This window comes from Gymnodraco acuticeps, unplaced genomic scaffold (assembly GCF_902827175.1).
Source record: "Gymnodraco acuticeps unplaced genomic scaffold, fGymAcu1.1, whole genome shotgun sequence".
In the NCBI taxonomy this organism is placed as follows: Eukaryota; Metazoa; Chordata; class Actinopteri; order Perciformes; family Bathydraconidae; genus Gymnodraco; species Gymnodraco acuticeps.
Window position 1 is genome coordinate 1,757,479 of NW_022991584.1, and position 71,559 is coordinate 1,829,037.

General features: G+C 40.8%; 4 protein-coding genes and 1 long non-coding RNA gene across 7 annotated transcripts in view; 2 read left to right on the forward strand and 3 right to left on the reverse strand.

Moving 5' to 3' along the window:
- Positions 1 to 2,983: 2,983 nt before the first annotated feature.
- On the reverse strand, positions 2,984 to 37,163 carry snx17 (sorting nexin 17). Of its 2 annotated transcripts, XM_034197664.1 has the most exons (16): positions 36,576 to 37,163; positions 36,117 to 36,225; positions 30,973 to 31,047; positions 29,138 to 29,255; positions 27,703 to 27,767; positions 18,392 to 18,502; positions 16,403 to 16,493; positions 13,474 to 13,561; positions 10,476 to 10,545; positions 9,791 to 9,883; positions 9,329 to 9,532; positions 6,424 to 6,552; positions 5,812 to 5,889; positions 5,398 to 5,472; positions 5,264 to 5,305; positions 2,984 to 5,128 (listed from the first exon to the last, which is right to left on the reverse strand). In XM_034197664.1, exons 2-16 carry the CDS (start codon positions 36,174 to 36,176, stop codon positions 5,009 to 5,011), a joined length of 1,419 nt encoding a protein of 472 aa, XP_034053555.1. In that variant the 5' UTR covers positions 36,177 to 36,225; positions 36,576 to 37,163; the 3' UTR covers positions 2,984 to 5,008. The 2 variants fall into 2 exon arrangements, with proteins under 2 accessions (XP_034053555.1, XP_034053553.1); XM_034197662.1 differs by having other exon boundaries at positions 36,117 to 37,157.
- Positions 37,164 to 37,472: 309 nt separating this feature from the next.
- On the forward strand, positions 37,473 to 40,123 carry atraid (all-trans retinoic acid-induced differentiation factor). 2 transcript variants are annotated; one of them, XM_034197666.1, is made up of 7 exons: positions 37,473 to 37,675; positions 37,840 to 37,973; positions 38,277 to 38,345; positions 38,774 to 38,845; positions 38,937 to 39,058; positions 39,149 to 39,249; positions 39,335 to 40,123. In XM_034197666.1, exons 1-7 carry the CDS (start codon positions 37,583 to 37,585, stop codon positions 39,437 to 39,439), a joined length of 696 nt encoding a protein of 231 aa, XP_034053557.1. In that variant the 5' UTR covers positions 37,473 to 37,582; the 3' UTR covers positions 39,440 to 40,123. The 2 variants fall into 2 exon arrangements, with proteins under 2 accessions (XP_034053557.1, XP_034053556.1); XM_034197665.1 differs by having other exon boundaries at positions 38,277 to 38,337; positions 38,751 to 38,845.
- A 644-nt stretch (positions 40,124 to 40,767) lies between these two features.
- eif2b4 (eukaryotic translation initiation factor 2B, subunit 4 delta) lies at positions 40,768 to 48,918 on the reverse strand. Its single transcript, XM_034197661.1, is given in 14 exon segments — positions 40,768 to 41,101; positions 41,504 to 41,684; positions 41,790 to 41,964; positions 42,186 to 42,313; positions 42,456 to 42,558; positions 42,687 to 42,763; positions 45,613 to 45,727; positions 45,824 to 45,915; positions 47,176 to 47,258; positions 47,351 to 47,419; positions 47,422 to 47,544; positions 48,070 to 48,232; positions 48,324 to 48,361; positions 48,839 to 48,918. Coding segments are annotated over 14 exon segments (1,569 nt in total). The 5' UTR covers positions 48,861 to 48,918; the 3' UTR covers positions 40,768 to 40,901.
- A 5,945-nt stretch (positions 48,919 to 54,863) lies between these two features.
- LOC117533756 lies at positions 54,864 to 57,419 on the reverse strand. Its single transcript, XR_004567108.1, has 2 exons — positions 56,725 to 57,419; positions 54,864 to 55,519 (listed from the first exon to the last, which is right to left on the reverse strand). It is a non-coding gene; the product is annotated as an uncharacterized LOC117533756 (long non-coding RNA).
- Positions 57,420 to 65,296: 7,877 nt separating this feature from the next.
- Positions 65,297 to 71,559, forward strand: part of nme6 (NME/NM23 nucleoside diphosphate kinase 6) — an 8,821-nt gene continuing 2,558 nt past the window's right edge. Inside the window, exons 1-3 of the mRNA XM_034197654.1 lie at positions 65,297 to 65,525; positions 65,785 to 65,880; positions 66,603 to 66,705. Coding sequence (XP_034053545.1) covers positions 65,788 to 65,880; positions 66,603 to 66,705 — 196 coding nt within the window. The 5' untranslated portion in view covers positions 65,297 to 65,525; positions 65,785 to 65,787. The remainder of the gene's footprint in view (positions 65,526 to 65,784; positions 65,881 to 66,602; positions 66,706 to 71,559) is intronic.

The window sequence follows — 71,559 nt, forward strand, 5'->3', positions numbered from 1 at the left end:
TAAAACACGATTAAACGTGTTAGTAGCCTATATAAAACCATGCTCGTATCTACAACCTATAGAAATGCAAAACGGCGTCAGTTTAGACCATGGTTTAGACGTAATTCTGTCCTCCTGCTTACCGCATCATTTATGAGAAAACATGTCATAACATTAACACAACATATTCGAGGTGGTTTTAAATAACATAGGCCTATCCGTATTTATTGATTTCTCCAAGTTATGTTTTTGTGTGCACTGAGGAGTCTCAAACAGGCGTTTGTTAAATCATTTTAAGATTGGCTTTAATCAAGTTGTGAAAATGAATTCTTATATGATAAATGAGAGGTAACGTTTTATTTATGGTATTATTTCTCTCCATTCTTCCTTCTGCCAACGGTGTCGCGGTTTCTCGTCTCTCTCGTGTTTGTGCTTAGTGAGTACGCATGGGTTAGAGTTTGCGTGGAGGACCGCACATTTTCCCGTCAAGTTAGTATTTTATAAATCACAAACATTGCGTAGAAACTGGCGTACGCCATTTTTTGAGCGTATATCCTTTTATAAATGAGGCCCCAGGAGTCCGCCCAGCGAGGCTGCCGGAGCGGACAGTGTGAGGTGGATTTCCCGCTGTGTTTCCCTGGATGCTGGATATAGACCGCACGCAGACCCCACGCAGCAACCAGGAAACAAGACCAGTAATCTACCTCGCACTATCCAGCGAGCCCCACAACGTTCCGCCAACACAGCACCCAGACCCCACGCAGTATTCTCATTTGTTTGACATTACTGGTGTCATTTCCTGGTTGCTAACAAACGCCATTGTAAAACATAAACACTGATGTTCAGCTGTAATGGTAGTTGACTAATCAGAACAAAGTGGGCGAGCTGACCAATCAGAGCACAGTGGGCTATGGGAGCTCCAACAAGGCGTGTAGGACAGAGTGAATACACATACTATACAGAGATGCTGTATGAGAAAACCAATGTGATTTTGGAACATTGAATAATGTAAATATATTCTAGTAGACCTCAACAATGGAATTATAATCAGTAGAAATGGCCAAAACATGGGACCTTTAAAGCATGAAAACATGTTCTAGTAGAAAAAACTCAAAAGAACAACACAAACCATTGAAGTGCTCAAATTGAGGCTATTCAGGTTTCCTCGCCTTAAAGGTGGGGTAGGTAATTTACTTCAGAAACACTTTTTGTTATATTCCATGGAATGCTCTCAACATCCCGGTAGCAATGAATAAATTAAATGCTTTAACAATAAATATATACAAATATGTCATCTGTGGAAGCCGTGGCACTGTAAAATAGAGTGGGTGGTTGGGAAATATGAACTATCTGGCTGTTTACTTTATGCCAAAACAAGAAAAAAAAACGTTAAATGAAAATAAGTAAGGCTGATAATATGTTTCGATATATTTCTCCTTCATTAAAAGCTGGCCTTGTGTTGTATTTTTTATTTATTTAAATCGCTCCCCCCTGTTGGTACCCATAGCCTGGACATACGTTTAATTTTTGTAATGGTGCTTTTTAAATGTGAACCACAGTGCCACATTTCACTATAATAAACCACCAATATTCAAGCAATGATAAAGTATGTCCTGATGTACACTTACAGTTTTACTATGAGACTCATTAGTTTATATTCAGTGTTGTTGATGTAGTTTCAGGTTTCCTCCAGGTGGAGGCAGTGCACACGCAGATTAGCTGCTTCGTGAGTGTTTTTCATGAGAACAAGAAGATAAAAAGGCAGTGATGAAGCTGCTGTGTGGTGGAAACATATAATGTTTGCATGTCTGAGTTGTTGTAGTATTTTATTTTTGAGTTAAAAAGACTGGGTCCCGCTGTATTGCACAGGCTGCTCTGCAGCGTCTATTCACAGGCGCGATCCCACTACTGAGCGGCACGGGGGCTTTGGCCTGCTCCGTCTCCGGCCTTGGCCGATGCACCCCTCCTTAGACGACCTGGTGGTCCCGAGCTCCCCCAGGAGCACCATATCGATACCGAACTTAGTGCGGACACCCGATCGGCATAGTCCGCTGCAGCTCAGATCTCCTGAGCTCAAACGCTTCGCCAGCCTCAGCCTCCCAGTAACTTGGATTACAGGCGCGCGCCACCGCACCCGGCGAGAAATAGTCTCGCTCATAGGGCTTTTGACTTGGACAAACGTGACGTCATCAAGCAGCAAACGAGTGGCATCTAGTGGCGGGAAATAACACTGCAGCTGCTAAAGAGATGAAGGCTGAGTTTGTTAAAGTTCCTGATATCGAACTTCGTCTGTTCATTCATATATTCATTTGTATATATTTGTATTTGTCTTAATGTCATTCTAATTATTCTTGCAGCTCAACATTATCAAATAGGTTACCACACATTCAGGTAGCGCTCTCTAAAGGTTCTCTGAAAAATGTATATGGTAAAAATGTTCCACATTCTGTGAAGTTTATAATGGAGAAATCACATTCAGAGATCCCTTAGGGAAAAAACCTCTTTGAGAGTTTATAAGAAGTGTATTCTCTATCAGTTTAGCTCCTGTTTCTAAATGACAAAAGGGTCTGCCTGTATCTAAAAAATATCAGGCGTTTATTGATTCATACTGAAATGACAGTAAATGTCATATTGCAGAACAGATGAAGCATGTAGAGCCCTACTGATGTATTGGTTTGTCCGATAAGACAGTAAAGAAATTGGAAGTTTCACATCCACCCCATCTATTTACAATGTTGAAATGAAGGCTACTGTATGTGTACTGTCCCAAACAGTTCATATCTTGCTTGTGTTGTTTTAAATGCAATAGATGATGTTTTGTTATAAGACTAATCAATTGTTATGTTCATCAATAAATAATGACTAGTGTTGGGTTAACATTACTAAGGTGCTATACTGAGTAAGATTCTTGGCATAGTACCACAGAGCAACGTTCATGCTGCTGATGAAGAATGATACATAATGACTAAAGTGGACCATTGACAGACAAATGAAAACCACAAGATCACCTAAAGAGTTTATTTTTAGCATCATGACAGTTGTTACTGACCACTAAAATCAAAAGGAAAAGCAGTGGAATGAATCAGGTCGATACAATCATCATGAAATGTTCTGTAAAAGTGATGCTGATGATAAACGCACTTTCATTTGGCACCTACAGTTATTAACACCCAGGAGCTTGCAGCTTCTTGTGTACGTGATGGACAGAAATAAAGAATCTAAACATGAATAATGGTGACCTGAGCCCCTTTCTGTAAATGCAACCGACGAGAGAGAAGAAGCACAGCAGTGACGAACGAGACATTTATGGAACATTGTTTTTTACAGTTCTTGCTACCAGTGATAGTAAAGCTGTCGATAGGTTGGAAGGGATTTACACGTAGAGGCTTCGAAACACATTTTAATGCAGCTTAACAGACGCTAAAAGCAATACAAAACTGGAATGACGTTTTTTAAAACAGTGGGATATGTTCATTAGTTTCCTGCTCTGCATGAACTTTGTTCACCCGAGCAATTGTGATCACATTAGCCACTTCACCAAAGCACCTTTTCTAATAGAGCCACTGAGTTGGCACATTGTACACACAGATTACAGAGAACTGAAGCCCCAATAAAGAACAAGATGAAGACAATCAGATGAGAAATGTGTAAACACTTTACATATTAACTAACAAAGTCCCCTAAACATTATGTAAACAATGATAAATGTTAGTCCATTTCAACTTTTGTTCTATACAGCGTAGATTACATTTGATCCATTTGATTACAATAGGCTATTGAAGATAAAGAATATTAGTAAATGTTCAGAATACTTAATTTCATGTACATAATGTAAAAAGTGACATTGTCATAATTTGTTATGTTTATTTTGTGCAAAATGCTTTCGTAAACTATAATTTGGCATTTATGAGAAATCTTAAAACAATTGTTTAAAAAAAGAAAATCATATATGGATTTACAGAGCCCCTTGGAAATAAAATAAAATCTCCACACAATGTTTGAAGTCGTGCTCAAGCTTCCACTCAAACATTCCTCTCCACCTGTAATACTGTGCAAAAGTGATGGGTTCAGCAAGTGCAAGCAGCTCGGCCAAATCAACCATCTATCAAGTTCTGCATGATTCTAGGTAACACCGGCTGACAATATCTGAAGCTTCAACCAATGTCGAGTTAACCCACGAGGCTAAAAAAAAAAAGTAAAAATGAAGGCATCAGACTATTTCTGAAGGCAGTATGAGCGACTGTGCCTCAAACGGAAGCTGAAAACACCGCTGGTATCCTGCTAAGAGATTTACTGACTTGGCACATGAGTAGCATGAAACACAGAGGATCACTATAACGGTATAAAAACATGACATTTTGGTATATAGCCAAGTCTAACATTGATAATCATCTACATATAAGTAAGCAGTTGAATAGTCTACAGGTCAAATTCAACACATTCACTGGTATCCCGGTCATTTTGAGAACTATCCATGTCTGCTGTATTATTATCACTAGTGCCAGGTCTAACTAAACATTTGGCTCTCGGGTTGGAAAGGAACATGCAGCCACCCGGGGAATGATCCAAAATCTAGCAGGTATTTCTTCATGTAGTTTATAATATATTAATTTACTTTGTACCTCATGAATTAAACTGCATTAAAAGAACTTTACACACACTGTCAATGAAACAGTAATCCATGTGAATGAAAAATAATTGGTCAGTAACATATGAAAAAAACATACCTATTGCGTACCTGTAGCTTCACATGCTATTTACTGTATGTTGCCACAAGTCTTATAGATAGGGACAGAGTGTCAATTGAATATGCTGATGTAACTAAAAATACAAGATTTAAGAGTCTAAAAGAAAAGGACACAAAGATTAAATGAGAGCTTAAGGCGGCAATTTTTCTCCAGGAAGAAGCTACAATCTTGCAGAATCGGAGGCGTGTGTGGCCCGCTTGGCTCGGCTCAGCTCAGCTTGTAATCTTTGTCCTCCGGGTCGCTGACGGTGGAGCGACGAGGGGAGGAGGGAGAGTCTGGGGTTACAGGTCGTCATCCCCGATTCCCTCGAAAGCATAGTTGCCATGGAAATCATTGCCGCTGATATCATTTGCCGAGTTTGAGGCGCTGATCCCCCGGAGAGACACAGAGTTTAGCTTGGTCTAAATGGAATAATAAAAGTTTCATTAACACTGGTCTGACATTGATTTATTAGAAACGGTTTAAGGTTCTGGGAATACATTCTCTGCATGTTCTATGCTATACTTCACAACTAAAAAAAGGTAGAAAATACTCACTGAGAGTTTGACGATTTGTTCCCGGTTCGGGTCAGGGGAGTCCTGCAGACAAAACAACAACATCATAAACAAATTATCTTGAAATCTACACAAGGTGCAAATTCAAACACATGGCACGCTATCCCAGTCCTCACCAGTAGAGGGGGAGATTTCACATTTTGCTGGCTCTCTGAACGGTGGATGGAGCCATTGTGTCGTTTCCTCAGCATCTGGATGGACAGCAGAAGTGAAGAATACAGATATTAGTGAATGTTTGAATCACAAAGTTTGCTTTCTGTTTACATGTTGTGATTACAGCACTGCAATCCAATGACCTACAATCTCCACAATTGCCAAATTAAAGTAAACCTAATTTAACTACCATACAGATGCTAAATAATTTACTTATAATGTTAAATATCATGTCAAATTTAGGAAAGGTGAGTTTACATCCTCTGCAAATCTATGTGTACATTGATGTAATCAAATTGAAAATGATGTGGTCATGTTGATTTATAAGGAAACGAGTGCAGTTGGGAAGTACAGTATATTATAATCTTAACACAAACCTTTTTAATACTGCCGCCTGACTTCTTCACCATTAACTCGTCCACCATAGACTGAAGGCAGATACTCATCATGATAGCCTGAAAACACAAACAAATGTTAATACAATCTGGAAAAATTAAACCAAATTAAAAAGGGACAGTTCATCAAAAATTCAACATATATATTTTTCATATTACCTGGAGAGCTATTTATCAATCTAGATTGTGGCACTCAGATTGTGTGCTTAAATTGCACCAAAAAAAATATAAAAAGCAATTTCTCTTTCCTAAAATGATGAGCATTCTTATGTAGAAACCATTTTAAATGAGCTAGATAAGATTATATCTCATTGTTTACATCAGTCACAAGCCTCTTGACCATGAGTAGACGCAAACTTTATCAGATGTTCTAGTTCCATTATATTGGAGAGAAGTCAAACCGATATTTTCAGCACTCCTACCAAAACAGTTTTAATGAGAAATAGCAGTGTAAAAATACCACATTTTTAACTGTCATGTACACAAAATATTTTCTTAAACAGCAACACAAATTCTCTCTGGTCATACTAATCACACCAATGTAATGCTGTACTCTCTGGTTGTTGCCTTCACGTTGACCCCGTCAGTTCGTACCTGCTGACTGCTGATAGTGACCCACTGCAGGCGGTCCTTGCTCATCAGATACTCGAAGGCGAGCTCCAGTTTGACGTCACATTTGGACGAGCTGCAGGGAGTGGTGGTGCCGTTGGCTATCGGGACTTGCTGCAGATTGAAAAGAAAGATAGAGAGTTATGACTTGGTGTTTGTGTGGTATCATCATCATCCTCCTGCAAACATATCTATTGAAACACAACTTTTCCTCCTTCAGTATTCAAGTTAGTCTTCTTGAGTTTAAAGTGCATGAAATGGAAATAAAGAAAATATATTTCTTCCCAGATATTCCACTTGCAATCTTAAGTGGAGGATAGGAATGTGATTCTACTACTAAGAGTCTACTCTAGAAGTACAAACACAGCTGAATCACATTTTCTATCCTCCATCTCTCTTGTTAAATGCCAATTTTTTAAGATGGTGTCATTACCAATGGCAGTCAGACACATCTTAAGAAGATGCAAGCTAAAGGCTTAACAGGAGCGCAAAGAAAGAAAGAAATCTGAACAATCATAGCATTTTTAAATCCTGAAGGAGCCCGTAAAGTTCATAGAGGCATACAGTTTCCCTGGAGACGAGCCCTCATTCCTCATTCATGGAGCCTGTTCTCTTTACGGAGAATATTCCCTCCGGGCCAGAAACTAGCTGTACCTCCCATACTGTCCACACACACACAGGAGATAACATATAGAAAAACACACACACTCGCTAACTGTTTATACATGCTCTTCCGGATGAAGAATCAACTGCGAGGGGGGTTGTTTTGAAGAGTTTGTTGGAAAGGGCTCATTAAAATGACTTTGAGAATAAACTCAGGAATCAACCCCCCCACTGGACAGCGATCACACGAGCTACGATGGATTTTAAAATTTGAAATGTGTTGCCATGATCTCTGAGCAAATGAACTTTGGGAGACTCATAAACGCTTCTGTAATAAATGTAATGACTGTGCTGCTCCAACAGTAATGCAATACAAAAGTGAACTATGTTCCCCATCTCTATGTAAATGAGCTCTCTAGCGTCTGTAAATGCTCATCCTTCAAACGCTGGCTGAATTAATGTGTAGAGCTGCATGTAATGCTTTCCTCAGCGATTTACAGAAGTGAAAATACATTGTTCAGACTTTAAAGGAACTGTCTGTTCTCAAGACGACTTGTCTTTCCCATCAGCAAAAACACGTGGGTTTGCTATCCTGGCTCCAAAAGGGTGGAATGAGCTCCCCATTGACATCAGGACAGCAGATAGCTTACACACCTTCCGGCGCAGACTGAAAACTCATCTCTTTCGACTCCACTTCGAGCGATAGAACTATTAACAAAGCACTTATATACTAATAAAGGGCTGGCTTATCTAAAGCCAGTTGAGTAGCACTTGAAATGTCTTGGCTCTATGAAACCTGATGTACTTTATGATTCTGTTTTCTTCAAGTTTGTATTTTGTTGGTCGAACGCACTTATTGTAAGTCGCTTTGGATAAAAGCGTCAGCTAAATGCAATGTAATGTAATGTCTGGGTGAAAGCGGAAAATAAATTCAAGACGGATCAACTCTGTGGGGCATTATGGTGTGAATTTGAGCCGTTTGTAGTTGGCCATTAGGGATATTTCGATTTATTAGACAAGGAATTTGCTCTAGATTTCACATCAGCTACACTTATAATAAACAGATACAGTCTAAAACTGCAATCGTAGAGTTAAATTACTCTGTCAAACATTATCAATTTAAAAGCGTAATCCAGTGATTCAATAACGCACTTCTGTAAGGGGTAGGGACTCCCATTTTAAAGCGTGTGTAAGATATGTTCACTTCAAAACCCACAGCACCAGTTTTCAACACTGACTTTGTAGACAACTAATGTAGTTTCAAGTTTCAAGCCCAAGCTGAGATAACCCTGAACACATCACAGTTCTTTTCTCAGAATTGAAAAGCCCAGAGGACATTATGAATGTGTTTCTGCGTACTCCCCATGATGAGGGCAATGATCTGAAACATCTGAAATTGGGGAAATGCGTTCATTTTAAACCTCATCAGTTTTTCCCAAACAAAAGCCTGGCTGTCTAACTAATTAAGTCTCCCGTTTATGAAATGTTTCTGAATTTAAAAAATACTATTGATTAAACACGCTGTCGAACCTATGATGTGTAGACCCCTTCAATCAATCACTGTTATCTGCTGAGTCGAGCATGACTCATCTCTTGTTTACTAATCATTACAGTTACTAGGTGACGCTCTAAAGTAGCCTAATGCGTCAAACATAAGACTTCTCATGTGAAACAACTATCTTTTCTTTCCCCCAAAATCTCTAAAGGTTTTATTTGCAAGAGTCTGTTCATTTCTTGCTGTTAGTGGAGATGTACAGATGTATAAATGGGTAGGTTTTTCCCCACCTGCAGGCCATCACACTCCCTTCCCTCAATGGACTGTTATCAGTTAGACTGAAGGATGCTGCGCTGTGTGTGTGTGTGTGTGTGTGTGTGTGTGTGTGTGTGTGTGTGTGTGTGTGTGTGTGTGTGTGTGTGTGAGGCTGCCGATCGATGCAGCGCTCTCCTTGTGTGGGCTGCGTGTTCGGGTAATTGGACCGATGAAGATGAATGGTGTGGAGGTCAGCACTTTTCGAGAGCCGTAGGAGTAAAAAACGAATGCTTGGCAGGACTAAAGACATTTGTTTCTGCTGCAGTGGTGAGAGGAAGTTTGTAAACAGGGACAGGAGACGCTTGTTGGTTTGAAATGGACTCCAGCCAAAGCTGCTGCTTCTCTAATCTGCCAGCTCGTAGTCTCCTAATAACATGGAGGGATTCCAATTCCCTTATTTCACCGGTTGGGGGATACAGGCACGCTTCAAGGTGAATTCCCTCCTCCTCACTGTCACACACAGACAATGCCACTTACAGAAGACGTGACTCGCCAACACCTCATGCGCGTGACTTTGAAGCTTCCCTCCTTCATCTGTTCGTTGGGCAGCTTGACGTGGAAGTTGAGCTCGTTGTTGCCCGCACTGACGATGACCTGGCAGCCCTTCTCCGGGAAGTCTGTGATGCACGGGTCAAACTTGATATAGCCGTAATATTTGAGAGTCTGGCCTAGATGGATGAACTGAGGGAACAAATCATACAAAACCATTTTTAGAAGACTAACTTTTCTAAAGAAACCAATTCCCTTGAGAAAATGAGTTCTCTGGATTGGGGTGATTAAACATTCATATCAGGGGAAGAACTATGCCAACTGCATGACAGAATGACTAGACGCATTATTATCTACGGTCTAAAGATGTATCCTTGGGCGAAGATATTGATGAGTATTAGCTGGACTGAAGTGAGGCAGAACCACGGAGAGGAGCTGCCCTTTGCTTACTTCTTTCTTGGATCCTTTCTCCTGCAGTGATTTCAGCTGCCTGTGCTGATCCTTGTTGACGAGTATCCAGCCTCGCTCAATGTCAGACACTGTCTGGTGAAGCAAAAACAAACAAACTAAAGTTCATATTTCTGTTCGGATGCACTAAACATAGCTAGTTTTGAGTTTCCTTTTGTACACATGGGAGGAACCAAACCCTAACCCTTTCATGTAAACAGTGCAGGTAACACAGAAACATACTGCAAACACTATTTATGTCTCATTGATTTAGTCTACTACACTCAGCCCCCAAAAATGCTTAATACAACAGAACAGGTTGCCGCCGACGAAGGGAATGCGCTCTTAAAAGGATCAGAGAAAAGCATAAAGACGTACAGGGTTCGAGGTTTTTTGCAAAGTCAAAACAAGCTGACATCACAATCAGATAATGGAGGGACCCCGGGGAGGGACAAAAGCTTTTGGCAGCCCAGGATGAAGCAGTGCTTGATTTTGTTTTCCTGGTGTGATGCTGGCAACAGACAAGCTCAATAAAACACATCAGATGAAAGATGTAAACAAATCCAATCACATATAATATAAATGTTCCGTTTGGTCTCAAAATGTCATAAAAACATAATTTTTAAGAGCCCTTCAGCAGCTGGAAATAAACAAGTGTCTGGTTTACGGACATTATGAAACCTCTTACCTGGGCGTATAGCAAATTCAGGCCGACTCTGTTGTCCATGACGTCAGCGTCGTACGACATGTCCCAGTAGCTGCAGGAAGAAAAGGCACCGTCACGCATTACAAATCTATTTTCTAATTTAAATGAGTAATTACAAAGTGGCAGAGTAAAAATTGCAGATTTGTTAGAGTGACTTAAAGAGTCTGACTCCATGAAAATACAATCATATTTGGTTATTTACCACAAGTAATATATAGTAACATATGATTCTGTCTGCATGTCCTGTGAAAAATAAATACAAATAATAATGTTTCTTTTGTCTTACTTCCTGTAGTGTATCAGAAAAATAATAATAATGTAATTTAATCTGTGAAGTGAGTGACTTGTAGACTAAATTCAAGTCACTTAATATCAGTGACATACTATAGCATTTTAAGAGCATTTAATTCAAAGCCTATTTCCTATAGATGTTGAAGGACAGTCGGTCTCCCAGTGAGATTGTATAGAGTTTATAGGGCAGGGGGCTCCTGCTGGCACTTCGATGCATGGAGAGGTGTGAGCAGCGGAGGGCAGCCCGAGTAGAGCGTGACGTTGAAAAAAATGCACGAGGGCTTAGAACTGAGAACATGAGTGTAAATGACCCAAATCTGATCTGAAGAAACATACATTCAGGCTATATTTTGCAATTTAAGATACTTTGGCTTTCGATGCTGTTGCTTATTACATCTTAATATAAGTAAGGGAAATGCCTTTATTTAACTAACAGTGGTTTCGGACATGCATTTATTGATTGTTGTCCAAGTTAGCTGGTTATCTATTCGTGTAATATTATATTTTATTATAATGTTATGTACATTGTGAAGCACTTTGGCAAACCCTCTGTTTTTAAACTGTGCTATATAAATAAAGTGGATTGGATTGGATTAGAATCTCATTGCATTGATCAATTTAACTTGTGATAATTGCATGACAAAGGGGCTGTGAGTGGATGGAGAAGTTATTCAAGTGGATGTGAAGCATGCTGGCAACATCAGCAATTTAAAGTAGGTAACAAGAGAGAAGGGTTATTAGAGAGAGAGGATCTGGGGGGGGGGGGGGGGGGGGGTAGAAGTGGAAGATGTGTTGGAGATAAGCAATTATATATTGCTGCTTTAGTTTCAGTTAAGCCCCTGCTAAGAAATAAATTACCTTAATGTTCATTAGCCCAACCTCATGCATTATAAATGTACATATTACACCTGACCTTAACATTTAAAAAAAAGGCCACTACTATTCATATGCCTGCTTTTATTTCATAAATACTTACACATGCGCACAAGTTATATAAATTCACTGGAAAATTCATTTCAAGCGTGCACTTTTAGCCAAGAAGGGCTTTTTAATTCATTTTGACCTGATCCTCCCCTGGACCTCATACACTGGGGGTCTGTTTTTCCTCCACCTCCACTTGTTAGTTCTACATTCATTCTTTCCCGGCTGCTCTACACTCTGCACAGAAACTAGGTCAGGAGTACTCAGACTTTCCTTGAGGCAGAAAGAAAGTAAACATCCTGTGTACCTCAGTCAGCGGGAGGCAGGGTGACGAAAGAACAGACACACGAGGAAGTAGAAAAATGTTATGTTGAGGAGGGGAGCAGCCACTAACTTCAGGCTACATTACCATGCAGTGTTTGTGTGGGTGGCCCACCCAGGAACATTTTTCATATCCTGTATTTTGTGTGACACGGAGCTTGATGACAGAAGCCCATTTCCAGGCAAAGGAGTGCATTTTCATCTGTAACTGTAAAGCTTTTCCTAAAATAAATAAATGAACCATAAAAAAAACAAGGAGGGGATTTTACTGTGAAACCTAAGAAACGGTTGTTTAAATACACCATGTGTGCTCTGCTGGTGGTTAGTTGGTTAGTTTAATACTGAAATGTAAAGAATGAGTCATGTTTCATACAACTTGGGATGCTTTGTGTGTGAAACAAAGGTTTTAAAACAGTTCTCAAGTCTTGATGGCGCCACCCACCCTCCTTGCTCCATTGTAGCCACCTTCAAATCCATTTTCAACACTGAACAGTCCTCATGAAAGAAATACTTTTAAATTGTTTAATGTTTGTTAAGAGACTATATCGGATGTTACATTTGGTGGTGGTTGAATTTCATGGGAATTCTTTAGGCTGTTAATTTCTCTTCACTCTTTCTAGCTCTACGTCGAGTCATCAAACATATCTGATATTTTTTAGGCTGTTTATCTGTCAAAGATCATTGAAGAAACGTTTCAATATAATGGGAGTAAATTAGTCAACGGATAAAAGGATGACGAATAAAGAAGCTATAAGCTGAACGATATTAGCCAAAAACCCTAGCTAGATAAATTATCATGACTAAATGTAAGTACAAACCCATTTTTACATCAGTAAGTGACATTTATTATCCATTAACTTTCCATTTTTCCTTTCCAGTTTACTGATACTTGGCAGATAGCTTTTTGTTTGTTGGATAAACTTCTGGTTATTGTAGGCTATTGTCAGTTTACAGACAGTAATTGAAGATTGCAATGAGAGTACACTTAGATTGCAATTAAGATGACCAAGTATGTGTATTTTTAACTACTTTGCTGCAGTAACAGCAGGTTTAAGCCTGATAAACCACCTTTCTTTTCATGCTGACTATTATCCTTGGCAAAATAAATGGTAAACTCCAGTCTCTTTTGCAAATTAGCTGCCACTTTGTAGAAGATGGTGAAGTTAGATAAGCTTCCCGTGGCTGTTGCTCTGAGACATTAGGAACGAGTGCCTCACTGCAGATAAGGACTGAAATAAGAAACACCCGGAATTAAAATAGAGCCTTACTGGTTGACTGATTCAAAGTACACCAAGTAAGCAGATGTGGTAATGTGCTGCTTACCAAAACAGAAATATCTGCCCTGCTTCTTTTCAGGATTAGATAAATAACACATGGGGACAATGAATCCGTGCTATAATTACAGCACAGTGCTTTGGGAAGAACATGCGAGCAGGTGGTGGGGTACCTTTTGCGTAGGAGTATGTGAAACTCAGAGCTCCGCAAGCTGGTAATGGATACATAAGGCAGCTCAAACTCCTGCAGCTTCCGCACAACTGAGAGGGAACAAAACAGGAAGAAAGAAAGAAAGAAAGAGAGAGAGTAAGGAAGTGCAGCTCCAAGGACATTCTGATAATGATGGTAACAACAAACAACGAGGGATTGGAGAACTCCATCTGGATAGGTCCCAGAGGGAAACAAACTTAGTGTGTAAGTGTGTGTTTGAGTATTCAAATGTGAAGGAAAAAAAGTAATGGGCTGTAAGTGTGTGTGTCCCTAATCTGCAGCTGTTTCAGTGCGGCCTGTTCCCTGAGGAGAGTGAAGGAGATCTCAGGTACTTTCTAATGCTGCTGCTGTGTGTTCAGGCATCAATAAATGTGCAAAACACCACAAATCTGATGACTAAACAGCACTTTAATTTGCTATTAGGGTGTAAAAGTCTGTTTACTCATTTATGGGCAGAGATGTTGTGTACAGGAACAGAAACACATGCTGGTTGCTTTGATGTTGGATATCTCTGTAGGAATAAAAAAAAAAAAACAGATACAAACTGAATGCTTAAAATGTTTTTGGAACATTGGCAGGCGGACTAAATCGTCAAAACAACCCTAAAAATGCAGATAAGAAGATTTATCTTATCTTAAATCTAAGATCTTAAATCTTAAGAAGATTTTACTGCGATTTCAGACCGCATGCTGGTTCTTCTTGACATGTCTATGCATATTTTACAGCACACATTGATTTGCCCACAGATGTCTGGAGAATGAATGCCTGTCAGAGAGGAATTGAATTATTCTCGCCATCCTGTTATGTCAACACACCCACTGGCAGTTTTGTTTGATCCGCAGCCTGCTGTTCCGGATTTATTCTGGTAGTCGCGTCGTATTCAACACATGGGCCTTCGTTTGTTTTATACCACTCAAGAGTTTCGGATTTATAATGTGCCAAGACTATACAACATCCCTGCAATATTTACAGATTCCCCCAAGTTCACCTGGCACCATTTCTCAGCCCGCAATGGATTTGGCGCGAGGAGAGGGGAAGGATTTGGCAGATGAAGGACGAGAGAGGAGACTCTTTGGGACTGGGGGGGGGGGGGGGGGGGGGGGGGGGGGGGGGGGGGGGGGGGGGAGAGATTTGGACGGGCAGGGTTGTGATGAAATGGAATAAAGAGGGATTGGAAAGTGAACTATTCTAAAGTGGAAAGCTTTGTGCCTGTGCTACTGTGATGTTGCTTTTGACAACAAATGCAGATGTTACTACTATGATTTGCATTCACAGTTAAAAACAAGTGCATACCAACCAGCGTTTCCGCCAGGGGGCGTCTTGCCGTCATTTGACGCCCTTATTCAGCTCGGGACGCCCTGAACTCGAGCCGAGGGCGTCCAAAAATATTAATAATTCGAGAGAAGATCGAGAGTTTTTATCGCTTGAAATAACGAAAAGGAAAAAGGACAAGGACATCCCTCTGTTGGAGGGGCAAAGGAGTCTGGTGGGATTATTTTCGGAGTATTGAAGATCGTTTCCCCGACATCGGCGGTGCCTGCTACAGGACAACACGGAACGTGCACGATTTGGATGAGCGGTGCTAGCGGAGCACGCGCGTGAGCTGCGAGCACCAGAGCCTCGCAGTGGCGATACTGAGGCTCTGTGGTAAACATGAAGAGCCGTTTGGGACCCGAAACAGCCGGCGCTTTAAGAGAGCCGAGTCAAATGATCCGGCTCACTAACGTAAAGAGATAGTATCTATAAGGGACGGCTCAAGTCAAAATTCAAGCAGCCCCCCCTCCACCCCCGCTCTCGGGGTGGACGCCCTCTCAGCCCTGATCTGGCGGAAACACTGATACCAACACATATGTCAGCAGCTTCTGAATGCTGGAATGAAGAGTTAGGGGGGTGTAATTCAATTGGCACATGATGACATGATAGAAAGTGACTTGAGACCACAAATGGTGCTTGAAGATATTAAGTATTCTTCACACTTCATGTATTTTTTCTTTTAATGTTTATTTTATTAGCTTTTCTTTTTAATGACTGATTTTAAATGCCATTTTCTGAATGTCTTTCATTTTTTGTAAAGCACTTTGAATTGCCTTGTGTTGAAAAGTGCTATATAAATAAATATAATCCATAAATATGGAAATAAATCAAGGATAACATTTGGTTCTTACACTTTAATGTTTGTAGTGCAAACAACTGTGAGAACTGTTAAAATTGTAGAACCCTCGTACAGTATTTTTGTAAAAATGACTTAATTTAGTAGAAGTTAGTCTGCAAACATTGCACACAGCCTGGTAAGCTCTCAGAGCTTCTGGAGAGTTAATACATAAATGATGTATTCAAGTAAGAGATAGAGAAGGAACTCCGATACAGGAAGCCACTCTGGGCAAAGCCGCTTCCTTTTTAATTAAACTACAGTTTAAATTCAAACTGTGAGACGGATAAACACAGTTAAATCTTAACGTCTTATTTTGAAGAATTTAGAGAAAAAACACTAACATCAACAGCATGACAATACAGCACATCATTCCCTTTGGTTAACCAATAAGTTGTTTTTCAGTTCAACCTAATACATGTAATAGCTTTTTATTCTATGTCCTAGTTCCTGTTTCTCTGTAAGAATACTACGGTGTGTTTGGTGAGTCTTCTGAGAGTGGTCCTTGGCTCGGCTTATAAGGTAGTTAAAACCTTCATTATTTACCAAATCTTGTTAATCAAAGCACATTTAGTTTAGTTTGATAAGCAATATTTGGTTTCCAACTGTAGTGTGCCAAAAAAAAAGAAAACCTGAAGCCCTTGAGATGCCTTTTCAGTCATTTGTGAAAATACATTCCAGGGTGACTCTAAATAATCAACGGATGATCAAATGTTTCCTTGAAACCTTTGTTGAGACTTACATGTTAACCCTCCATCCACACCCTCACGGACGAGGAAGAGACTGAAGTAACCAACAAGGTCATCTGGAAGGTCGAGCTTAGTTGCAACAGCCTGCAGAAACATACCACAGAGAGGGAAGAGAGATAATTAAAACATGAAGGTGAAAGTGTTTGAAGACAGATAGGATTTAAGCTCAGTGATATTCAGTAGATAAAAAACTGAAATAAAACTAAATCATACTTTGCCATCTTAAAAAAATATCAAGCAACTCCCTCATAGTCTTCGACACCCTCTGTCTATTCCGTGAAAGTGTTAGCCCTTTTTAATAAATAAATTAACAGTCATGATAATAAGGGTTTCAATTCAATGTCCTACTCCTCATCATTTGTTTTGGCCAATCAGATTGATCATTTCAAAGCAGTCAAATAGCAGTATATGTCCTTATTATACAACCAAGCAACTCTATAGTCAAAGATTTGAAATAAATGAAGATTAAAGGAACAGTGTGTTGCAATGTAAAACAAGTCCATTCATCAAGAGCCTTTGGTTTAAAAAATACACAACAAATAATGAACAAAACCTTTACAATCATGTTTTGAGTGTTATGATGTTGAGTTGTAATTGTATTATTTCTTCTGGCTTGTGATTACAGTCCTTTTTATGCTTTGACCCCTTTTTCAACTTCTGCAGTTCAACCGCAAAAAGTAAATGTTGCAAGATAAAAGTGAAACTGTTTCATGACAACACAGTGCAACAAAGTGGCATCTCTGGTTATAAAACACACACAGACAACCATTGAGAAACTCTACAGAAGTGTGTTAAGAGCCATGCTGTGGTAAACACTTTAAAAACACACTCGATTTACAGCCAAGAGCAGAAAAAGGACATCCTGATAAAACAGCAGCTTGTTTACTGTGCCTGCTGTGTGTGTTTGTTTTGGTCAATAAAGAGCAGAGTTGAAGAGGAAGTACAAAAAAGTTGATCATCACTATCTGACCTAAAGAAAGAAGAAATGTAAGGAATTGGAACTGGTGTCTGCTTCTCTTTTGTTTGTACACCCTTACTTAGTGTTGTGATTGTTGATGAGTTTGTCTGTGAGCACTGCTACAAACAGCAGAGATCAAACTGCAAAGGTTCACAGGATGTTCCCTTATCAAGATGTCAGCACAAAATAATATCGTAAACATCATTATGGTATCTCTATGGACTAAAGACGATTATTATACGTTCCTCTTTTATACTAAAGGGACGGTTGAGATGTTTTGAAGAGGTATTTATCCATATTAGTCAGAGCCTTATCTATAGTAGATGTCGGTTGGCTCGCCCCCAGTTTTGGGAAACAGACTGATCCCTCTTTCAACTTTTTATTTTATTTGTTTTATTATTTTCTCCTTATAGCATTGTGAAGCACCTTGAGATGATGTTGTTCTTAAAGTGTGCTATATAAATGAAATGTATTATTTATTTAATTATTTCAGTACAACAGCAAACACCGGGTTTTCCCCAATGGTGTTTGGTTGATTTGGCCAGAGCTTAAATAATATCTTCCCTACTCGTAGCAAAGGGCTGTCGGTCTAGAATTTAAAGCTGTAAAATAATGAAAGATACTGTAAACTTAGACTTATATACATTTGACTTACAGTAGGTTGGCTTTCTTTTAGGCAGATACAATATATTTAGCTGATGTCACCATGCACAGCAGTACATTGCTTCACTTCTGTGCAGTATTTCCTTTGTACCTCTCCAAACTTAGGCATGCTGACTCTTATTAAATGTAGATCATTAAATAGCTATAGATAGCTACCGTATACAATTAGACCTCAAGACACCTGAACTATCCCTTTAAAAAGGGGTTCATCTGTTTATAGAACTGGATAGAAACATTGGGCCAGGTTGCACTTTGGCCGCACCTTTAAAACACACTTGTTTTCTTATTTATTTTCAATCTCTACAAATTATAAACCGTGTGGAGTGCTGGCTGAAAACAGTTTTCTTAAACAGACACTCACATCCAGGACGTCCTCCGTCTGATCTGAGGTCAGAATGTTGACTGTGACCTTCTGACCGTTGGAGAGGCAGATGTCTAGAGCGACTTCTTCTGTGGGAATCTGCTGCGTCTCCTGTGGGAACCACACAAAACAAACAGGCTTTCCTTCAGCTTCACGGGTCATCTACGTGTTTTCATTCCTATCGGTCGACAACAAAATCACACTGAGTCGGAAGAAATACGGGCTGTTCAAAGACGAGACAATTTTCCAGTGGAGATAAAAACCAACGGGATGATCGACCCAGTCAATCGTTTTCATAGAGAAAAGTTAATTCAATCGCAAAACAGGAATATAATATTGATTTCAGTCGGACAGGGAATACACAAAATAAGAGATGGTCTACCGTAGGGGTACTCAAACCTTTTTGTTACCCCCTTGAGGGGGTTTCCCGACATGTCGTTGCAGTACATTAAAGGGTGTTTCATGTTGTCGTTGCTCTGGACCTTCTTAATCTTTTTTTTAAAATTATTTTGAAATTGTTATGTTTATTCTGGTTTGTTTTGTGTTTGTATCTTTTATTTTAAATTAATTAATTAATTAAATGTTTTGTGAGCAGAGTGATTTTATATTTTATGTATCTCTCTGTACAGCACTTTGGTCTAGAGGTTTTAAAGTGCTATATAAATAAAGTTGGATTGGATTGGATTAATCTACTTTATTTGGGGCCCCCCTTCTGGTCCAAGCACTTGCCTGTCGGTAAACGGCGCCCCTGTATACACACACCCATTCAATACATGCATACAGTATGATGGCTTGAACTAGTGGGAGAAATGGCACTGTTTGTCTGTAGCCAATGCCTTGAACCTTGGCAAAAATGGCATTAGAAAGTCAAGGTAAACCTGCGGTTAACTTGCGGTCTGCAATGCATGTCACGCTCGCCTCGCGCACACAAGTAAATATATATGCACGTTCATTATCACAACGCGTCAGACACAAGAAAATATACATTAAAGGGGACCTTTAAGCCCTCTGCTCTGGCTCCCTTGAGTTTAGACAAAAATAAGAAGGAAATAAAATAAAAGTATTTGTAGGACTATTTATATTTTGTTGCATGGTTGAAAATGTTTCGTATCTTGTATTTTGAGGTGATACTGTGACACATAAATAAAAAACAAAACGGTTTTAATTAGGTCAACTAAAATATGCGTCAGATCCTGCTACGGTCCCGCGCGAGCGCCTTTTCTTGGAGGCGAATAACCTGACCCCCGGCTCGATGAGCGAACTATGGATAAATCAAATAAAAGTACCGGAGGAACACAGGATTTAATTCTGTGTGGACAGAGTTATCTGCTTTCACAGCAAACGATGCTGGTTTACCGGTATGTTTGATATGTAGAGAGAAGTTGTCAAAGGTGCTGCAGCCTTTACGTATCGAGGAACAACAAGGGAGAGGAAGACAGCTGACGATCTTCAGTCATAATTCAATGGGGTATGTAATTTATTTCAGAAAACACTTATTGTTATATTCCATGGAATGCTCTTGACGTCCCGATAGCAATGAATATATTAAATGCTTTGAAAATAAATACATACAAAAATGAATCCCTGGAAGCCGTAGCGATGTAAAAAGCACGACCAATCATCTGAGCCGGGCCGGCTAAAATAACTTGATGGCCTACCTGCCTGTCAGCCTTCCGTCTGTGCACAAACTTATCTCGTGCCCTCATTGGTCATTTGTATTGTATTTTCAAATTCTAGCGCACTCGAGCTGGTTTCTCCATTCTTACCTACCCTACCTTTAACTCTTTTCAGGGTGCAGCTATATGTTTTATTTATTTCAAAGTGGTCCCATTTTAATAATATTTGTTTTCCCTTCAAATGTGCAGAGGACTCCCCAAGTGCTGTGTTTAATTTATTTTAAAGTAGGCCTGTGTATTATTTTAAATTCTCCTTATAAGAGTTCTTTGTTTCTTATTAGAGGTTAACAGTTTTATATCATGTAATAAATAGCCTAATAAATGCAAAGAAACTGTAGTTTTTGTCTGATATAACAATAAAAAACTAGGAAATATGTTTTGCGGCTCCAGACAAAAAAATGTTTTGGAAAAAGGAGCAAAATGGCTCTTTTGTCAAAAAGGTTGCAGACCCCTGACCTAGGGGAAACACTGAATTCTATAATCAACATATTATTGCAGTCTCTTTATTCACTCCTCTCAGCTCACACAGAAATGAATGAGTATTCATTAGTTGCTGCTGCTGTCTGTATGTGTATCTGTGTGTGTGTTAGTGTGTGTGTGTTTATTCTTTAACTGAAAAAGGCCGACGATGAAAAAAAAAGAAAACACAAAATCAATGAATAACAAAACAAGAAAAATAAACTGGCAAACCCTATGAATATTTCAAGACTCTAAATAACAGCTTCTGAGATGATAATAAGAAATGGATGACCCAGCTTCGGTCCCCAGGCAGTGTCCCACCACCACCACTGCAAAATCATCTCTCATCTTCCCTGTTCCCTCAGCGGGGGGTTTTCCAAGTACATCCCTGCCTCTAAAGGTGCGATGAAACGACAACACCGGGAGGTAACTCATCTACTCATCTATTATTCTGCACCTGCTGTACATGAGGCTGGGAGGGGAGAGTCAAACACAGACTCTAATGAGAGAGGAAGACAGGGGGTGTGACGTGGCTGCTGACAGTGTCAGAGTGTGTCCATGAAGGTTATTGGATTAAAATCCTCCTGGCGATGCGGGTCACAGCTTGAATGATGACAAACTCGCCTAGCTACCAATTTTGAATAGTTAATTGACACACTGTTTGAAATAATCCTTCCATCAGGCAGCCAATAATAGTCTATCTGCCAGCTCATAGTCTTATTATGAACCCGGAAATGTTGAGTACCCCAACGTTTTTTGTTAGAAATGTATAGTATGAGTCCCGAGCCCATAGAAACTGCCGGATGCTAACTTGCATATCTTGGACAATTTGCTAAACTAGCATACGTTGCATTAATTAGAATATGCAGACAATAAAAAAATTGCTTGGCCGATTTGGACAATTATGGAGTGGTTTTTCAGGTTTTTCAGGATGTTGAATCAGTTTAAGACATTTCCAGGATAAAAAAATGGCAGTTTTAACCCGAAAGTGACCATTTTGTATTCCTGGTGGGCTGATTAAGATGAGCTTTGGGTTGATTTCTTTCATTTTGGATGCTAAAAATGTCCTTCAACATCCTGCATTTTCTCAAACCACCCCAAAATTGGCCAACTTGGCCAAGCCATTTGCTAGCTATTTTCCACATCTGCTAGTTGATGCTAATTAATGCAATTTATGTTTACATTTCTATCATAAAACTTTGGGGTACATTTCCGGGTTCACAATGCTGGCAAGTAAGACTATAAAGCTTGTGTCTTACAGCATCGTCCACTTTAGTCTTGTTAGTACAGCAGAAAAAGCTTTTTGGCAAATCTGGGGGGCTGACTCATTAGGTGGCTTATATACAGGGCTGCACATAACTGGTGCGCACCTGCGCACCAGAGCTGGCTGCTCTGGGAGGGAAACAAACATTTTTGACCGTTGGGGCTCATCCTAATTTTCGGCCTTGATGTAACAATATTCACAATTAAGTAAATGTAACACCCTTTTCACCCCGGTTACACGTTTCATTTGCCCTGTACGATGGGCGCTGTAAGTGATGAAAATGGGGGATGTTGGCTTATCTGGCGCCCGCAGCTCACAGCCAAAATGCGACTGAGCGTGGGAGAGAGGGAGGGTGCACCGGTTCCGGCGCTGTTGTTATTAGCATCTGGTGCTAGCTGCTCTAACGGAAGAAGAAGATGTTTCTACAATGATGTGGAGGGAGAGTCCTCTCCAGTCAGACTGAGAGGCTGATACTACAGCTCAGTGAGGTAAAGGACTCTTGAGTGTTTAGATCAGGGGTGCCCACACTTTTTGGGCTGGTGAGCTACTTTTGAAATGACCAGCTCACCGAGGTCTACCAACCAAAAATAAAATCCCAAATTGCAAGGGTTGCTGAATAACACGTTTTATTTATACATGGGATAATAGGGCTGCAACAAACGACTAATTTGATAATCGATTAATCTATCGATTAATGAAACGACTAATCAGACTATTATTGTATGCCTTGCACAATTTCTCAAACCCTCTTGTTTAGCCATCAACTTTTAGATTTAGCTTGAGGTTGTTTTAGGCATGTGGAAACTAACAATGAAGACAATAAAGATGCATACTTGATTCAAAAATACATATATTATTAAATTAACAAATTGTGAACAAAACTAACATTGCTTTTTATTTAAATTAAATAAATAATATTTCACATCAAAAGAAACAACAATGTTTTAACAAATCGTATTAAATAATCTGATGACAGAACTGTAAACAGAATAGCTGAAACTTTAACAAAATAAAGAGTAACTCAGTTCCCTCTTATCATTAACCCATGTTTGAATCATTGAGTTAACTGCGTGTGTTGCTGCTAGCATACATAACACCTGACGTGGAAACGTTACTCGTGGATGGGGCTGCAGAGCTGCTAGAAAGACAGTGGAACCTGGTGCATTCCTCCGTCTGGATGTGGTGCACTTTTGCTAAATGTTTAGACACATTGCTCGTGTTACCGCCCTCACATGCTGAACTCTCTTGGCAAGGAGCATTGTCTACCTCAAGACGGGTAACATTTAACCACACCTTGGAGCGCTTCTCTCCGCCATCCCCGCCGTGTGTTGCTGCATGGAGCAGCCGCGTGTGTGTAAACTGCCCCGCCCCCTCGCGCACAGACGGGGGAGAGAGATCTCGTCTCGATTGGAAAGATCGAAAATACACCGACATTTGTTTGTCTTTTTGCATGTTAGAAACGAGTTGGCGACACTAAGATTGCGAGATAATGTTTGTGTAGCAATAATACAGACCTTTCTCTTTCTCAACTCGCTACTCGGAGGCAGACCCGGCGTCATGGGCGGGCCCCATGGGGCCGGGCCCGCCCATCCAGGATTTGGGCCCGCTGTTTTAATCAGGGCTGAATACAACATTTTAATTGTTTTATTATTATGTTCAGTGGCGGCGCCAAGGTATACTGGGGTAGGCTACAGCCATACCAAGAAATGGCTTAGCCCCACCATGAAAAGTGATTTTAAAGTAAGCTAAATAAAGTCCACCAACTCGCGCGGAGTAAATTGCACAGACAGCAGTAAATACCGAAGACTAGAAACGGTTTGAAAACTTTTGTCACGTAGTGATCGTCATCTCAATAGAACATCTTTGATAATGTCTTCTGGCCAATCAGAATCACGATAACTGCGTGGTGTTGTTGCAGGAAGTTCCGACGGAGAGTATACTTTTGCTGTAGTACATCTCTACCAGTGACGTACGGTGAGGCACTGATTCTTTCAGAGTCAGATTTACAAATATTATATTTTGACCTTAATCGAAATGTTCGGTTATTTTCAAAAGCTTTTTTAGTCTGATGCGTCGATTCATTTTAAACAGACTGTTCAACAAAAGGATACCCCAAATCTAAATATTGGATTGTTCTTTCTTAGTAAAATCCCATGTTCATTTTACAATTGTGGTCTTACCTTGACTTGAAGATGAAGTCCATGCTATCCTTCTGGACAACAATCTCCATTACATTTTTGTAAAAGTCCTCCTTATCTCCCTCTAGTTTCAAAACAAAAGTCTAGTTTGTTGTTACCGTCTCTGCGTAGAATAACAGTAGCAACAAGAACATGTGGGCTCACGTGCGCCCCCTTCAGTGCGGCAGAGGTTATGGCTGCCTCTCCAGGTGCTTTTTTCATTGCCGTTGTATGGTGAGACCAGCGAGCCTAAATATCATATATACGTGAAATAAGTTATTTAGAGACTATGGATGGCGAGGATAAATGTAATAAAGGGATCTACAAACATTACATTGGTGACATACAGTGAGATGGTAACAGGCATGCGCTTAGGGCCCGCTTTCCAGCCAGTTTCTGTGGGGTGACGCATTCTGAGGTGAGGCAGAGCTCATCTGTGCCTCACCTCACCCCACAGTAACGGACTGGCTTGAGCGCGCTCACAAAATAAGTGCCCGCGCTACATTAGTGCCCGCGTTCCAGCCATTTACTGTGGGCTTACGAGAGGCAGAGCTCGTCCCTGTCTCACTCCTCTTCGCTCCCATGGAGTTGTAGCGGAGCTCGGCCAATTTGCTGATTTTCACTATAAAAAGCGATTGGAATCATACAGAAATCACAACACAGATCAGTGGAGACATTTTATTATTATTACTATTTCGTTTTTCTTTAGTTGTTTTTCCGTTACATTGGAGTATGACAGGTGAAGCTCTGCCTCCCCTGACTGCACGTCGCTGATCTCTATATACATTGAAACAACATTACGTGTTGATAGAAATCAACACGTAATGAAATAAGACCCCACGGTTTGATGATTGATAGGTGTGTGGGTTGTCTTTCATTTTGACACACAGAACAATGGGGGCCATCCACCCTTATCCACAATGTAAAGTCATTCACACAGCCTCTTCTCTCTGTGAGGTGCAGCAGGTTCAGCTTTCAGAACAAAGTAACAGAAAACTAAAATGGCATTCATTTTTTAAATATGTCGTGTAGTAATAGATTTATTTATTATTCTTCTCAAGAGAGTACCAGAATGTGTATTTTATGTTAGTATTTCCTGGGGGAGAATCCCCCCAGACCCCCTTGCAGGGGTTGGGTTTTCAGCATGTCAACTCCAGCTGGTCGTCCTTTTTATTTACTACAACACAAATGTGCCTTTTTATTTCATACAGTTCAATTTGGATTGAGACGGGGAAATAATCTAAACCTCACGCTTGGCGTTTCACTGTCAAGGGGAGCGTGTATGTAATTACATTGCAAATACTGACTTGAGCCCCACCACTGTATAGGTTAGCCCTACCATAGATTACCCAACAAAAACACTCTGGAGCCGCCACTGATTATGTTTATTGTTGTTATTTGTAGGGCTTTGTCCTAATATTTATTTTTGTTTTAAACTATGTTGAAAGATTAGTTTAATATCATTTTTTTTATTATGCTATGAAATTCTGAATGAAATTCTGAATGAAAGACTGCGCGCGAGACTGGTTTTTCGCTGGGTTGAGTCGTGTGGGTTTTTGATTGAGATGCGGCACAGCAGCCTGTCAGTTTACGCTTGCTAGGTTAGTTTGGCTATTATCATTTATATTTATCTGCAACAATGGATATCAGGAAGTGGTTCACACTTATACACTTGAAAGGAATATGGCAACTCAGCGCCAGATGCAGGCACATTAGAAGACATCAGTTACCAACGAGCTAGCAAGCCAGCCAGGGACAAGGGAGGCTGGCAATCAATTATATTTTGAAGAGAAATTGACTCTCAAGCCGGCTCTCTCACAAACTCCTGCTCTGTGCGCAAGCAGACCGCTGCACATGCTCTCTGCCTCGCTCAATCTCTCTCTCTCTCTCCCTTTCTCTCAATCGCTCAACCTTACTCCACCTCTCCACCCTGTGTGTGCTCAAGTTTGCCTGCGTGCTTGCCCAAGTTGGCACAGCGTTACAAATGTGCCACAAAACCAACCAATGGATGTAGCCTATAATAAGACCGTCAACAGCCTTATGGCAACCTAAACCCCCCCCCCCCCTTGACAAATCTCGAGATTTCCCGGGAAATGTGAGTTTCGGGGTGGGCCCGCCCTGGTAAATCAAATGCCCGCCCAGAGACGTATGTCTGCCGCCGGGTCTGCTCGGAGGGAAGTCGCTGTCATATGCCTTGTGAACACTCCGATAATGCCTCTCCACGTTACCTTTCTTTGGCAGAGCGACGCTTGCTTTACAAATAAGGCAAATAACCTTTGAAAGTGACATCACAAACAAATATTCTTCCTCCCATTCTGGGTGGAAGTGGTTTGTCTTTAGCTTCTTGCTCGGTCCCGCACTCATTTTGTTGTTTGTCTCTTGTTTGTCTCTTGAACTTAATTTGAGTTTTCCCGGCACTTGACTGATTTTGTATCGCTTTGCATTCTGGGTTAACAGACTGGAAAGCGATAGGTCGCTTTTTCTGTCAATCAAGTAAACTCCTGAATTAAGTGGCAGGGAGGCCAAGGGAGGAGGGATCAAAACCTGTTTTGTCTATTTTAACGGAACAGGATTTTTTTTTTTTATGAATGACTCGCGATCTACCAGCATTGCCCCCGCGGTCGACCGGTCGCCCGCGGTCGACGTACTGGGCACCGCTGGTTTAGATAGTTCACTTTAGTCTAAGTTCAAACGGTTTGGTCACAATTTATGTAAACACATATTTTCAAGGCACTCCTTTATAATTATTGGGATAAACAGGTTTGAAATCATTCCAATGTATACTATAGGACAGTAACCAAAAATATCCTTTAAAACGAGATAAAAAAAAAATGCATAAATAAATAAATGTTAAGGTAAGATAAGATATGAATGAACAACATAAATAAAATAAGTTACATTAAATTGTTATTGGCTATGGTAGGTTATTGGTTATGTTCACATACTTATTTGATTACATCCACTTTTCTAAGATGACAACAGAGACTTTCGACCCAAAACCAGCTGTTAACTTGTGGATGCAAGCAGCTAATCGCAGACTCAACCAGAGAGAATGTAGTAGGCCTACATCATCAGCTACCATGTCTGACAGAGAGGAAGACAGTGAGGAGAACAGTCAGGAGGGTAGTGATGACAGCTTGTAGGATTACTGGTCGTGCTAATGTTGTCTTGTGTTCACCTCTGCACGTGTGTTCTGTGTTCACCTCTGCATGTGTGTTCTGTGTTCACCTCTGCATGTGTGTTCAGTGCCGTGTGTCTGGCAAATAAAGTCAAGACCCCCTCAAAAGTTACGGTTTATTTTATTTTAAGGATGAGCACCAAGCAACATCTCCAGGTGCTCCTTTGAGAACCAGGGCAAAAAAGTTATGTGCACCCCTGCTTATATATATTTTTTATGATAAAATCTCTCCAAAGGATCCAGCGCCCACACACTGTTCATATTTGCGCCTTCATTTTCATCTCTGACAAACTGAATCTGACACATCGAACCAACTTGCTTTACGGGAAGATCTTACACAACCCGAGATAAGAGTACAACATGCTGCCTGTAACTGCGTCAAACGGTAAGAACACAGCTACCTCACTCCACCGCATTGCCAACGGCAATGACTAGTCATGCAGAAATAACTGCATCATCCTTTTGGTTTAAGGAGCACGCCCTGACACAGCCTGTTGACCACAGTGAAGCAACACTAATGCAAGAAGAGTACAGTAGCTTGAAGAAACACAACTAACCTGCTGGGCTTTCCTTAAGAAACTGTTGAACAATTCACTGGCTCCGAGCAAGGGATCCTGACGCACTGTAAAAAAGCACATAAAACATAATTATTATTATTATGAATGGTTATTTATGGTTTTAATTGATAATGCAGCTTTGTTATCATGAATCTCCTCAGGGGAAGCAATTTCCCAATTCTTATCACACACACCTTTATTATGTTCCTTTGAAATGGGTTTGGCCTTTCAAAACACTTACCAAGGCAATTTAGCTTAATTACAGATTACTTTTGTTTTCTTTCTGGCTCAGGTTAAATGAACTGTTAATGATTAAAAGCAAGTAACATCAGAATGTATTCCTCAGATTTGGTAAACAAAAGACGAAATGAACCACTTATCTGAACTCCTGCTCATGTGTATCTAGTTCACTATTGAGGTAGCATTAAATTATCTGTATGACTAAGTGTGTCTGTGGGTTTGTAGGTGTGTGTGTGTGTGTGTGTGTGTGTGTGTGTGTGCTATTAGTCCAACCCTTTGTCACAATGTCAGAGATCTGAGCCATCTGCGTCACAGCAGATTGTGTTTGTGGCAGTTCATTTTCCATAACTATGTTAGAAGCCATGATGTAACCAAGTGAAGTTGTGGCCAAGAACACCCTGTGTGCGTATGCTCCCAGACTATGAGCAAATACACACTTGAACAACGCTTCCTTGTTCTTCTGTAACGGCCAGTGCTTGAGAGGATTAAAACTAACCCTCTGCACTGCTGCCAGTTCTGTTTATTTATTTGTGTGTGTTTATGCATAAGTTCACCCTTTGACCCGTTTACAAAAATTGAGGAAATATGCTGAGAAACCTCACAGATCAGGATAAAAATAACTCCAATTGGGCTCTGGAACGTGTAAGGCTTTCACAAGGAAAGCTTTAAAGCTGTCAAAAGGAATGTTTGCAAAACATAACAACTAGTCTCATAATACAATTATTCGTTCTAAACTACAATTCACAGAGAAGCTAAGTATGTATCCCTGGAGGTGGCACATCAACACTGGAGGACTCCAAACCCATTAAACTTTTAAAAACTCTAAAAAGGTCTGAAATCCTGAGTGGGGGATTTCTTTCCTTCAGGTGTGTCAGCATAACTCTGTCTCGTGAGGCTTTGGCTCAGATCCTCAGCTCTTTAGTGAAACACGTTAATGCTTTTATGTGGCGTTAAAAGACCACTGTATGGCTGGATTCCCCGCAGCTACAGAGCTAACCTATTCAGACACACACATGTCAATGCAATTATGTTTGTGCTGTGTTTGTATGTGTACTGCAATGAAGAAAAGAATGGTAGCTGAATTGAAAACTGACGAAAACAACCACATTGTAGCTGGAATTTAAATTCCACCAGAAATGACGTGAAATGCAATACAAGCCATCTGTAAGAAGTCCATTCTGCATGAATAACTTACCAGCCTGCATGTATTTCTCCAGCTGCTCTCGTCTCTGTTCCACCTCAGCAGGAGTCAGAGTGAAGATCTTCTTTGGAGGGAAAGCAGGTACCAGATTGCTGCCATATTCTTTCTTTATCTGTTGGTACAAAACACACGTTTGGAGGTGAGGATGGCTATACAACCTGAGCTTTTTCTCTATTTTGGTGAAGAGTCAGATGGTTGAGTTCATTTGTATTTGAATTGAGACCATGTGTGAAGAGTTTATATGGTTAAACTTCAGTGGAGAGCAGCAGTCTCTTTAATGAAAGAGTCTTGGATTCATTTTTCCAGGAGGTACATCCATGCTGTTTGATATGAATCACAGGTTTATTTTAAGTCCCGTTTCAATGACTAGCTGGTGGAGTTTCCGTGCAATACACACTCACAAACACACACAGACAGACACATCTGGAACCATGAACGTCTAGTCATTCCAAGTTGACTTTGTCTTCCAGCTTCTTGACTCATTTCTTCCCATTTTTTTTAAATCATCCTAGGGCTGGTAGATTTGAACCGAGGGAGTCTTTAACTGAGCCCTCACAGTCAGATCTAAAAATCACACATTCAATGAGGTTTCAATTCAACCTGTATGTCACTGCATGCGAAAGCTCCACTCATCATTAAGAATTCACAAAGACATATTTTTCTCTCGCTATAAAACCTTCAGGTCCTGCACTTATGGGATGGTGGGGGGGCTGCACAGCGGGTGCTGGAGGAGGAGAGGTGATTTTGATCCCTTCATACTGCCCTTTGTATTTTCAGTACACCAGAGCTAGCACCAGTCACACATACAAATCAGCTCTCAGAAACAAAGCAACGGTTACAGATGAGTCAGATTACCAACATTTGAAATAAATAAGCACTCGTACGGCTTCTTTTTAGCAGAACTCTTCTTGTTTTCACTGTTTATTTTAAGCTCTGGTAGAAGTGTGACCTTGTTACAGACCTTTATATAACAGAAAACAACAGTTACAACAATCTACATTCAATTCTTTTCAGCATTAAACTGGGTAGTTTTGGGGTCTTGCGTGCTCCACAGGAAGCCCCCCTGGGTCGGTTGTTGAAGATTTGAGTGTGACTTCTTACCACCCTGTTGCCAGGCAACGGCAACTGTCAGACTACTGTAGATAGCAACGACTTTGGCCTTTGCTCGCTTATTTATTAATATATGAAAACAGGACACTGGGCACTTCTATAATGCAGTATATGCTGTGGCATACAGAGAGCTCACAGGAAGTCAGCTAGAAGTCCAGCAAATAAATCCATCTCTTACAGAAATGTGAATATTTCTCTCAAGTCAAGCAATTTCACAAGCAAGTCAAGTCAATTAAAGCATTACACACAACAAGTAGATGCTGAACTCATTGATGAATAACAGCACTGACAAATAGCTCCAGCTCTCTATGAGGCTTCCCTGAGGCAGAAACTATAAAATGCTTCAGAGCAGGCAACTCAACACTGTCCAACAACATTTCTCTCTCAGATTAAGTTGATTTTCCGAGCAGGTGAACCAAGAGAAAGGCCAGGGACATTCCTTCTATGTCGCCCGCCCCCTCTAACCTCCTTCCACAATGCTGCCTATTTACAAGCAATAGTTTGGACCCAAGTAATAACAGCACAAGACTTCAAGCCACCGCGGTCGTGATTCAAAGTGACGGGAGGCCGGAGTATCGACCGAGCGCTACAAAGACGAGAGAAAGGTCACACAGGGTGGATGTGTTGGCATTTCAACAGCGTCCACACAAGCAGACTAGTCTCTTCTGGTCTGACGCACACTAACAGCGCAGGTTTTGTTGTGATGGCTGAGGCCTTACCTGTTCGTGGAGGCCCAGAAGTTGACTGTAGCGTACCCGACAGTGCAGCACGCCGTTCACATGGATGTTGTAGGCCTGTGGGATAGAGAAAGTCAAACGTGAGGAGAGAGACTGGACACAAATCTGGTGTCGACCCGTCTGAAAAGCTTGGCAAAACAATAAACTATATATAGATAGGCGTAGATTGACTTAAAAGGAAATATAGATACATAGATATTACATTGTCTTTGAATATGGGGTTAAATCAATATAAAACTTGTCATTGCATCACGCCAAAGTGACTGTACTTTATTCAGAGGCATTTCCCAGATTATAAAGTCATTGCAGAAATAAAACCAACCATAAAACGGTTAACTTCCTACACCTTGAACACAAGATAAGTTCCCTCACAACTCAATCTTAATTCATCTCGTCTCTCTGTTTTCTCACTCTTCCTTTTTCAATTTATCATTTCATTGAGCTAATAAATGAAGTGTGAATAGGATTATATTAAACCCTACTGACATTACAATCAAATCAGTTTCTCTTCATACTGCAGACGCTGAGCGAAGATCACATGGGGAATCTTTAATCCTTTCCCTTAGACACCCCTTTGTTTGTTTTTACAGACAGAGAGATCACTGAAAAGTCCGCCGCCAAAAACCACTACTTAGAATCAGGAGTTGAAATATCTGCTTGCCATTGTGTTTCCAACGTCAGATGCCTCAATAAGCTCTGAAAATGATACCGTCCTACACAAATAACAAAGTGATACTTCAGTTCTGTCCTCAGGAAGAGAGCAATATCCTTTAAGTTGGCCCAAACACAGGCTCGCTTACAGAACAGAACTCTTGAACTCTAAAAGAATGTTGTGAGTTTCACAAGGTACCACAAGCCTGTTAACTGTTTTTCCAATCCTCTTCCTTTTTTCTGATAAAATCCCTAAAAAGAAACATGAAACAGAAATGCCTCCATCGTAGAATCTATTGACGATAACTCATGCACAAAGCCTGCCAAGAGGGCTTTGGTCAAAATATTGTGAAACAATCAGTGGCTGCTATCGCCTCCTGAAAAAAAAAAATACATACGACATGAAGATGATGAATCCTCTTTTCTACTTTTGGTAGTACATATTGCTGATTTTTTTTATGGAAAAAATTGAAAGACACTAATATTGTCTTGTGGTTGTAAGGCTCCAACAAGCATTCTCGTGTCCGTCCAAAGTAAATGTGCCAGATGTAAGGAAATTCCAACAAGGCACTTCTGATATATTATCTTCATAAGAATAAGATGGATGCGAGGTCACAGTGACCTTACTTAGGTTCTTCCTAAAGTCCAAGTGGAAATTCCCTGCATGCGTTCCTAAGTGATAGCGTTCACAAGAATGGGAAGAACGCACGGACAATCAGAAAACATAGTGCCTCCGGCTACAGTAAATAAAACTGCTATTTTGTTATTTACAATAATACTTGCTCTCGCATTTCCAGAGACATCAGCTTCCTGAGAAACATTACTGAACAAACGGTTGCAGGCACTTGCTGTTGCTGACCTACAAAACCAATCAGCAGCTAAACAAAGTGCAAAGTGAAACTTCTCGAGGGAAAGAGGATAGCTGAAGGATCTGGAGGGAGGCCAACGAATTCACTGAAAGATGTGTGTGTAGGCAGTATCCAGGCAGGAAGGAAGAATGAGTATGCAGAATGGTTTGGCTCCGTTTGATAACAGGACAAAATATCCCTATGTTTTTTGTGAATCGCAAGCAGTTTAGCTCAGGGACAATACAAACACTATTATCTATTGTTCTTTCGTACACTTTGTATCCCAGTCTAATCTCTTTTGCGGCTTTCACACCAGCGCTTGTCCCTTTCTAGCTCCAAGCGGGAGCTTTTCTGGTTCAGCTCCGGTTTCCCTTTTCTGCTCCCGCTCTGTTCACACCGCCCAGAGCTGCCGCTGCTGCGTCATGACGTCACCGTTTACGTGCCTGCTTCATAAAATCCAAACCACGCGGATATCCCTCACATCGACAACAACAACAACAACAATGGCCGATTGTATTGAAGCGCTGTTCGCTTTGGTTATCCTCTTACGAAACGAAATGGAAGGCATCGGACGACTTTACAAGGGATGACTTTACTTGGAACTTTGAAAACATCACATGCGAAATGCAAGACTTCTTTGTGGTCTTCAGCATCTACTTCAACGACGAATCTGCCCCTGCCCCCGCCTCGACGTAAGAGAGACGTAAGCGACGCCGCCTCTTAGATCCGAAGCTCTTGCGTCTAGACCGACAATTTGTTGGAGCTGGAAGTGAACCGGATTCCGGTTTTTTCCTGTGTGAACAGGAAAAACTGGTACTTTTCAGGCTCCAGCTCCGAGCCGGAGCTGAAAACGCGTTGGTGTGAAAGGGGCATTTGTGAGGCCAAAGACATTTTTTATTGAAAAACAAAACTAGAATTCAACAGGGCGTTACGTATTTGACCTGATAAAGATATTCAATAAGTCTAGCTTTGTAGTCTGGAGTTACTTCACAAGCCTTACTCTTTTCGTGATTGCAAGTGTCTACGCTAGTGCCTTTCACAAAATATAACAACATATGGTACGTGTGGGGGAAAGCTATTTCAGTCAAAGGAATTCTAATACATGTTTATTTGACACTTTTTAAGAATAACCTCTGAGTCACTCAGTTTATATCGCATGCTGTTGAGTATAAACTCCAAATATTATAAACATTTAAAAGGGGGCAAATGAACCTGTTCATCTGAGTCCTGACCTGCTCCTCGTCCAAAGTAAATGAGTCATGACCACTTCAAGCTGCACCAAAGTCTATTTTACACACCCACAAACACTATGTGAACCACAGGAAGATACAAGAGGAAGTATAAGCACTGAGCAATTAAATAGATATGTCTGTGCTTGCACCATGTTTAAAAATCTGCAGCACTTGTTATTGCAAAAGGCAGTGTGCAAACTCGGCAGATTCTGTGGCTTACTGGTTCCAAGGTACATATCCCATCTCTCAGCATTATAATCAAGCAAAGTCCCTTCCTGTCTGCTGGGTACAGGAAGGTCGCTGTGACAGTCACAGGGCTGCCAGCTGAGGTGAACACACATTTTTTTGCTTTTAAGTTCCCACTGCGGCACAGGGTCAACATGTAGAAAAAGGTCAGAGATGGCACCTAAACATTTGAATTTTGGCATCCATTAGTTGAGATTTGAAATATAAAAGTAGGTTTTTGCAGAACAATATGGATGAAACATGAATTATATTACTTTAAATTATATTTTGGGATATAAAATCAGTTTTTTAATATTTCGAGACAATGGATATAACTTTGTTTTTATCCAAAGCTAATTTGGACTTTCGTGAAGCAGCAGGGACACTGAACACACCGACACGTTCAATAATAATTCAAATGTTAGTTTCCTCTTTAGAGCACATGGAGTCAAGATGGACAACAGCCCTTCACGGGTGTGTGAAAACTGAGAGCAGCCTGTGTGATGTCACATGGAAATCAGATGCTACAGATGTTATTTCAAACCAGCTGGTGAATATCAGATTTTATGCATTCTATAAAACATCTGATACAATTGATTTTTTTATGTAATTGTGGACCTTATATTCAAAAACGGATCTAAGATGATTTGTTTTTGTAGTGGTTGTTCATATCATATCAATAATTGACAGGAAATACACTTGATCCCAAGCCGTCCAAGCTGTTTCCTGGCAACGTAATGACTTTTGTTCAGGTCTAGTTTATAGGAATATACACGGACACCAATAATGTGTAAGGTTCCCAACTTTTTAGCACCACAGACCCGGATTTGATAAGATTAAGCTTTAGAGACCGCCATGTGAAAAGACTTTGTTTGTTAAATATGATTAAGACCAGAGTTCTATATTTAGCTTAACTTGCTTGATCAGCATTACAGTTGAGGAAGTGAAACCTACGACCACAAAAGTCATCCTCCTCACTTATAGGGAATTAAATAGAGAAAATCAATGATTGTCTATTTTCTAGGGAACCCTGGAACTCTTCAAAGAAGTCATGGGGGTCCTCTGACCTAAGGTTTAGAACAACTGAGCTAACATTCAAGCAACAAGAAAATAAGATAATATTTTGACTTGTGAGAAATTGTTTAAAAAATAATGCCAAGCATGGGCAGTTTATCCTGACCGTAGACTGTAAAGATCCTGACTTACTGTGACTGGTATTAAAGTGTTATATCTGTTAGATAGATAAACACAACTTTACACTGTTTTAGATCTATGATGCTTCACTACAGCAATCATTACACAACCTTAATAACTTATACTCTCAGATCATAACAAAGCATGTCTGCCAATGTCCCAAGGCAATGAAAGTAGGACCTTTTAAAACACAATGGCAAGAGAATCAAATGAAAGAAACACACAATGGGAGCCTGCTGCGCAACAACTCTATGCTGTTAGTTTGGGGACTTGACAATAATGTTAAATAAGTATGGCAGTAAACAAGAAGAAGGTTATGATGTAATGGGGGCATTTGTCAAATATCAGAGAGAATTCATCATGACTCAAACCTGTAAAAAAATAAAAGGACTCTTGTGTCTGAGGTGATGAAGCAGAGTCTCTTCAGGTGGTTTTGAAACTAAATGAAAACATGTCAATTATGGCCAACACCATAGCAATCAACATTATGGAGCCACATTACAACATCAACCAGATAAATGCCAACAATAGTGTTGAATCATGGTGAAGAACAGGGGTTACTGTCCTAATGATACATTCAATGGCCTCACAGAATCACATTTCATCTAGGAAGAATGTATAAGAGGTGGAAAATACTTTTACTCAACTTCTTTTAAAACCCTGTCCCTTTAAATCTCTAAAACAAGTGTCTGGGGAGTATTCTTATGAAACACAGTAATTGTATTTATTAAACAAATAAGCATTTTGCAGTCTAAGTATAGATGATTTAGAAGGGAAATCATGTTGTTACTGCATTAGGCAATGGCAGTGGTTTGGCCTGTGGTGATGCACCAGTGTTGATACTATGATATCTTTTACAACAGTAAACATCAGCACTCTAGCTGCATTGACATTAGCCCAACCTGTGGCCAGCTGAGGCCAGCGTTTACTGCTAGGTGAAAGCAGGTAAAACAAAACCACACATTATCATGCTCACCACATAGGTTGATCCATTTTCTCCCGAGCGAACCTCCGTTTCGGGTATGGAAAAATGCATTTTAGCTCGAAACACAGCCTGCTGCCTGAGTCCTTGAACGCCACTGCAGCTTTCCGATGGAGAAGAAGACACCACAGTTACCCACAAAGTCTCTGCAGTGACTGTCGGCGGTGACTACAGAGGAGGAGGAGGCTTCACACGGTTTATCCACTTGTTTGTAAGTCCGTAAAGAGCTGCCAGACTGGAGGAGGCTGCTGACGACTTTAATATCTGTCCAACAACTCATGTACCAACTAGCATTCGCATAAAACTTCTCCCACGTCAGTGTCAAACTTTTCCCACTGCTGTCCCCGCAGCAGCCATGTTGCAAGTGTTAAGTAATTGCACCTCCGTTTTTGGCGTTAAAATATCCTCTTCCCCTAGTTTAAAAAAATGTTTTGATAGCTTAAAACCACCTACTGTAATATTTGAGTTTCAACGTGTACAGGTAACTGTTTTCATGAGCGTAACCAGATGAAGTTTCGGGATAAAAGGTGCAGTTGCTTCCTGCAAACCTCACAGCGTCGCAGAGCCGATGTCAAAACCTCTCCAAATATGAGGGGAGACAGTTGCACTTTTGTGGTTTGGCTTGTTTTTTCTGCCTCCTATATTTGCTGATGAAAAATCAATGCGGCGAGGGAGGAAACTCATAGATAAAATGTGATAAAATCGCAGAGAAAGCAGATGTACCAGGGCCGTCAAGCCATTCTGTGTTCAGTGTATCTAGTGGCCCATCAAGAGGCATTGCAACAATCCTTATGGGCGAAACCATCTCGGTTTCAGCTGGGGGTGGTTCATATTACGCGGGTAAGGAATAAATAGCACACTAGCATAATTTCCAACACGTATTTTACAATTGATGAAATACCTGTATAATATAACGTTTTAAATATAAAAAAACACGTTTTATTATTTATTTTGAATCTCGTAAAAATATTCTTACTAGAAGTCCAAATTGTATTTGGTGCATTCCAAAGTGACAGTGAAAGCGCAGGCAAAATTCATTAGTCAGAAAAAATGCGTCTACATTTTGTCAACAATTTGAGAAATGTAATGAAATAGGTCTGTTAATGTTATAATCTATATTGACTTGTTGTAGACTTAAAATGAAGGAACGATGGTCGAAGGTTTAGAAGGTATAACATACATAATTTATAACTTGCAATACAGTTAAATTTAAAGCAAATGCTTTTTTACCTACACAAAATATTCTTTTAATACGTTTAAATTGTTCAGCTAAAAATAAAACAGATGTTTCCTTTATGTATTCAGTAGCTGCTGTGTATTCTATTATTGTACATGAACTGCAAATTGAGTGTATGCGCAATTTTAGCGCAAAATTAAGTTGGATTTGTGGATAAAGTGTTGGACCAGCTTCCTGTCACGTGTCCGCTACAGTAGGATCATATGACTTCAGTCGATGAAAAATGAAAGCTGGGTGCAGCCAGCTTAAACCTGCAGTGCTTATTTTGGTCTTTAATTTATGTTTTTACGGAAGTTATCAAGTAACCGATCTGCAGGTAAGACTTGGATTTGATATTGTAACATCTGCAGTTTGTTACCGGCAACCACATAGTACACAACAGCGTGTTTTATGTAATTTAGCTGTTGGTGCCAGGGAGGGTGACCGGGAATGTTGTTGTTTACAACCTGTTTTCTCCTTCGTCATGATCTGTAACTTCAGATATGTGAGCTCTGCAGTGGTGCTGTCCTTAATGGCACTGCAGTGGGCCGGTTCTGCTCCTCATCCGCTGGTCGGATAGAAGGACGATGCTGCTTGAGAAATGACAACACAAGTGACCCTGAATACATCATCGGGTAGGACTTTTTATGTCGCCTTCAGGGTCCGTCGGAAATGTGATCATGTCAGTTATAAATGACGTATGTTGAAAGTGGAGGAAGACAAATATTATACAGGACACTAGTATAAATAGATAAGTTAAACTTTGTAAAAAACAGTCTTTAATAAAAGCTGCCAGTGCTAATGATGTATCCTTTCCCCCCAGTTTAAAAATGTGAACTTTACTCTGCTTCCACATTTAAAAGTTAGATTAAAACAATTATGTTTGTTTTGTATATGTTCCAACCATAGGTTCCAACCATGTTTTTTGTTTGTGTCAGGTTGGATCTGTCCAATTGTTCACTAACTCACGTGGAAGATCTTCAGAGAGCATCAACAGCAGTAAGGATGTATGTACAGTTACTACAATTTCATACAATATAGGGTACGGACAAAATAACTCAAGACTTTGTTGGACACTTCCATAGTGAAGGGTTATTCTTAATGCAAAGAAGAAGTTACATCACTGAGGAACATGTTGATTCTGCATGATTATTTTCACATCATAGACTGTATGATGCACATGTTCCGCATTATAAATTGTTATTTACAATTGCCACACACATAGAAATGTACATGGGCAAATGCTCTATATATTTGTAATATTGATACAATTCTAAGGCAGTAGGAGACGTGAACTTTTTTTAATCCTAGCTTTCATTCTAGCAAGGAACCAAACTCGACTTATGAATGCACATCTTATTCACTTGTATTTTTATGGAACCATTTGTCTTTTAAACCATTTTTCACCATAGGCCTACAAACTGTTGCTTTTCAGAGACCTCTCACTCAATCCAATTGTCAACATCAGTGAAGCAGCCTTCCAAGGATTTATTGAGTTAAATTACATGTAAGTATTCTGTTACAGAAACTCAAATATGATGGCAGCTCTCGAGTATAACATTTTAATTCTTCATAACTCTATTTTTGTGCGTCTATAGGATTTTACCACAAGACATATTTTGTCCGGGGGGCAACACTTCTTGGGAAAAGGTAGAGGTCAAAGAGGGAAATCGTTTCTGTGAAGGCCAAAAAGATACGTGCAACCAGACCGGACAGCTGTGTAAGTTACCATCTAATACACTTCACATAAACCTGCAGTAGCTTTCTGGTCAAATATGACAACTGTCTTATAATTATTAACAATCCTCAGCCATGAACTGCCCGGAGAACTCCCTCTGCGCGCCCTACGGCCCGAGCTTCTTCGAGTGTAGCTGTGCTGACGCCTATCATGGATACAAGTGTCTGCGAGAGGTATTTTTTGGAGCAGCTTTATCTGAATCATTTCGTTTGGTACTTCATTTTTTACAGCTAAGTATTTATGTATTATTGTCTACAGGGGGAGTTCCCTCTTCTGCAGGTGTTTGCGCCTCTTGGAGCGTCTACATTTGTCATCTCTCTCCTGCTGTGGCTCACCCAGAGACGTAAGGCCGAGCCACTCTGAACTGCACTCAACTTTTTTTAATCCCTGATGATCTACTGAGCTATAGTCGAAAGGGAAAATGCGGACAAAGTCTGAGGTGACCCCAGGCTTTTTTTTTAAACTACATTTTGTATTACTGTGTGTCAGCTTTATTTCATTTAGGTACATTTTAAAAACTGACATTTTTCATCCGTGCAATTTTAGGAAGAAAGTAAATTGAACATTTTAAATATTTCTACCTTTTGGCAATAATACCAATGTTACCACTTTCATTATATTTTTTAAATGACACAAGATATTAATGAGCAAGTTATATTAAAGAGAATTCTGAGGCTTTGCTTGATATTATCTGTGCCGAACGTGCACTGAATGTGTGAGTTTACATGGAACTACTAATTTCACAAAGTGTTGCTGCATGTTGAACATGTGCTTCACTCACAGCAAAACCAAGTCCTGATCAAAAATGTTTAGATTTTTTACTGTATAATGTTACATTTTAAAAGTGAGTCATTGAGTTGAACTACTACAGCACACTATCTAGTCTTCACCTGCTTTTAGCACATCTTAATCTGAACACATCTGAATGTATCTGATCAAATGTGTTTAGTCAAATGTGAAATATGTTGATGGGAAAGTGGTTTTGATGCTTCTTCACAATGAGATTGAGTTTTAATATAAAGTTCTAATAAAATATTAAAAACAGTACATATTGCTTGGATGAAATTATTATTTATCATGTCATTGATACATGTAAGTACTCCTAGAAGTTAATAAATAAAGAGCCAGAAGATGCCTGAATATAAACTATTGCATAAATGGAATTAATAGTAGAAAATGACCATGTTAGTTGGGAATAAAATGTTTATTATAACTTTGGATTCCCTTTTTAAGACTAAAATACCAAGTCAATATGAGATTTGACGGACGTAGTGTCATGCGTTGAATTTCTGGACATAACAATAAACTGAGTTCCTTTGCCAAGAAATCCTAGTTCACTCTTTTCATTCAGTTCAATGAATCGATGGTCATTAAAAACTAGGCAGAGGGATTCTATGGCTCATAAACTTCACAGATACTGTAGCTCCGACTGCAATTAGGGAACCATTTCTGGCTGGTTTGAAATGGCATGCTGTGGTTGACAACGAGTGCATGTTTTCAGCCGCATTGGAACTGTTCTGCTCCAAATACTGGCAATTAAATGTTCTGTTGTAAATAAACCATTCTCAACGTGGATCCATGTAAACATCTTGCCTAAACCAAATGTATAAAAAAAACAGAACTACCCTCCCCACCCTAAAGGGAAACAAACCCTGGTAGTTATCCAATTCATCCATAAAACACACATGGACTCTGTTTAAAAAGCATATGCCATTTCATATATATTTATTGCATGCTCAGAGCATGGTGTTTTGTGTTGTGTGCAAGCATTCAAGCTCAAACCATGGAGAACACAGAGAAACGGCCTCTGAGCTCAGACTGTCGTTCACTGGTCCACGTTCTTCACTCGCAGCACCACAGGGACTGAGGTGCAGGGGATCATTCCCAGGTCTGTGATGACCAAGTCCACGAAGTCAGGCGGCGTCACGTCGTACACCAGGTTCAGCAGGCCGAGAGAGGGCACTTCCTGCCAGTGCTCCAGCTGGGTCCTCCCCTTACGCGTCACAATGAGGTCGTCAGGGTCATCTGGAAAGCACAGAAGAAGATAGATGATCTAATCTAAGGTTTGGAAGGAATTTCAATCAATGGGACAGTAGCCATTTAAGTAAGGGTATCAATATACATATATCTATTGATATTGATTCAATGATCAAAGAGGAAATATTATCTGCATTCCTCTTTTTTATTTAATAAAAACGAGAAATGGGGCACTTTTTGTATTCTTTCTATTAAAATGAATATATTGTGTTGCATTTAAATGTCTGAAAGAGCCCAGCAATACAGTTTTAAAATCATATTTTATACGTGTTGTTAGTTGGATTGAACGTCACTGTGTAAAATGGTCATATGACACGAATTGAATTAAAGTAGACTTTTGATATCAGCAAATACTTATGGTACATTTTAGCAATCCACTGGCTTCCATACCTAGTTCATTGGACACGAAGGAGTCTGTCTGCACCCTCTCACAGAACTTGTATGTCTCACAACACACCAGCACAGGCACGTTGAAGGCTTTGGCCACCAGAGCGATCTGTGACGTCCCCACGCGAGACATCACGTAACCGTTAGCCAGCAGAGCGTGAGCACCGAGGAACACCTTCGATACCTGCGGAGGGCCACGTTCAAGGCATAAAGACAGAGTTAATACATTTGAGATGCTTTGGCTACTCATTGATGTATTATCTATGGAAGCTGGAAAGTGTGAATGTACCTCTGGGAGAATGTAGGAGACAGCGGAGATGAGGACGTAGGTGCAGCTGATGCCTTTCTGGACGAGGCGCCTCAGAGCCTCGCGGCCCTCCAGACGAGGTCGGCTGTCCACCACGATCACACGGAACTTCTTCTTCTCAAAGGCCTCGCACAAGATGTGGTTGACCAGCGACGAGCTGAGCGAGGAGATAAGTAGTTTGAGGGGAAATGTGGAAGGAAGTCGGGAGTGTAATGGGCGAGACAGAAAAAAGGAAGAGAAAGTGTGAAAAGCAGGACTTAGGGTTGGATACATGAGTGTTGCACTCATTTTGCTTGACAACCAATGAAGCAATGCTTGGAAACAGGAAACTGCAGACACCCAATTTGTTTTCCTACAAGTCCGCTTTGAGAGGCTTACCATCCATAAACTAGGATGACGTCTCCATCACTGATCTTTTCTATGGAGGACTTGGCGATAGCTTTAGCAGCGAGGATGATATTCTCATCGATGTAACGCTCGATACAGCTCAGCAGCTTGCTCTTCGCCTAAAGAGGAAATGTGGAAAAGAAGGATAACTGTGAATCAGTCACATTAACGCTTCTGTCTTTGTGGAATATGTTTGCGACAACAACTTAAGCTAATGGTCTCTGGCTACATTGTATGAGGATTGCATCATGTGACACTTACTTCTTCTTCTCTGCATTGACTAGGAATATTGGAGATCTCTTTCTTGATGTATTTGATCGCATTACCCATGCTGGCTGACAGGGGGCGACATTGATTCAGAAAACTGCAAGGAAAATAGGGGAGGAACATTATATATGTGCAAAGCTGTACATTTTAATTTAAGACATTAAGAAAAGAGTTAGTATAAAACGTATACCGATGATAAATAAAATCAGATTTATGTTTTCATACCTGATATAAGGTTTCAACTTGTTGACCAAGTCTCTAGATAGCTCTTCATTTGGAGGTGTTGTATAGTCCCTTATTACCTAAAGCAGAGGAACAAATATTGCCTTTAGTTGTTGACATTTATTTGGTCCTTAATAACAATAATCAAAGAAGAAGGTCATTTCTGAAGAAGCTGGATTGCTAGCTCCTGAAAACCTGATCCTGGGAGTCCAATGCTAAATTGTATTAAGTGATTAGATGGAAACTGAACTCTATTGCTGGTTTAGCTTTGTATGAGGATCAGTGGAGGGAGTATGAATCAGTTACAGCGTCAGTGCAACAACATTTAGGCGAGGAGGAGTGTGTTTGAACCAAACGAGTGAAGCCTTGCTTTTTGTAGCTGTTACGGTCTAAATCAGGGGTGTCAAACTCAAATACACAGTGGGCCAAAATTAAAATGTATTGAAATGAACTTATTGCACATATTAAACCTGGAACTAAGAAAGCTTAAATTATTGCCTATAAAAACAACATTAAACATTAAATAATCAGTTGCATTCATTTCTTATGGCTCTATCTGCAGAGTCATTTCTTATGATTACATTTTTCCACAGGCCAACAGCTTCGAAAAAACAATTCCCCTCAAAAACAAAACCAAACATGCTGTAACGGAGGTGATCTCTGGGGCCATAGATCTCGGCCTCCGTTACGGATTCTGTAGCTACATCAAGTGTATGTAGTTTGTGCATCTGTCTGTGTTTTAGTTTGTCTGTCTCTGTTTCCTGGTTTTATGTTGAAAAGTGTTCCCCTTTCCCCATGTCTGTCGTTGATTGTGTGCACCTGGTGCCCTATGTTGTCTCCTCCCCCCTCACCTGTGTCCTGTTGGTTTGATTAGTGTGGGTGTATATTTAGGCTCTGTTGCCCTGTCTGTTTTGAGGCTGGTAGTGTGTGTGAGATCCTGGTGGCTGCAGGCTGTGCCCACGTGAACAGCAGCAGCAGGATTGAGGCTGTGTGTATTGTGTTCATGCTGTAATAAATGCCCACACCGGGTTATATTTGGGACGTGCTGCCTCTGCCTCCTTGCTTGGTCTGGGCCGCTCAATTGTCAGCGTCACAATTGGTGTCAGAAGTGGGATTGACCAAGTGAGGAGGTGAAAATGCAGAGAGGAAAGAAGAGCGACCAAAGAGAGGAGCCAGATGACGGTGTGGCTATGCCGGCTGACCAGGGGGCCACGGCTGGTAAACCAGGGGACAGGATTGACCAACTGAAGGAGATGATGAAGTCATTCATGCGATATCAGAAGCAGGAGGAGTGCCGTTTGAGAAACATGGAGGAGCAGGTATCCATGATAAAAGAGGAACGGCGACTCCGGAGGCAAGACAGCAGATTGGCTGAGGAGCTCGACCGCATCAACGTCTGGTATGGGGACCAGACCCAAAGAGAAAGGAAAGTGATGCAGCGGATCAAAGAGTACCGCATGGAGCTTCGGGAGCAGGACCGGCAACAGAAGGAGGAGGTGGAGCGCATCATGGAGCGTCAGCTGCTGGAGGAGCTGGAGAGACAGCGACAGGCAGACCTCACGGCCCAGAAGGCCAGAAAGGAGGAAGAAACATTTAAGCGGGAGGAGCTGGTAAAAATCCTGGAGGAGAATAACCGCCAGCTGAAGAGCGAACTGGAGCGAGCGGCCGCTAAGAAGCTGGAGAAGGTGAACAGCAGCCTGCAGCGTCACCTGCAGCGCAGCACGAAGGAGGAGCGTGAGAGGGAGATCATCCAGATGAAGCAGCAGATAGCCACGCTGATGCAGCGGTCCCGGGCGGATCACGCTCAGCTAGAGAGGCCGCAGTCCCGGCTCTCTAAGAAGAAACTGGCAGAGGAGAAGGAAACTAAAGACAAGGAAGAGGATTTTCTAGCCCAGGAGGAGCGGGTGAAAATGGCCGGAAAGATCCGTCAGAGATCGCGTCAGGCAGCAGAACCAGCAGGAGCGCCGGGAGAGGAAGAATCAGATCCCGAAGAGGAAGAAAGGGAAGCTTCCTTCTGACTTCACGCCTCCCCCCTGAGGAAACCATGCTGCACAAGGGGAGAAACCTTGCAGGGAAGCCAAGGTTTTTAAGACACTGTGCTTCCAGGGGAGAGGGGTGAGGAAATGTAACGGAGGTGATTTCTGGGGCCATAGATCTCGGCCTCCGTTACGGATTCTGTAGCTACATCAAGTGTATGTAGTTTGTGCATCTGTCTGTGTTTTAGTTTGTCTCTTTCCTGGTTTTATGTTGAAAAGTGTTCCCCTTTCCCCATGTCTGTCGTTGATTGTGTGCACCTGGTGCCCTGTGTTGTCTCCTCCCCCCTCACCTGTGTCCTGTTGGTTTGATTAGTGTGGGTGTGTATTTAGGCTCTGTTGCCCTGTCTGTTTTGAGGCTGGTAGTGTGTGTGAGATCCTGGTGGCTGCAGGCTGTGCCCACGTGAACAGCAGCAGCAGGATTGAGGCTGTGTGTATTGTGTTCATGCTGTAATAAATGCCCACACCGGGTTATATTTGGGACGTGCTGCCTCTGCCTCCTTGCTTGGTCTGGGCCGCTCAATTGTCAGCGTCACACATGCCCTGTTGTCGCAAGAAAAAAAGTGCAAAAGGAAACATCCATTGAAACTCAGTTTGCTGCTGTGATGCTCAAGCCAGATACTTGGCATCTCATCTTGAGTGCAAGTTCATCAATGTTTGGGCTCAGACTCTGAGCTGAGGAAATCCTCAGGATTGAGTGAAGGTGTGCGTGTAATATACCGGCGGGCCAGATCTAATAGTAATCACTGATTAGTAATCAGAAATTATCCTGCGGGATGAAATTAAATCCACCAAGGGCCTGATTTGGCCCCCGGGCCTTGAGTTTGACACATGTGTTCTAAATGCTGTATAGGAACGACAATGGGATGGTAAAGACTAAAGAGTGTGCTCTGTACCTGTTTGAAAGCATGCAGCAGGGCCACAGAGCGGGCGTTGGACCCCGCCACAATGCCCTGCGAGTACTGGAGACCCAGGCGGACAATAGCAGGATGAATCACTGTGGAGGGAATGCTGCAACACACAATAGTCAATACATGAGATTTAAAGTAATTGTAAGGGATTAAAACAAATTGCCGCGATTACAACTAAGGTATATTTTCAGCTTACCCAATTTGCTGTGTGAGAGGGGCTCTGCGACTGTACTGGTGCAGATGAGAAAACAGGCTGACTTTGTGGCCGTAGTCTAACCGGAGGGGGATCTGAAATAAAACAGATTAAAAAGCATTGGCTTTATTCTCCAGTCATTTAGAGGTTAAAGGTGAGATCATAAGGTTATAACGGAGTCACAGCGCACACACACACACACACACACACAAACAAACTCAGTTGACCAGAGGAAAAAACTAAAGTTGCTTTAGAGCTAAATTAATTTCATATCAATGGGAGGTTACTTTCTAATGTACTGAGACATGTTGGTGTTTGACCTTGGCAACACAGACAAACATCTTTGTGTTATGTATGCTTTTTTAAATACTCTCCAAACAGAGCAGCACAACCATAATCCAGCACAGCAAACAGCTCAGTGTTGAGTTAAACGCACAAGAACAAAATGTACATTAACATGTAACACATTTTCAAACAAACGTATCCCAAAGACGCGCATCTCTGTCTTAACGGATCAAACAATACGTTTCATCTTTCATTTCGGTGTACGAAAGCGATTACAGGTTAGCAAACAAAACTAGACAAATGTCAATGTCACGCATTCACATGTAAGGAAGGCAGACCTCGAAATGTGCCGCAGCATTGCACCCTGGCGTCTGAAAGAAAAGTTAGGTATGATGATCAGTGATCACATGCTGTTATGAGTGCGGTTATTATCTCATGCAACGAGTGATGGAACATGATTAGCAGCACAGACTGCAATATTTATGAAGAGTATTTTAGGGTTGTTGTTGGTGACGCTCCAAAAACTGTTATTGTTGTAAGATATCCTAACATGAGACAATCTGTGATGGAAAGTTACTAGATGACTCAGGCATTATTAAATGTAACTGATCACTTTCACTAAACGCCTGCAGCAGACATCATATTGTATTTTACTTATTTTCTTAGCTAAACCTTTCTGTTTTAAGAGTTCCTCTGAAAAGTCTAGATACCTACCTTGAGACCTATTGGTGGAAAAACTGGACTAAAACAGCATAACATCCAGAATAAGCAATATTTAGTTTATGAATACAAAATAATATGCTTGTTATTGTTGATCAGTCCAAATAAATAACCAAATCTTGAAGATGAAATAATAAACTAAATACATGATAGTATGTTATTTGCAACAGGTGGCTGTATTCATTTAGTCAACAGTATTCCATGATACATGTTGTGAGTTGTACATTTTGTCAACTCATTTATTTAGCAGTTAATGCTCAAGATGTAACTAAAAAGCTAACACTTATGCTCATTATTTCAAACAGGCTTATGAGTCATGGTTTTTAGAGATGAAGCATAACGTTTCTAACCTGTTGTTTCTCCAACTTCTTTGCCAGTTTCTTTAAAACCTCTGGGTTGTCCACTTGGACATGTTCTGGGAGCCTCTTCACCACTGGAAAAACATAAAAGCGTGACATTTGTTTAAAAAGGTATAACTTCAGATGGTCACCACCACACATGCTGACCTCCGGGCCGCTACAGTACCTGGCTGCAGCTCACTGGGTGCTGCTTTAGCTTTGCCCGTGGCAGCCGGCTGACCCGCGTCCCCTTTCTTTTGGACGCCCTCTCAGACTCTTGCCTTGCTCTCCTCTCAGCTTTCATGTCTGCTTTACTCTTAGCGGGCTGAGGTTCTGACGCAGGCACAGGAAGTGATGCAGGAGCGGGCACTACTGAAGGAGCTGAGGGAGAAGCAGTGGGGTCAGGGTGGAGAACAAAAGACCCCCCATCACCCCAGCAACAAACAGTCAGGTCTAAAAACCACCACTCAGGGACAGTTTCATGATCCCACAGGCCATAAGACTATTAAACACCTGAACTTTGGAAAAACATCCATACACATTCATCTGTTTGCATCTTATAAATTATTTACCTAATATATCGTATTCCATGTACTTGTATATAGACTCTTCTTGCACTATTTCTATTCTATTTTATTTGTTCTATGTTCTATATATATGTTGCACTGTTGGAGGAGTTTGTCATTGATATATCTACACTGTATCTAATGTACAAATGACAATAAAGCCTTGAATCTTGAGATTAAATATAGCAATAGATCACAGTTTGAAAGAACATTTCCTTCACACATATCTCAGATGTTATCCACTGGTAACTGCTAGCAATAGATGAACAAAGTGAAACATGTAACACATTGAGGTGCCTTAGACTACAACAATCTCTGGTGCTGTCTACATGATGTTTACCCTTCTGTGAGGGTTGTGTTGGAGTTGGAGCAGCCGCACTGACAGGCTTCTCTTCGCTTTCCTTTGAAGCATTTTCATCATTTTTCTCTTTGTTTTTCTTCTGCTGTTTCTTCTCCTTCCTCAGCCGCTGCTTCTCCTCTTTGGTCAGCTCTTTGCCTTCAATCTGTAAAGCATGTCAATACATGAGTCCATGAAAACATGACATCTTAGGAAGCCTTAAACTAGACTGTGCCACATGTTGAGAACATACTAACCTTTGCTTGTTGTATACCATCTTTTCCGACAGCTCCATCTGTAAAAAAAAAAGAACAATACATGATGACATTAAATAAGTTCATCAGTATTTATGTACTCTTTAATGCATGGAAGCTCCAATACCTGCACCAGCCTTCTACCAGGTCTTTGGTTTAGGTGATGCTGTTAGCAGACACTAGCTTTATGCTAACGACCTCAGTCATAGAACTGGTTGGCTATTATTTCCTGCTACAATGACAACTTAAAACATCCATTTAAGTTGTTCTTTTCATTAGAAAATAACATGATGAGAGGCTGATGCAATATCATCACAACACCGTTAAACTGGCTTGCTTGAAATGCTAACGTTAGCAGCACTAGCATATAGGGAAATTAACTTTGCTCCAGGCCAAACCAAAATACCTTTAAACGTGGACTGTAAGTGTAAGACATGTTGTCGTCGCACCCACGGTAAAGTAATAAAAATACCTGGGAACAGTTATAAAGTCCAGCTGTTACACTCTCACGAACTCACCTGTCACTCCACTGTCAGCCATGTTTACGCTGCTGCTGAACTTCCTCTGCTGCTGCACTCAACTAACGCCTGGAAATATGATATCGCCCCCTGGTGGATAAACATTTAACTAAAGTGTTTCCTGTAAATGTATGTTATTATAGTTTGCTTTTTTTATTTCTTTACATTCGTTATTTTGTTATAAAGATTTTTCATTTGTAAGCTTTAACGACTATCGTATCTCACTCAGGGATTAAAGCAGAGATGGAAGAAGTACTCAGATTATTTAATCAAGTAAAAGTAACAATACAGTGTCAAAATACTCTGTTACAAGTAAAAGTCCTGCATTAAAAATTGTATTTAAGTATTAGCATCAGACTAGAGAATGCAATTCCTGAAGAAATTGCTAGTGGGAATGCCTTATGCTGAAAATCTGACGCTAAACTGCTATGCTGAAATGTAATGTGTAAGAAGAAAGTGAAGAATTGAGATTTAAATGATACATGACCACTGGGGGCTTGAATGTGTGATGAGAGAAGAAAATAAAGTAAAAAGGCTTGGAAAAGCAGCAGAATATTTGAACTGCAAACTTCTGAACTAACTTGATGGCGAATGATCTGTCGCCATGGCAACGGCATTTGATGACACCCCATAATACGCTTAGATGCGTTGATGGCTGCATCGTTACCAAACCTGTGAAGTTTTGGGGCGTTTGGAGCAGTTTCACTGAAGTTATGAGAAAACCGTGTTTCAAGGTGAGCATTGTGTTGCCATGGTAACGGCATTTGAAGAAATCTCAAAACTGTCCCGTAGATGTCTTCACGGCTAGACTGTTAGCACACTGCTATCTAAAGTCTGCTGCTCTGAGCATGTCAGTTGGAGTGATGACATAATCGTGTTCCATTACACAGGTGTTTATAGTTGAGCTAACCAGGCGTCCAGAGATCAAAGGTTTCCATTGTTCTGAATGAGAGATAAACCTCTTACATGTGAACGTTTTGTGGAAGAACCGTAACAGATATCTGTGACATTTCAAAACGTGAAGCATGTCAAGGAAGTTGAGTATCTGAAGTGTAATTTTTGTGAAGTTTGGGGTTAATAATGTGGCCTTTTTGGCAGTTTAACTAAAGGTGTGCGGCTGCTACCGTGAGGAAATATCTGCCTGAAATTACAATGGGGTTTAATGGAGGCATGTTGAAAGTTTTTGTCACTTCATGCCCTCAAGAGGCATTTTCTTTAATTATTTTTGCTTAATTATTTGTCATTTTTCAAGCTACGAGATGTTTTCCTACGTTTGTCATGATAAATTATGTCTCAGGAATGTAGGGTTTGGGAATTATGGCAGTTTAAAAAAAATATATGAAGGCAAATTTCAAGATGTTCTACCCTCTAGCTGTGACATCACGCACTCTAGTTAATGTTAAAATCTGAAGAAAACCTCTTTAACAAGGTCTGAACAATGTTTAATATCTCTAAACAGATTTAAAAGTTGTTTTACACGAATAATGTCAGAAAGATGCTTAACATTTTAAAGTTAGAATGAGGTTTCTGAGTGAAAGTATGAATGAACAGTTAGCAGTTGAAGTCGCATGAAGATTTGTTGAAGTTGAAGAATTTCTCCATTGACTTCAATGGTTAAAAATGTGATGGATTATGGGATGTATCTCTGGAATTATGAAAGTTATGAATGAGAAAAATAATAGCCATCGATTCCCGACCGAGCTGAACGTTTTGATGTTTGAACGGAGTTTCTGCGATGTTCAATGCGGGAGGAGAAGAGGGCCAAAATAAGTCGGCGGAATAATAATAATAAACTTTTCGTGCATAGAAAACAGTTAGTTAAAGTATATTTTAGTGGGAATGCTGTTAACAGCATTCCCACTAAAATATACTTTAAGTACCAAAAGTAAAAGTAGTCGTTATGCGGAAGGGCCAATTTAGGCGCCATATATTTCAAATGAATGTACACTGAACAAAAATATAAATGCAACACTTTTGTTTTTGCTCCCATTTTTCATGAGATGAACTCAAAGATCTAAAACATTTTCTATAAACACAAAATAACCATTTCTCTCAAATATTGTTCACAAATCTGAAAAAATCTGTGATAGTGAGCACTTCTCCTTTGCCGAGATAATCCATCCCACCTCACAGGTGTGGCATATCAAGATGCTGATTAGACAGCATGATTATTGCACAGGTGTGCCTTAGGCTGGCCACAATAAAAGGCCACTCTGAAACGTGCAGTTTTATCACACAGCACAATGCCACAGATGTCGCAAGTTTTGAGGGAGCGTGCAATTGGCATGCTAACAGCAGGAATGTCCACCAGAGCTGTTGCCCATGAATTGAATGTTCATTTCTCTACCATAAGCCGTCTCCAAAGGCGTTTCAGAGAATTTGGCAGTACATCCAACCGGCCTCACAACCGCAGACCACGTGTAACCACACCAGCCCAGGACCTCCACATCCAGCATGTTCACCTCCAAGATCGTCTGAGACCAGCGACTCGGACAGCTGCTGCAACAATCGGTTTGCATAACCAAATAATTTCTGCGCAAACTGTCAGAAACCGTCTCAGGGAAGCTCATCTGCATGCTCGTCGTCCTCATCGGAGTCTCGACCTGACTCCGGTTCGTCGTCGTAACCGACTTGAGTGGGCAAATGCTCACATTCGATGGCGTCTGGCACGTTGGAGAGGTGTTCTCTTCACGGATGAATCCCGGTTTTCACTGTTCAGGGCAGATGGCAGACAGCGTGTGTGGCGTTGTGTGGGTGAGCGGTTTTCTGATGTCAATGTTGTGAATCGAGTGGCCCATGGTGGTGGTGGGGTTATGGTATGGGCAGGCGTATGTTATGGACGACGAACACAGGTGCATTTTATTGATGGCATCGTGAATGCACAGAGATACCGTGACGAGATCCTGAGGCCCATTGTTGTGCCATTCATCCACGACCATCACCTCATGTTGCAGCATGATAATGCACGGCCCTTGCAAGGATCTGTACACAATTCCTGGAGGCTGAAAACATCCCAGTTCTTGCATGGCCAGCATACTCACCGGACATGTCACCCATTGAGCATGTTTGGGATGCTCTGGATCGGCGTATACGACAGCGTGTTCCAGTTCCTGCCAATATCCAGCAACTTCGCACAGCCATTGAAGAGGAGTGGACCAACATTCCACAGGCCACAATCAACAACCTGATCAACTCTATGCGAAGGAGATGTGTTGCACTGCGTGAGGCAAATGGTGGTCACACCAGATACTGACTGGTTTTCGGACCCCCCCAATAAAGCAAAACTGCACGTTTCAGAGTGGCCTTTTATTGTGGCCAGCCTAAGGCACACCTGTGCAATAATCATGCTGTCTAATCAGCATCTTGATATGCCACACCTGTGAGGTGGGATGGATTATCTCGGCAAAGGAGAAGTGCTCACTATCACAGATTTTTTCAAATTTGTGAACAATATTTGAGAGAAATGGTTATTTTGTGTATATAGAAAATGTTTTAGATCTTTGAGTTCATCTCATGAAAAATGGGAGCAAAAACAAAAGTGTTGCATTTATATTTTTGTTCAGTGTATTATTGATTCCAAATGTGTTCATCATTTCAATGATTCAATTGGTAAAAGTGGGGTTTATTTGAATTACTGATTGTGTATTATTACTAATCTAAATCTCCAAAGGTGCTAGTAACTACTTATTTAACCCTTAGATGCACAAGTGGGTCTTTTTTTTTACCTGGTGAGGTGGTTTTCTTAAAGTATCTTTGTAATTACAATTTTTTTTATCATTTCATATTCCAGCTATTCCTCAAAAAAAATGTTTTGGATATCATGCCATTCAAATTTCACATTTACATTTTAAGAAATTGTAGTTTTTGTATTACTGCCCCAAGCTTCCATAAGTGGGTCAAAAATGACCCGCATGCATTCTCCATGGCAGTGGTTCTCAACTGGTCAGGCCTCGGGACCCACTTTTTACTTGGTCAATACATCGTGACCCAACATTTTGAAGCACTCAAATCTATTCAACAAAAAATCGTGCTGTAATATATACGCTTTTCAGCATACAATATTAATAAAAGTGAAGTACAGTGCATATATCCCTTATATCCCTTCACAGAACTAAAGTATGCTTTTAAAAAAGGTTTAATGAGATGATGGAATCAAAGCTGAACTATATAAAAAGGCACGCATGCTGAAAACCCAACCCCAGCAGGGGGGTCTGGGGGGATTCTCCCCCAGGAGATTTTTAGAAATACTAACATAAACTATGCATTCTGGTACACTCTGAGAAGAAAATAAATAAATCTATTACTAGCTACCCGACATATTAATAATATTTTATGCCATTGTTTGTTTTTCACTTTGTTCTGACATCTTGCTGCGAGAAGAGTAAAGAGTAGATAGTCTGTGTGACTTACTTTAAATTGTGGGTAAGGGTAGCTCCCATTGTTCTGTGACCTGTCAGTCATCAGACCGGGGCCGGGGGTCATATTTCATTATGTGTTGATTTCTATCTGAAGTTGTAACCATGGATGTATAAAGAAGAGTTCTACCGCAAAGTTATTCTCTGTGGGGACTTCCGGCAACAATCTTGATTCTGATTCTGATGGCCAGAAGACTCGAAAAAACATCAGCAAAGATATTTTATTGAGAAGATGATCACTATGTGACAGAAGTTTTCAAACCCATTTATGGTCTCCGGTACTTCCAGTCCAACGCCGACTGCATGCACAGCGTTAGAAAATCGGGCCTTCAAAATAAAAGTTTGACTTTTCCCCCCCCAAAAAAATAAAAATAATTCCAATTTTTTTTTCTTCATTCACACATCCGCGACCCACTCGAAACGGGTCCGCGACCCACCAGTTGAGAACCACTGCTCTATGGAATTTCGTTTTTTTGTTCAACATTTTATGTTTTTTTTCGAAATTGATAAATAGTGAAAAATTAAATATAAAATATTTCTAGTGTGAACCAAAATATAATACTAAATATTATACAAGTGATTTTTCTTAACCAAAATGACAAAAATGGCATAAAAACACATTATTCTAATACGGGTCCTTTTTGACCCACTTATGGAAGAGTGTAGGGTCCAGTCACTCGTGCACCTAAAGGTTAAAATAAATGTAGTGGAGAAAATAGTATAAAGTGGCATACTGTGAAAATAGTTCCTCAATTGTTTACCTACAGTACTTGAGTACATCTACTTACAGTCCACCACTGGATGAAAGCATTATGCACGCTTTCACAATGATTTTTTTCTAAAAGATCAGCCCCTTATATTTATATGGAATGTTTTAGCAATTTTTTTTCACAAACCATACATAGTTATGTGCAATATTCTACACAATTTATAATCTTTATATATTTAGCAGCAAATCTTGCTGCAATGCATGACATCCATGTTGTCATCTTAGTATATGTAGGATTTGAGTATATGCCCCCTCAATCCATTTGATTCTTATTGTTGATTGAATCCTTATGAGAAATGTGTTTTGTAATTACAAGCATCCCTTCAGTCCAAATGTTCAAATGTTAATATTTAAAAAATGTGGGGGGACACAGATCGAAAAGAAAGTGGTCCTAACTAATTCTATTGAATCCTGCAAGCATTCATTTTCTGTTGTAATAGCCAATTTTGAAAGAGAATGTCATGCAGTTTTAAAAAAAACCTCACAGAACCATAAATTATTTTAAGAATATGTGTTTCATAGATTAGCATTGGAAATTAGTGCAGTTAACAAAAACTAAATTAGCATTTATGATCAGGTTGCGAGAAAATATTATAGAATGCTGTTTCATAATTGCCAATTCCATTTACAAACACATCATTATTTTCTACTGCCTTTTTGAATATACTGCAGAACATATAACAAAGACCACAGCTTCTCCCAAATATGTCCTTTAAAATGGGCTAGAAAAAAAGTATTCTTAACAATATTTGTATTATTACAGTAAGTCATATTGAGTCTCATTCATACAGGTTAGACTTTTTGGAGGAGGCTTTTTATGCTAAACAATGAATACTGTAAATACTGTAAGAATCACATTTTATTTGAAATGTTGTATACAATGCAGAGTGTTATTATCAGACATTGACTGTACATAATGACTTATTTGTAGTAATACTTGGACAAAGGCAACACATTTTATACCACTCTATAACTAATAAAACAGAAGAAAACCCTTACCAACATACACAAAAAAAAGTTTCAAATGGGCTTGTATTGGGACATTTTACTCTACGAAACTATATTTCACATTTGGTAACCACTTTTAAAACTTTACACATTCAGAATTAATTGTAATTCACCACTTGATGTTATCAGAAATCTTTATTTACTTTTTCAAACATAAATGACCATGCAGAGAACAACCAACACTAAACTACAGAAACAAATAAATAACATCACTGTCAATAAACTACCACCTCTGTAAAAAGCAGCATACACCACACTCTGTCTTTGACTCCACGCTGACTGAATTCACGACGCAGTAGCTGGTTGAAGGGGACCAAACCTCACAGAAACACCTGACTTGGTTCCGTTTGACCAGCCACAGCAAGGTGTGTTGCTTCAGCTGCAAAGGGCAGTGAGAGCAGGAGGTCGAAGACGTAGAAATACAAGGATAGGAGAGGAAATGGAAGTTGGAAATCTTCTGCGTGGCCATCATGTCCTCTTCAGCCTCACCTGATGAAACAGAGAGAAAAGGAACATCATTAGCACTGAAATATACACAACAGAAACAAGTGTTACCGAGCAGATAGGTATTTAGAGGTTTGGGAACCTATGACATCGCCCCATTTCCTTCCAAATCCAGCCTGCAGGAGCAAACCTTCACTCTCAGTGACATCCCTCCCCTCTTCCTTTTTTGAGAGTTGCTATAATGGGTGACAGCTGTGGTCTGTCAATCCTCCTTGACTGTCAGCCGTTGGGGCAGGGCAGGAATTTTTTCAAGAAGTCCCTGAGACCCGATCATCAGCACTGAGTAATTCTAACTGAGCATGTGTCTGAGCTGAAGGAGGGAAAAGGCCTTTCACCTGTTGCCCTGCCACACACTTACACACATGCTCATGAACTCTGACACCCCCCCAGCCCCCCTCCCTCATCTCATAAAACAGACAAAGGCACACTCATGCTGAATGAAAACTGACATTTTCTACCATTCACTTAAATAAATATGTACAAAAATGATATCAGCGTGGCTCTTCTTCACAGTGGGGTTGGCGCTCAAGTCCCATTGAAACCACACACTTCCTTACATTCCATAAGTGGTGAATTAATATGGCGATATAAGGAAGCATGTCCTCACAAGGGGCAACAACTGGATTCTCCTCGGACACAAAGCACCCTTTCATATAGTCACAGTTGCAGAGTAGCAGGAACAACCGGCTTAACAATGGTTAACCGTGACAGAGCTACAGACACGTGACTCGATCATCTGCGCCAGAGATTTATTAGACATTCAAAGTGTGGTTTGACAAAATATTACTTTCACATTTTGTTAAATTGTGGCCTATTTAAGGTTCATTTTCCAGATGTTATCTTCTAGCAAAAAGCAGGACCTTCTGATACAGAAAGATACCTACTTTTACCTACTTTGTTTGTCCCTAAAAGTATTATATTAGATTGATACTGCTAAATAACACACATTTCCTTTATGGGTAGGCCAAAGCGATGATGCTGAACTCCCTTGTGTTTAAATAACTCTGGAGGGTGAAGCAAATTCTGACTTCCAGCAGGCAAAGGTCAAAATCTGTGCTATCTCCTAAAACATTATGTCATGCCAAGTTATGTTGATCCCAACAACTGTGTAATTAAGTCCTTTTGTAGGAACATACATAATAAGAAAGCAATGTTTAAATGGCTCACATTTGAAATGCATTCGTACTCACCTTTATTTAATTCTGCTGCGTCTCCTCTTGTGGTTTTCTGCAGCTGGAGTTGAGCTTGAGGCCACTTTGGGTTCAGCCTGATTCTCCTACTCTGTCTACTGGTGACTTCCTCAATACATGCTGCTATTTCAATCTGACCAAAATGGCCATTAGAAAGCCAAACTTCGACTCTGATTCAACTGTGATGATAATTTCCTGATTCTTTCCTGTATCACACCTCAGCTTCCCCTAACCTGACAGAGGTGTCAGGCTCTGCCACCGTGAGTCTATCGTAAATCTTACGAGAAACATTTGCTTTGACGCCTGATTTCACCCACATGGTGCTGCAGATCATGAAAACTAAGGACTAAAAAGTCTGCAACATCTGAATCTGGAAGACCCTTGACTCAACAGATGTCACTATCCATTATGTGGCTGTCAAATATTAACCTTTTGGACTAAACCAACAAATTAAAGCTTGGTAGAAAAAGTTGTCCAAAAGCTGGGTTTAAAATGAAAACTAAAAGCAGAAAGACACAAAAAACCCACCAAACCCTGAGAACAACTTAACTCCTTGTCCCTGAAGCTGCCCTTTCCACCATTTGAAGCCCAAACTCATCTCTCCCTGAGCTTCCTACTGCCTTCGCCTCTCTTCACCTCCTGCGATCAACCATCCTCCTCCATATCTGGCCCGGTGGATTGTGCTCACTACAGGCCTGGCAGACCGGCCTTTTCTATCCCGCCAGGAGCGCCCCCCTCCAAAGCGGCCTCCCACCTGTTGGTGTCCTTTAGAAGCCCGGGCCTCTCCTGTGCCTCCTGTCCGGCCCAATCAGGACCCTGACAGGGGGGAGCCAGCCTGTGAAATCACACCTCTCAGCTGTTCGCACTAGGCTCGAGACACCCTACACCCCTGCCGTTCCTCTGTTCAGCCCCTCCGCCCCCCTCCCACCCAGCCTCGATTATTTTTTTTTAAATGGACAAAAAAAAAAGGGGAGAAAGGGGGATACAGAGAAACAAGGAAGCAACTGCACGATGGGCGTGTTTTATTGGGTTTGGGGGTACAGTCAGAACAGCAGTTACAGCAGGTCACAGCTGAACACTAGCTTAAGTTTCATCCAAGTTCGGTTTCTGCGCTTCCCTCTAGTTTCATTGTGTCCTTTTCAGAGAAGGAAAAGTGACTGTTGTGTCAAAGCATCTCTTACATTTTTCATGTGACGACCTTTGTGAGGCAAATACAAGACAAATCAACCAAATGTGGTGTGTCCTTTAATAAACTGTAACGTAAGCCTCTGATAATGAAGCACACTTAGTGATATGTGAGGAGTGTGAATATGTTTTATGGGTGCTCTTGTGGCACCATAAAAACAAGCAATACATTCTCGGGTGGCCCCAAGGTGACCATCTTGCCGCCATGACACTTAGAAGGAAACACTGATGTAATATAAGATGTGTTTGTGGAGAGGCCAAATTAAAGAGATTGTTAACTAGAGTATGTAACTAAAAGTTTTAAATTAAAGGGCAACACTTTCTCATCAGCCATTATGAACCACTTAGCCACAAGTTTCAGCTTTTTTTTCATCGCACTTGCTAATTATCTTCTTAATGATCGTATAGAATGTGTAGATCCTTATATGTGTGGCCCCACGGTGATTACAGATACTGTAGAGGGAAACAGGCCGAGCTCAGGGGTTCATTTTCCTCTGCCGCAAGCACAAGCCGCTCTCTAAGGTCAACACCTGTGTTCTAAAACCAGCGCTGGGGTTGGGTGTGATAGGAACCTGGGCCTCATTCACAGAAAGCTCCAGCTCAGAGAGGAGGGCTTATATTGAAACTTAAAACTCTCGCTATTTTCGAGGCACTCGCCGTCCACAAATAGCCACCCCATCGCATCTTTGTAGCTCCCGTTTTTGCTCTGCGACACAGGATGTTGTCTAAATTCGACAGTTGCTTAATATTTCCCATGGCCCAAAGCCAGAGTGTATCACAAATGCAACATTTCCACTAATGTCAGCTATGCGCCAAGTCTCTGCCCGATATATCTGGGGAGCTAGGAATATCCGAGCACTTTTGTTGTTGAGTGAATTCTTGGTCGCTCACACCGGACACAATGGTTAAGACTTAAATAATAATCCCGCTGTTCCTCTTCACTGGACAGCTGATCACTGTCACATACTGGCTCAGAGGCCGACAAACAAAGTCTAATCATCTGTTTCTCTTTCATCATGTGTCATGCAGAAGATCTCCTCTTACTCTGTGATTTTCTGTCAACCCCTCCTCTTTAATGTATTCAAGCGACAATCATCATGATCTGGTTGTCATCAATAGATATATTGATTCCCGTTAAAACTCTCACAAAACACATCTAGAGTATAAATGTGATTCACCGTTAACATTGCACTCCTTTAAAAGTTGACTTTCAAGACCAATTAAGCCAAATTGGGAAGAAGACGGCAGGGGATCAGCGGTTGTGTTGCATGTTATCTACAAATTGGGTCAGATGGGGTTATTTTTAACCCGTGTTCACATACCGGGGCCCCCGTTTGCTAATCACTTTGTTCCCCTCTGCCATAGCCATCTACCCCGCTGCCAATGTCCCACTGCTTCTGGGGAGGTCACAACACACTTCTCTTGGCAGGAGGACATCATTTCCCTCGGGACAGCAGGTAGGAGTTGGACTGACTAACCCCAGAGCAGTTCCTTCAGCAGTGGATAGCATGGATGTCTATTGGTATAAATAAACCGGCAGCTGACACCAGATCAGGTCCTGCACATGCACAGGATGGGACAACCTTGCAGATTAACCCCTGGTCTTGGGAGGAAACTCCCTCTGGGGAGTGGAGAGTTAACCTTACGTTTCACTTGAAATTTGAGTAAAATCATCCATTATAGAACATATCCTGTTTGATTGAGGTGGATTTTGCAGTGAAGCATGACTGAAAAATATGTTAGAGAGTAAGGTTATGTTCCCAGTGATGTAAAGGTAACTAAGTCCTTATACGCAATCACTGTACTTAAGTACAATTTTGAGGTATTTGTACTTTACTTTAGTATGTCTATACAATTAACAGCCAATGTTTTATACCACCACATATATCTGATTGCTTTCGAGTTAAGAAAATACAAAACGTCATCAACAAATAATCAACATATTGAACAGATAGATGTTTTTGGTCCCTTGCCAAAAGTCAGAAGACGCCTGTCAGTAAATAAGTAAAACAATAAGCTTCTCATTTACCAGTTAATAAAAGTGACATCATTAAAGTGACATCATTAAGCATAATTCCTAAATATATATTATTCAGAAATTAGCTGTTGAGCACAAATAGTACTTTTTTGTTATAATTTAAGTACACCTTGATGGCAATACTTTTATACTTTTGGAGTCTTTTTTAATGCAGGGCTTTAACTAAAACAAAAATACTTCCAAAGTGTCGTATTTCTACTTTCACTTGAGTATAAACTTCAAGTACTTTGTTCACCATTATGTCTCAAAGCTTTTGAATAGTTGTTTAACAATGAATATAAAGGTAAAGCGATGAGAGAGAGACTGTAGATTATAAAGTATAAGGTGTATTTTGTAGAAGTAAACTTTAAAATGTAAGACTGTTAAATGAAAACAATGCTTCAATGAAAAACCCGACCTGTGAAAGTAAACTGCTTGATCCTGAGAGAGATAATACCACGAAGCTGACTCATTACGTGATCGGACATTAATGCCACTCTGTCCTTCCCTGGGCCAGTTGTCGGGGCTGGGGTTGACACAGCTGCTGCAGAGAGCCTGCTCCCGTGTTGTGAGGCAGCAAAGCACAAAGGTCAAAGGTCACCGGCATTTAGGCTAAAAGAGAGAACAGGTGATGGAGAGGTGAAGGCGACTCACTCCCATGATTCACAGAGGAGTCAGAAGGGGGTTTAGTATTTTTAAGGATGAAAGACTGGTAAAAACAAATTGTTCTAATGATAAAGTGCAGATCTGATTACATTTTTTTGTAACTATTTCATATAGAATTCCATCAGGATATGAGGAAAATATTCAATAACCACAAAATCAATATTACGTGCGGTAAATAAATAGATTTGAAAGTGTGCTCATTGCTGCTTAATTTTGTACAAATACAACAAACTACTTGTATAATAAAAACAATCAAGGAAATTATTCCCAACATAATTTTTGGACAATTTAAACATTGAAGTGAATTCAAAACGCACTAATGAGTACACAAAGAATGAAGCTTACATTTTTTAGATTAGTCTCTGCTGATACTGTCTTTCAATTAACTCAAAACAAAACAGAGTATAAATAAGTGTGTCGCTTAAATTGATATTGTGATGACGATACAAACACATTGTAAAGCCTTATTTGCCATTTTGAACAAAAGGTAACCCCCTTGATTACATTTACTGTAGGGATAATTTATATAGATTCCCTGTTAGGCTCTGATCTGTTACTTTGCCTCTGAAGGTGTTACAGCAGGAAACACGTCACTTTTTTCTCACCAACCAAACAATTAAGGACATAAAAGAATTCTGGGTGTCCCACAGGGGCCTGTGTCCCTCTTTAGATGGCCCTGCTGTAATAGTCAGGCGGCCCCTGAGTGACCGGGGGACAGGTGAGATGCAATGTGAGGGATCCCTGTTAACCAAAGAATACAGGTCAAACCAGAGTGTGTGTTTTTCTCACGAATTAGGTAGCCCTTGTATAAAATCTACGAGAAAGACAATGTTTTAAATGTTATGAAAATCCCTTAACTGAACAAATGGGTACCACAGGCCCACAGACAAGGACAAAAGCTCTATGTTTTCATAAAGGTCTTCTAATCCTTGTAAAAATGTAACTCAGCATTAATAATTGATGTATACTAATACAACACTGAGTACATTGTAAAACTACTTTAATATGTAATATTATTGTAACTTTTTAGTTCATAGAAATGATTGAATTCTATTTTTCGTGATCTTTTATTAGACATTTTACTTTAACTTATGTTTGTATGAATATTTGTATTCCATCTTTTTATTTAGCTATTTCTGTCACAAAACTTAATTTCCCCTGGAATGAATAAAGAAGAATGATATGCTCACAGTAGTTTGGCATATTTTATAATAATATGTGGTAAACTGCATACCTCAAAGTCTTACTGTGTAAGATACAGTATAACAACATGTGATGACTCTTTTCTCACAGGTTGTCATTTTCCTGATCATCTCTTAGAACATGTCCTTCTAAATATGAAGTATTTGTTATTATCTAAGGAAAATAAAGTTTTGCTTTCCGGTCACTTGTCATCTACCCTTTAGGCACCTTTGTGAGAAAGAGATATATCTTATACATTATCATCAATTAAAGCTAAATACAGTTTTATATCATACAACTTTTCTCTTATCTTTAATAGTTTTTTAATGTTCTCTCTTTTACGGAATGGAACATATTATTACATGATCCTTCACCATGGAGCTGGATGGATGAATGTGGAGCAGCCTGGCACGTGTGTGTGTGTGTGTGTGTGTGTGTGTGTGTGTGTGTGTGTGTGTGTGTGTGTGTGTGTGTGTGTGTGTGTGTGTGTGTGTGTGGGGGGGGGGGGGGGGTCGACAGTCAGCTGCCCGACTCCCACCAAAAGGAACGACAACTGCAGGGAGGCAGCGCTAACAGCAGCAGCAGCAGCAGTGACAGCGATATAAAACCAGAGATGGGGTTTATGGCGGGCAGAGAGCGGGGGATCAGCTGAATCAGCTGAGGATGTTTGAAGAAAGAGTCAGGCGTGATCAACGAGGGTCTCTGTTCCATCCTGAAACCTGTTCATACTCATTCAACAAGACATGGCTTTAGTCTCTAAAACTGGATCCATCATCCTGTATCTATATTCAATTTGAAGAGAAAGGAGCATTGATGAATTTAAAGTTCCTAGATACATTTTCAAAACATTTTTACATTGAAATTCCTTTAACTTTTTCAGTAAAGAAGGATGTAGAGGAGCTCAAAAATGTCTAAATCACACAGAGAAATTATGAAAGTCATGGCATTTCATCCTGGGGTATTTGTTAAATACAGGGAACATTGTTATCTGGATGTAGTGCCTTGCTACATTAGAGTACAATGTATAGTTAGTTACTTTCAGGTTCAAATTTCACATTAGGAGCTTAACACATAGTTTAGTTGAATCAGAATAACTTTATTCGTCCCACAGAGGGGACATTTACAATTGTAGATGAAAAAAGTGTTTAGAAAATGTTGAGCTTGTGAATACTTACAAAATAAGCGTCTAAGTGGAGCTTTATGTGACGTACATGTATCTTCTAAACTCCATCAAATGTTTTCATTTAAATAACTGTTTAAATAAATAAAGTATATTTTGTGTACTCTCTTTTGGCTCTTTATATGTTCCTGTACTTGTCCTCACTTCTTTTGTTATCAATGTATTATGCAAAAAATCATCATCAACATTAATAATAAATAATAGTTCTACTACTACTACTACTACAATACTACTACTACTACTAATAATAATAATAATAGGGATTATTATTACAAGAGTTTAACTTTTATTTCCACATTGTGCTATTTTAACTTAAGTAAATGACCTGAGTACTTCCACTCCTGATAACAACTGCACAGTGTTTAATTATAATAATAATACAAGACATTATTAAGTACACAGTTTGCATATAGGTTTTAATGCTATATCCATTCAACCCCTCTCCCGCCCAACACCTCCTCTTGCCCTGTCCTCCCCCTCATGGGCGGTAACAGCTGTGGTGTCACCCCAAGTCACATGACATGGGCAGGTGGGAGAGACCTATGTGGGACATGCATCCCCCCTTTCTTCCCCCCTATTCTCTCTCTGTCTGAATGTCAAACCCCACACACACTCACAACCTCCTCTCTTCAAGGGTGTGGCCATTTTGCATTGCTTGAATGTGCTCCCTGTTTATAACTCATACTGTATGTCTGATCTCTCACATTGATCACATTCCCGGCGTATAGCTGTCGTGTTGCGGTCTCTCCCAAGAGACTGTCAGCTTATAGAGAGTAACTACTCATCAATGGTTCAGCCATTAACCACATTTACATTTCACTATACTTAGTTTCATGATTTGTAATGTGAAGCTCTGGGGAACTTCACTTTAAAGCCCTAATGAGACAATCTAAGACCCATTAAGGATTTAATTTGTGCTTCATAATAAAAGAGGATATTGAAACAGGACAATTCTATTCACTATTTTGAAGATTCATAGTTCATCAACAGAGAGAACGTTTTCAAATTAAAGGGTGACTCAATTGCATATCAAATGGGAAAATAAGACTGTTTTATTTAGTAAAAGGTTGTTTGTGTTTGTTAGTGTTGTGACAAGGATTTGTTTTTATTAGAAAATTGTTTTAAAACTAAATTGAACTCTAAAATGGATGCAGAACAAACACATGGATAATTATATTTGTGATGAAGGCATGTTTATAGTGCTGGACTATGGTGATTTGATATATATGAATGCACCTGCCCAGATCAAGTTAGATGCCGCCTATCACAGTGCGCTGAGATTTGTTACAAACTGTAAAGCACTTACTCATCACTGTACCCTGTATGCCAGGGCAAGTCTGCCATCACTTACTGTTCAGAGACTCAGTCATTGGTACATGTTCATTTATAAAGCCATGCTGGGTAAACTACCAACTTACATCTGCTCTCTGATCTCACAGAGAGTCGCAAGTAGCTATCGCCTAAGATCCCAGGATGTGTTTTTATTACATGTACCAAGTGCTAGGACTGTTTTAGGCACTACAACCTTTATGTGTGCAGCTCCTCTAGCATGGAATACTCTGCAACAAATATTATAAATGAGAATTTTGGTTCCCCTGCATCATTTTAAAGCATAGCTTGAGGAATTGATATTTGATACTCCTGGTACCTGTCTTTGTGAATACGTTTGTAAATTGTACCCCTGTCATTATGTTGTATGTGTCCTTTTTTGTTTTGTGTTACATGTGTAACCAATGTGCGGCAGGTCTCCCTTGTAAAAGAGATCGTTGATCTCAATGGGATTTTTACCTGGATAAATAAAGGCTACAATAGATGGAATACGTATTTTGTATTTCTTTTTCAACAGGGATAACAACAATAAAGAATACGTCAAACAAGTATTTTTGACAAATGATAAAGGCATTTATGCTTCTCTTTTTCGTGGCAAGTCAGTGCAATGAAGAGGGGAATGTTCATAGCTTGAAGACTGACATTTAAGCACATTGCTGCCGTTGCAATGTGTAAGGCACTGGCTCCTTCGTTTATTTTACTCAGTAATGGGTAATCCTTAAAGATTTGATCTGGACCCCAAGTTTTGTTTGTCTAAATTATGTCACCATATAAGAGCATTTTATGAGCGTCAATATGAGGAGCCAGGCATTGATTTAAAACACAAAGACATAACATTATATAGACAACATAAACAGATTAAAATATGCCTGGCTGACACATTGTAAATTGTTCTGACTGAGTTTGATTTACATTTCAGTAGTAACCAATAGTAACCAGCTGCATTTTAACTGATCATTGTTTATGAGTTTTGATACAGTAGGAACGTTGTGTGTTGGTTTAGTTTCCGGGGACAGTAATACGGGACGGACTGACCTGTGCGTGGATTCATTCAGCGAATATTCTCATATTTACGTTAAAAACACGTTAATAATTCAGCACGTTGTGTAAAAAGACATAAAGAGAATACTAGTATTTACAACCAGGGAGTGTAGACTGAATATTAAAGTGACGAGTTTATATTTGCTCCAACATGGCGGCTGCTCTCTCCTCTTCAAACTGACTGTTTTGGGCAAGAAGCTGGTAACTATCACATTATCTGTATCTAGTGAAGGAGGCAATATTTATAGCCTACTCTTAAAATGTGTTATTGTGGTTAATCAGCATGATTAACATACATGTACAAGGAAATACGTATTTGCTTATGTTGTTTACATGGCACTTTTTGGTTTCATTTTCAACACTTAAAGCTGCAACCGGGAGCTAATGCTTCATTTCATCAGCTAAGACAAATTTACTCAGTGATTTTATTGAGAAACTATGATTTCTGTGGTTTCTGCAGAAGATGTTACTCACAGCTCGCCGCCTGTCCAAAGTGCTGCAGCTCACCCTGGCGGTCATCAAACCAGATGCTGTGGCTCACCCTGTGATGCTGGAGGTGAGAGTCTGTTAGTGAGGTTTTAACTTTACAAGTTGTTCATGTAGACCCCTACTTAAGCTGTTTTATTCCTACCTTTACTGTTGCTGTCACGTTAATCTTCCAGAGTGAGCAGAGGTATCATATAAACATTAAGGCCTACGCATATTATTTTAGCTCCCTCCTCAAAATAAATAACAATGTCAAAACTATCTAACAAATGTTCTTTCCTACAACATATTGACACAACATATTCAAAACGTACATATAGCCAACTGTCCAATTGAGTGCCCAGAAAATGAAAAAAAGTGTAAATAAATAATACTGTGAGGTTATTTTATGTGTCTTATTTCGTTTTTCCACAAGATTTAGTCATTGGAAGAAGCTCCATTTGCTTTCTTGGTATTTCTTGGTAAGCCCTGAGGCCTCACAGCAATGACAGCAGAGTAAATTATTAAAACCTCTGTCAATGGAAGTTCCCAATAAATTAGACCACTGTCATCCTAATTATGAGGAGAAGGACCTTTTGTATCAGAATATTTTGGTGTATTTTAAGTATCACCCCCCTGCCAGCTCCAATTCCTGCAGATAATATAAAATATAAAAAGTCCTTCTCCAAGTCCAAAAAATCTGCACACAGTACCACATATACAGTTTTGATCTAGACATATTTAGGTTTAGGATATTGTTATCATCAGCTACAATATGGTACAACAAGATATAAACAACATTTTATCTTTCAGGCTCTTCATCAGAGGATACTGGACAACAACTTTGTCATTGTTAAATGCAAAGACCTCGTGTGGAGGAGACAGGACTCTGAGAGGTTTTACGTTGAACATTCAGGTGTGCACACGACTCATGTGTTCAAATATATTTAAATGAGCAAAATGCCACACAGTTTAGCCAGCAGTCTGTTTTGTCATACCTATTATCTAAACACCTTTTAAATCCCAATTACGATATATTCTTATAGGTTATAATATATAAAGCAATTATAATTAGCTGTACCTGCACATATTAATGCATCTCTAATAAGAAGCTGGTAATATTAAAAAAGTACTTTTCCCAGCAGTGTATCTAGGTCAAAACAAGTGACTCATTGTATGCTGTTTCGCTGTAGCGCCCACACACTGAGAAGTAAAAACAGAAACAACCTCTTCTCTAGAACAGGGGGTCGCGAGATGATTACAAATAAATGAATATTTGTATTATTATTAATAATAACGTGTGCATAGAAATGTTTCCGGTGCAGACTGGCCATCTGTATGTGATTAACCCACATATCCTGGATTGTAAAGCAATCTTCCCCATCCTGGGGGAGAATCGCCCCAGACCCCCCTTCTGGGGTTGGGTTTTCAGCATGTGTGCCTTTTATGTTAGTTCAGCTTTGATTCCATCAGCTCATTAAACCTTTTTTTTTAAAGCATACTTTAGTTCTGTGAAGGGATATAATCATATGTATTTTCTCCATTCCTGACATCTCTCAGTGGATGTCTGCTCACCACCTCAAGCTCAACCTTGACAAGACTGAGCTGCTCTTCCTCCCGGGAAAAGATTGTCCCACTCTTGACCTAACAATCAACATCGGCACCTCAGTTGTTTCCCCGACTCAGACTGCAAGGAATCTGGGTGTGACCCTAGATAACAACCTGTCCTTCACTGCAAACATCGCTGCTACAAACCCGTTGCTGCAGATACACGCTTTACAACATCAGGAAGATACGTCCCCAGCTGACTCAGAAAGCGACTCAGGTTCTGGTCCAGGCTCTCGTCATCTCACGCCTAGACTACTGCAACTCCCTCCTGGCTGGTCTACCTGCATGTGCCATCCGACCTCTGCAGCTCATCCAGAATGCAGCGGCTCGTCTGGTCTTCAACCTTCCTAAATTCTCCCACACCACTCCGCTCCTCCGCTCCCTTCACTGGCTTCCGGTAACTGCTAGAATCCACTTCAAGACACTGGTACTTGCTTACCATGCTGCGAATGGATCTGGCCCTTCCTACATCCAGGACATGGTTAAACCGTACACCCCAGCGCGTGCACTACGCTCTGCATCAGCCAAACGACTCGTTGCGCCCTCGCTGCGAGGGGGACCCAAGTTCCCATCGGCGAAAACACGTGGGTTTGCTGTCCTGGCTCCAAGATGGTGGAATGAGCTCCCCATTGACATCAGGACGGCAGATAGCTTGCACATCTTCCGGCGCAAACTGAAAACTCATCTCTTTCGACTCCACTTCGAGCGTTAGAACTATTAACGAAGCACTTTTATACTAATAAAGGACTGGCTTACCTAAAGCCAGTTGAGTAGCACTTGAAATGTTTGGCTCTATGAAACCTGATGTACTTATATGATTCTGTTTTCTTCAAGGTTGTGTCTTCCTGGTCGAATGTACTTATTGTAAGTCGCTTTGGATAAAAGCGTCAGCTAAATGCAATGTAATGTAATGTAATGTAATGTAATGTTCATGTGTCTTCTCGCAATTATCACTGGCCCCGTGTATCTCCTAATCGATATAACCGGCCTGCTCTCATCTATCCCACATGCTCCACTGAGATCCAACATCTAGTTTCAGGTGGCCTGTGGAATTGCCAGTCAGCTGTTCCTAAGGCTGACTTCATCTCTGGCTACGCCTCCCTGCAGTCTCTGGATTTCCTTGCTCTCACTGAAACCTGGATTACTCCATCTAACACATCCACCCCAGCAGCTCTCTCCACTGCATATTCCTTCTCCCATACACCCAGACCAACTGGCAGAGGAGGTGGCACTGGTCTCCTGCTCTCTCCCAAATGGAGCTTTTCCCTCTTCAAGCTACCTAACTTCACTCCTTCCACCTTTGAATTCCATGCCGTCACAGTAACCCATCCTATACAATTAACCATTGTTGTTCTCTACCGTCCACCAGGCGCCTTGGAGGACTTCTTGGAGGAATTAGATAATCTCCTCTCACACATCCCTGAAACTGGCCCTCCCGCTGTACTTCTCGGAGACTTCAACCTCCAGACAGGGAAGATAGACGAACTAACATCCCTGTTAACCGCCTTTGCTTTCTCACTGTCTCCATCCCCACCGACTCATAAAGCTGGAAATGTCCTTGATCTCATATTCTCAAGGAACTGCGCTACTTCTAACCTCTCTGTAAACCCGCTTCACACATCCGATCACTTCTTCATTTCATTCTCTCTACCCCTTTCCAAACATAACAAACTAATCTCTTCTCATCCTGCACTTGTCCGCCGTAACCTTCGTTCCCTCTCCCCCTCTCCCCCTCTACCTTTGCCTCGTCGGTGCTCTCAGCCCTCCCTTCCTCTGACTCGTTCCAACTCCTGCCTTCAAACTCTGCTGCAGAAACTCTCCTCTCTACTCTCTCATCCACTCTGGACTCGCTCTGTCCTCTCACATCTCGGCAGGCTCGTCAGTCCCCTCCTGCTCCCTGGCTAAATGATGCACTGCGTGCTAATAGAACCGTCCTTAGGGCAGCAGAGCGGAAACGGTGGAAATCCAAACACCATGACGACCTCCTAACCTATCAGGCTCTCTTCTCCTCTTTCTCTGCTTCGATCTCTCTGGCAAAAAGCACTTTCTTTCAAGATAAGATCCAATCTTCCTATTCCAATCCAAAAAAACTATTTTCCATCTTCTCCACCCTCTGGACCCTCCAAAAGCCCCTCCCCCCTCCTCACTTCTGTCAAGCGACTTTGTTACCCACTTTGAAAAAAAGGTTGATGATATTCGCTCTTCTTTTTCTGACTCACCTCTACTCACCGCTGGGTCACCAGACCCTCCTTCCACCAACACACTAACCTCCTTTTCCCCTCTCTCTCCAAGTGAGGTTCTTACCCTCATTACCTCTGCCCGCCCTACCACCTGTCCTCTGGACCCTATCCCTTCAAACCTCCTTCAGACTATCGCTCCTGATATTTCTACCGTTTCTCACCCATTTCATCAACACTTCTCTAACTTCTGGTCACTTTCCAAACAGTCTCAAGGAGGCAAGAGTAAACCCTCTCCTAAAGAAACCCACTCTCAACCCGTCTGATGTTATAAACTACAGGCCTGTCTCTCTCCTCCCGTTCCTATCTAAATCACTTGAACGCGCTGTCTTTAAACAACTCACCTGTTATCTCCATCAGAACAACCTTCTGGATCCGCACCAGTCTGGTTTCAAGGCAGGTCACTCCACAGAAACTGCTCTCATTGCTGTCACGGAGGAACTGCACACTGCCAAAGCATCATCCCTCTCCTCTGTCATCATCCTGTTGGACCTGTCTGCTGCATTCGACACGGTGAATCATCAGATCCTCCTTCGCACTCTCCAAAAACTTGGAGTTTCAGGCTCTGCACTTTCCCTCCTCACCTCATATCTGAAAGACCGTACCTACAGGGTGACTTGGAGAGGGTCTGAGTCCGACCCTTGTCAATTAACTACAGGGGTCCCTCAGGGCTCTGTTCTTGGTCCCCTCCTCTTCTCCCTGTACACAAACTCACTCGGATCAGTCATTAGCCCGCATGGTTTTTCATACCACTGCTACGCTGACGACACCCAATTAATTCTGTCCTTTCCCCGCTCAGAGACCCAGGTCGTCGCACGCATCTCTGCTTGTCTAGCTGACATCTCTCAGTGGATGTCTGCTCACCACCTCAAGCTCAACCTTGACAAGATTGAGCTGCTCTTCCTTCCGGGAAAAGATTGTCCCACTCTTGACCTAACAATCAACATCGGCACCTCTATTGTTTCCCCGACTCAGACTGCAAGGAATCTGGGTGTGACCCTAGATAACAACCTGTCCTTCACTGCAAACATCGCTGCTACAACCCGTTGCTGCAGATACACGCTTTACAACATCAGGAAGATACGTCCCCAGCTGACACAGAAAGCGACTCAGGTTCTGGTCCAGGCTCTCGTCATCTCACGCCTAGACTACTGCAACTCCCTCCTGGCTGGTCTACCTGCATGTGCCATCCGACCTCTGCAGCTCATCCAGAATGCAGCGGCTCGTCTGGTCTTCAACCTTCCTAAATTTTCCCACACCACTCCGCTCCTCCGCTCCCTTCACTGGCTTCCGGTAACTGCTAGAATCCACTTCAAGACACTGGTACTTGCTTACCATGCTGCGAATGGATCTGGCCCTTCCTACATCCAGGACATGGTTAAACCGTACACCCCAGCGCGTGCACTACGCTCTGCATCAGCCAAACGACTCGCTGCGCCCTCGCTGCGAGGGGGACCCAAGTTCCCATCAGCAAAAACACGTGGGTTTGCTATCCTGGCTCCAAGATGGTGGAATGAGCTCCCCATTGACACCAGGACAGCAGAAAGCCTGCACATCTTCCGGCGCAGACTGAAAACTCATCTCTTTCGACTCCACTTCGAGCGATAGATTTATTAACAAAGCACTTTTATACTAATAAAGGACTGGCTTATCTAAAGCCAGTTGAGTAGCACTTGAAATGTTTGGCTCTATGAAACCTGATGTACTTATATGATTCTGTTTTCTTCAAGGTTGTGTCTTCCTGGTCGAATGTACTTATTGTAAGTCGCTTTGGATAAAAGCGTCAGCTAAATGCAATGTAATGTAATGTAATGGATATGAGGGATATATGCACTGTACTTCACTTTTATTAATATTGTATGCTGAAAAGCGTATATATTACAGCACGATTTTTTGTTGAATAGATTTGAGTGCTTCAAAATGTT

Coding starts and splice junctions, on each gene's coding strand:
- snx17 (XM_034197664.1), bottom strand. CDS start 36,176: ATGCATTTTTCCATACCCGAAACGGAGGTTCGCTCGGGAGAAAATGGA. Junction 18,503..27,702: donor TCTTAAGGAAAGCCCAGCAG/GTTAGTTGTGTT, acceptor TGGTTCCCACAG/GAGACGCAGCAGATTCCCAC. Junction 16,494..18,391: donor AGACGGAGGACGTCCTGGAT/GTGAGTGTCTGT, acceptor ATGTTTCTGCAG/GCTGTTGCAACTAAGCTCGA.
- atraid (XM_034197665.1), top strand. CDS start 37,583: ATGAAAGCTGGGTGCAGCCAGCTTAAACCTGCAGTGCTTATTTTGGTC. Junction 37,676..37,839: donor ATCAAGTAACCGATCTGCAG/GTAAGACTTGGA, acceptor CTGTAACTTCAG/ATATGTGAGCTCTGCAGTGG. Junction 38,846..38,936: donor TTTATTGAGTTAAATTACAT/GTAAGTATTCTG, acceptor GTGCGTCTATAG/GATTTTACCACAAGACATAT.